We start from the raw sequence: 72,089 nt of genomic DNA on the forward strand, positions 1-72,089 counted from the left end.
CGTCGCAGGACATGGCCATCGCACGAGGCAGGACATGACGGGACATGGCCACGCCAGGGCGCAGGACATGGCAGGATGCAGGACATGGCAGGGCGTGGCCATGGCATGGCTTCAGACATTGCACGACGCAAGACATGGCTGGATGCAGGACATGGCAGGGTGTGGCCATGGCACGGCGTCGGACGTCGCAGGACATGGCCATCGCACAAGGAAGAACATGATGGGATATGGCAGGGCGTGGTCGTACGTGGCCATGGCCCGACGTCGGACGTGGCGGGACATGACAGGAAGCAGGACATCGCAGGATGCAGGACATGGCAGGGCGTGGCCATGGCACGGCGTCGGACGTGGCAGGACATGGCCATGGCAGGATGCAGGACAGATGGGACATGGCAGGGCATGGACGTACGTGGCCATGGCCCAATATCGGATGTGGCATGGCAGGACGCAGGACATGGCAGGACATGGCAGGACATGGCAGGACATGGCAGGGCATGGTCATGGCCCGGCGTCGGATGTGGCAAGACATGACCGTGGCAGGACCAGGACATGGCAGGACATGGCAGGTCATGGTCGGACGTTGCCATGGCCCGACGTCGAACGTGAAAGGACATGGCCATGGCACGACGTAGGACATGGCAGGACATGGAAGGGCATGGCCATGGCATGATGTCGCACCATATCTAGTGCTAGCCAATGTTTAACAAGATGTCAAGTGCAATGATGTTGGTGGTTGGTGGTCGTGGCTGGCGGTGGTGGAAAATTGCAGTGGTTCGAGCGGTAGTGACCGACGACGGTTGGTGCGACGCTTGGTGGTTTGCAGCGGTTGTTTGATATCGGAATCACTTATGGTGGTTGTCACAATGGAGGTGCGTCATGGTTATTGGTGGTTGGTCATCTATATATTTTTATAATAATATTATGTATTTTACCTATTTTTTACATATTTTTTTATTAAATCTTATGCATTTTTTGTATTTTTAAATAGTTTTTATCGTACTTGTTTTATAAAATATTTATTATTTTATGTGTTATATTATTACTAGATGTATTGGAAATTTTCTCCATTGTTTTTTCTATATTTATAATAATTTTCTTATTTTTTTGTATTTTATTATGTATTTTTTCGTTTTATAATAAATATTTATTAAAAAAATATTATTTTTTGTAAAAAATATCATTTACAATGTTTAAAAGTCATTTGTGAATATATTAGCTAAGTTGTACTTTGGTTTGTGCATTTTGGTGTTGTACATGTCTATTATGATTCTCTGGCCAAAATATGTCTACTCCTGTCACTTGGTTTTTTTTTAAGACATATATAAGGAGGGTAGAGGTGTTGAAAGGCACCTCAAGGTGCTTGCTGCCTGGCCGAGGCAGGCATGCACGGGGGACGCTGGCATGCGGCGTGGGCATTAGGGGCATGCACGGCTTGTCCGTGCTATGTCCCCGATGTTCGCAAAGCGTGTCGGCAAGTACTCGTGTGTGCTCGTAGTACGTCTGGTGGTGGGCATCGCTCGTGGCGGCCGATGGCTTTTGGCAACGGAACGGCGGAGCGTCATGCAAGTAGCGCTGCAAGGTGCCATACGCATGGGGGCTAAGCTTAGTATGTTCCGAATGCCATCGGTTGTTGGGGGAAAAATCGGGAGGCGACATCGCTCATGGCAGCTGATGGCTTTTGGCAACGGAACTGCGAGGCCTCGTGCAAGTAGCGCCGCAAGGTGTCGTGCACATGGGGCTAAACTCAGTACGTTCCGATTGCCATTGGTTATTGCGGGCAACATCGGGAGGCGACATTGCTTGTGGCGGCTGATGGCTTTTGGCAACGGAACAGCGAGGCCTCGTGCAAGTAGCGCCGCAAGGTGTCGTGCGCATGGGGCTAAACTCAGTACATTCCGATTGCCATCGGTTGTTGTGGGCAACATCGGGAGGCGACATTGCTCGTGGCGGCTGATGGCTTTTGGCAACGGAACGGTGAGGCCTCGTGCAAGTAGCACCGCAAGGTGCCGTGCGCATGGGGCTAAACTCAGTACGTTCTGATTGCCATCGATTGTTGTAAGTTGTGTCTGGCATCGCTCGTGGCGGCTGATGGCTTTTGGCAACGGAACGGCGAGGCCTCGTGCAAGTAGCGCCGCAAGGTGCCGTGAGCATGGGGCTAAGCTCAGTACGTTCCGATTGCCATCGGTTATTGTGGGCAACATCGGGAGGCGACAACGCTCGTAGCGGCTGATGGCTTTTGGCAACGGAACGGCGAGGCCTCGTGCAAGTAGCGCCGCAAGGTGCCGTATGACTTAGTTTCACCGGTTTTGGGAATTTTATGATTGTTGTTCCATTTTGGGTTCATTGTAATATTTTATCTGTTTAATTTATATCTTAGTTGTTATTTTTGCTAAATTCACAATGTGTGTTTAGGCTTACCTAGTCTTAGAGACAAGGTACATCCTAAGGTGGGAATTTAGGGTCATGACATAGATAATTCTTGATAATCAAATACTTTACGAAGATCCACAATATACTTTCACAGATTTCAGATACATCCAAGAAAGTTTGCATCATCCTATGTTCGAGAAACACGCTGATCTAGCCCTCGAATCATGGAGATAATCGGGTGAGAAAAATCAAGGAAAAAATGGAATTGTACTCACAATTAATTGAAAAAATTACTTTATTCTTTTGTTATTGCAGTTATTTTTCGTGTGTCAAAAATGCTTTGCAAATAAATTTGAACCATCATTCGTGGGAAGAAGAATCAGAGACTACATATCTTTAGATTTGAGATATTATAGAGATTGTAACCCCATCACTTGAAATCAAATATAATATTTGACGCTATATTTCTTGTCTTGGTAATTATTTTTCAGGAACAAAATTTAGTAGCTACAAATTTTGGCACGCCCAGTGGGACCAAATCTGCCATTCATCTCTTTTCTCACGGTGAAAAGAATATATGGTGTCTTCTTTGTTAATTCTTCAAGCTTTGTCTACGATTATATTGTAAATCTATGCCCCGCCTTGAAGTAGGGGGCATTAGTAGACATCGAAATTTTAATGGATCAAGCCCATACGAAATTTGGGATAAATCCTAAATTCAAGATACTATAAGACGATTCTTGAAATTCTAGGAGATTATTAGGGTTGTTCCGAGGCTACTCTATTAAAACCTAACTTGGACGCTACTCTACCCTAAACTTAAGTCACTCCTAGAAAAAGGGTTACATATTCCCTAAAAAAAATATCTCAAAAATGGAGATTATCTCGAATATCCCATAAACTAACTGGATACTCACAAAGAGATCAAGATATGGCCGGATATTCTTGATGATCAAATATTTCAAGAAGATCCACAACATACTTTCATGGATATTAGATACATCAAACGAAGTCTGCATCATCCTATGCTCGAGAAACACGCTGCTACAACCATCGAATCATGTAGATAATCAGGAGAGAAGAATCAAGCAAGAAACAGAATTGTGCTCATAATTGATTGATAAAATTACTTTATTCTTTTGTGATTGTAGTTATTTTTTGTATGTCAAAAATTATTGCAAACAAATTAGAACGCCAGTGGGACCAATTCTGCCATTCATCTCTTTCTCATGCAAAATCGAAAACATGAAGTTTTAAAATCATTTATTACGATGGTCGAGTACTTCAAGTCTCATCTTCAAATTTTGGGAAGCCTACACCCCGACAAACCTTGAAGTTGGGGCATTTATAGACATCGAAATTTTAATGGATCAAGCCTATACGAAATTTGGGCTAAATCCTAAATTCAAAACACTACTCTTGAAATTTTAGGAGTCTATTAAGGTTAATTGGAGGTTACTCTACCAAAGTCCTAACTTGGAGGCTACTTACACTAACCCTATGTCACTCCTATAAAAATGTTACATATTCCTTTAAAAAAGTATCTAAAAAATGCAGATCATCTCGAATATTACACAAACTCACAGGATACTCACAAAGAGATTAAGTTGTGGACAGATAATTCTTGATAATCAAATACTTCAAGATGATCCACAACATACTTTCAGGGATATCAGATACATCCAAAAAATTCTGCATCATCCTACGTCCGAGAAACACGCTTCTCCAACCCTCGAATCAAGGAGATAATCAGGAGAGAAGAATCAAGGGAGAAACAAACACATGCATCTGAAGAAGATGGGTAAGAGAGAAAGTAAGTGTGATTGCAGTTATTTTTCGTGAGTCGAAAATTCATTGCAAACACATACATCTGAAGAAGATGGGTAAGAGAGAAAGTAAGTGTCCATCTTGAAAACCTACTTTTATCTTTCTCTTATCCATCTTATGCTTTTATTTTGCTAGCTCCTTCTTTTGGCCTTAGATTTTAGTTTTATTTCAAAAAATTCTATATTTTGTTTCGGGTTTTCTGGCATTTTTTAATTTTCCTTAGTTTTTATTTGTTATTTCTTGATGGGCATGTAAATATGTGATTCTATTTTTTAAGAGAATATTGATCTTATCATCATTCTGTCTCTGGGATTCTCCTTACATTTTTGCTTTACTTTTCAATACATCGTGTGTAAGTTTTATTATTTGATATACATATATTCTCTTTACTCTATCTTCGCGTTTCTTATTGAATTTTGTACATGCTTGTGGTTGATTGTTTTAACTCTTCTTGGAAGTATACTGAATTAACCATCAGGAAGAAGAAATTAAGGCATGTATCAAGATATACTATGAAGCAACGAAAACATGGAAGCAAGTAATACAATAACGCATATAAACCCATCACCTCACATATACGCCGTTTTACACGTAATTCATATAACATGTAATTCAAGGGTTCCTAATTTCCTCAAATCAAGGTTAGACTAACACTTACCTCACTCCGCATCTCAAGCAATCAATCAATCATGGACTTGCCTTTTGAACAAGCCTCCAAACCAACAAAATCTAGCAAATTATTAACCAAATGATTTAAAATAAGCTTTAGAAACTACCCACAAATGAAAGAGGTTCAATTTAGGTCATTTTTGAAAAAGTCAACAAAAGTCAACCCCAGGCTCGCTTGGCCAAAATCGAGATTTGAACAAAAATCCGATTACCCATTAACCCCCGAGCCTGGTTTTGTGCTTTTTTCGAAATCCGACTCCAATTCGAGGTCTAAATCTCAATTTTATAAAAATTTCCAATTTTACCCAAATCCCTAATTTCTACCATGAAAATCCTAAATTTGATATTGAAATCTCATGAAATGTAATGGGTAATTAAAAAGAAATGGATTACAGTCGCTTGCCAGTGCATTTAGGAAGAAAAGTCTCTTGGAAAATCGCCTCTAGGGTGGTTAGGGTTGAGAAATTGTGAGAAATGACCTAAGTCCCATTTTCCCCCTCTTTCGCCCAGCTGCAGATGTCGCAATTGCGATGTTTTGTTCGCAATTGCGAACATCACAAATGCGACGCAAGGGTCACAAATGCAAAACCTATCTCAAAGCTACAGAAGTCGCAAATACGACATTTGGTTCGCAAATGTGAAGGTTACCCAGGAACACACTGAATCGCAAATGCGACTTTGTCTTCGCAAAAGCGGCTATTGTTCATTTGCAATTGCGAAGATTTTTCTCGCAAATGCGAGGCTTCCCAGTCCAGCCCATGCTCGCAAATGCGAACATTTTTTCTAAAAAGCGAGGCTCACAATTGCGAGCTACACCTCACAAATGCGAGATCTGTAGCAGAGCGCCAGCACCAATTATTCCAACCTTAACCAAACTTATTTGAAACACGTCCGAAATTCACCCGAGCCCCTCGGGCTCCAAACCAAACATGCACACAAGTGTAATACTATCATGCAAACTTGCTCGGGCAATCAATAACATCTAAATCTATGAATGAACATTAGAATCACATTTTAAGTGTCCGATTCGTTTTGAGCTACTATCATTGCACCACCGCTTCAGAGTTACTACAACGGCCATTCGGGTCATCAGGGTCAGTCTTCTCTTCAATAGCCTCAACAACCGAGAGAGTGGTTTGAGTGTGGGGGCATATGTCACATCAGGAGGTATTGCCCTAGATTGTCGAGCGGCAGACCTCATCAGGGTACTCGTGCCATCATGTTGGCACCAATTTCTCCACTGCTTGCATAGCCAGCTAGAGGTGGGGGTCATATCGTTAGAGGTGGAAGTCAGGCCATTAGTGGTGGAGGCTATCCAGCTAGGGGTCACCCGAGGGGCGAAGGTCGGAGTGGTGGGGCCCAGCCCTATTTTTATGCATTCCCAACTAGACCTGAGGCAGAGTTATCTGACCCCGTCATCACAGGTATTGTTCTGGTTTGCCATAGAGATGCTTCAGCTCTATTTGATCCGAACTCTACTTATTTCTACGTGTCATCCTATATTGCTTCATATCTGATTGTGCCTCGTTCTTTGAATGATCGTGTATATGTGTCCACGCTTTTGGGAGATTCTATTATTGTAGATCGTGTCTATCGCTGGTGTGTGGTTTCTATCGGGAGCCTTGAGACTAGTGTAGATCTCCTACTTTATCTTGGGTATGGATTGGTTGTCACCTTATCATGCTATATTGAACTATCATGCCAAGACAGTGACCTTACCCATGCCGGGATTGCCCCTATTAGAGTGGAGAGGGACTCCTTGCCATTCTACTAGCAAGGTTATTTCTTATGTGAAGGCTCGACGTATGTTCGAGAAGGGATGTCTAGTTTATTTGGCCGATATTCGTGATTCTAGTGCGGAGGTTCCTTCCATAGATTCGGTACCTGTTGTGTGTGAGTTTCCAGAGGTGTTTCCTATAAATCTGTCGGGGATGCTACCTGACAGAGATATTGACTTCTGTATTGATTTGGCTCCGGGCACTTAGCCCATTTCTAATCCACCGTACCATACAGGAACTGAAGGAGCTGTTGCACGATTTACTTGATAAGGGATCCATTAGACATAATGTCTCGTCCTAGGGTGCGCCCGTGTTGTTCGTGAAGAAGAAAGATGGTTCGATGAGGATGTGTATAGACTATCGGCAGTTTAACAAAGTTACTATAAAGAACAAGTACCCATTGTCGAGGATTGACGACTTATTTGATCAGTTTTCGGGTGCCAAAGTGTTTTCGAAGATTGACTTGCGATCTAGCTACCATCAGTTGAAGATTAGGGAATCGAATGTCCCTAAGACAGCTTTTCGAACTCGGTATGGGCATTATGAGTTCCTAGTAATGTCATTTGGGTTAAAAAATGCCCCAGCAACATTTATGGATGTGATGAACCGGGTATTCAAGCCCTATTTAGATTCTTTTGTGATTGTATTCGTTGACGATATCTTGATCTACTCCCGTAGTCGAGAGGAGCATGAGCAGCATCTTAGAGATTTACTTCAGACTATGAGAGATAGTCAGTTATATGCCAAGTTTTTAAATTGTGAGTTTTGGTTGGACTCATTTGCCTTTTGGGGGCATGTCGTATTGGTCGAGGGCATTAAAGTGGATCCTAAGAAGATTGAGGCAGTTCAAAACTGGCCTGGACCTACTTCAGCTATAGAGATTTGGAGCTTCCTGGGTTTGGAAGGGGTATTATCGCAGGTTCGTTGAGGGGTTTTCATCCATCGTAGCCCTATTAACTCATAGAAGGGTGCCCCATTCTGGTGTTGGATGAGTGTGAGTTGAGCTTTCAGAAGCTCAAGACTGCCTTGACTACAGCACCAGTGTTGGTGTTACCCACAGGTTCAGGATCCTACACGGTGTATAGTGATGCATCGTGTATTGGGCTCGGTGCAGTATTGATGCAGGATGGTAGGATGATTCCATATGCGTCGTAGCAGTTGAAGGTTCACGAGAAGAATTACCTTATTCATGACTTAGAATTTGTAGCCATCATTCATGCATTGAAGATTTGGAGGCATTACCTCTACAGCGTGTCATGTGAGGTGTTCACGGATCATCAGAGTCTACAGTACTTGTACAAGCAAAAGGATCTCAACTTGAGGCAGAGGAGGTGGTTGGAGCTATTGAAAGACTATGATATCACCATTTTGTATCATCCCGGGAAGGCCAATGTGGTGGTCGATGCCTTGACTAGAAAGGCTGTGAGTATGGGTAGCCTTGCATATATTCTGGTTGGTGAGAGACCGCTTGCATCAGATGTTCAGGCTTTGGCCAACCAGTTCGTGAGGTTAGATATTTTGGAGCCTAGTCGGGTTCTTTCTTGCACGGTTTCTCGGTCATCCTTGTATGAGCACATCAGAGAGCATCAGTATGATGACCCTCATTTGCTTGTCCTTAAGGACACGGTGCGGCACGGTGATGCCAAGCAAGTTACCATTAGAGATGATGGGGTTTTGCGGATGTAGTGTCGGATTTGTGTGCCCAATGTGGATGGGCTTCGTGAGTTGATTCTTGAGGTGGCCCTCAGTTCACGGTATTCCATTCATCTAGGTGCCACCAAGATGTATTAGGATCTGAGGCAGCATTATTGGTGGAGAAGGATGAAGAAAGATATAGTTGCACATGTAGCTCGGTGTTTGAATTGCCAGCAGGTAAAGTACGTGCATCAGAGGCTCGGTGGTTTGCTCGAGAGGGTTGAGATTCCTGAGTGGATGTGGGAGCGTATTACAATGGATTTTGTTATTGGGCTCCCAAGGACTTAGAAGAAATTTGATGTTATATGGGTGATTGTGGATAGGTTGACCAAGTCAGCGCATTTCATTCCTGTAGCAGTTACCTATTCTTCAAAGCGGTTGGCTGAGATCTATATCTGCGAGATAGTTCAACTTCAGGGTGTGCCCGTGTCCATCATTTCTGATCGGGACACGTAATTCACATCACACTTCTGGAGGGCCGTGCAGCGTGAGTTAGGAACATGGGTTGAGTTGAGTACAACATTTCACCCCCATACAGACGGTCAGTCCGAGCGCATCATTCAGATATTGGAGGATGTGCTTCGCGCTTGTGTCATGGATTTTGGGGGTTCTTGGGATCAGTTCCTACCACTTGCAGAGTTTTCCTACAACAACAGCTATCAATTGAGTATTCGGATGGCTACCTACGAGGCACTTTATGGGAGGCGGTGTCGTTCGCCAGTTGGGTGGTTTGAGCCGGGAGAGGCTCTGTTATTGGGTACTGATTTGGTTCAGGATGCCTTGGAAAAGGTCAAGATGATTTAGGATTGACTTCGCACAGCTCATTCTAGGCAGAAGAATTATGCCGATCGTAGAGTTCGTGATGTTGCATTCATGGTTCGAGAGAGGGTTTTGCTCTGGGTTTCACTTATGAAGGGCGTGATGAGGTTTAGAAAGAAGGGCAACTTGAGCCCTAGGTATATCGGGCCTTTTGAGATTCTTGAGAGAGTGGGAGAGGTGGCCTACAAGCTTGCATTGCCACATAACTTATCAGTAGCTCATCCGGTGTTCCATGTCTCCATGCTCTGGAAGTATCACGGTGATCCGTCCCATGTGTTAGATTTCGGCTCAATCCAATTGGACAAGGATTTGACTTATGAGGAGGAGCCGATGGCCATTCTTACCCGGCAAGTCCGGAAGTTAAGGTCTTAGATTTATCCTTCAGTTCGAGTGCAATGGAGAGGTCAGCCAATCGAGGCAGCTACGTAGGAGTCCGAGTCCGACATGCGGAGTAGATACCCACATCTTTTCACCAGTCCAAGTACTTTTCTATGTCCGTTCGAGGACAAAACTTTGTTTTAGGGGTGGAGAATGTGATGACCCGATAGCTCATTTTGAGATTTAGCCTCTATTCCCGTGTTCCGAGACCTCGATTAGCTTCGTTTAGCATTCCTCGATTTGCATGCACAGTCCGTGTCTTATTTCAGAAAATCCTTATGTGAAAAATTGAACAAAATGTGTATTTTTGTCTTTAATATGACTTGAGTTGACTACTGTCAATATTTTATGTAAACGAACCCGGATCAGTGTTTTCATGGTCTCAGTGGGTCTGTATCGTGATTTGGAACTTGGGCGTATGCCCGAAATTGAATTCGGAAGTCCCTAACTTTTTTGACCATTTTGCCGAAAACTAGCATTTTTGAAAGTTGAAGAATTACAAGGTTTGACAAAAAATTGACTTCTTAGCTAACGGGTTCGAATTTTGATGTTATAACTTGGAATAGTTCTGTATTGCTGTTTTAAAATTTTCTTCAAAGTTTGGTTCAATTCGGAATCGATTAGACACAATCGGACACTTAAACGTTATTCTAATGTTCTTGAGTTTCACTTTGAAAGCTCATTCATTTTGAGGATTCTAATTAGCATGATAAGGTGACACTAATCGGGGCAATCTCGGCATGGCTAAGGTCACTGTCTTGGCGTGATAGTCCAATATAGCATGATAAGGTGACAACCAATCCATACCCAAGATAAAGTAGGAGATCTACACTATTCTCATGGCTCCCGATAGAAACCACACACGAGCGATAGACACGATCTACAATAAAAGAATCTCCCAAAAGCGTGGACACGTATACACGAGCACTCAAAGAACGAGGCACAATCAGATATGAAGCAATATAGGATGACACATAGAAATAAGTAGAGCTCGGATCAAATAGAGCTGAAGCATCTCTATGGCAAACCAGAACAATACATGTGATGACAGCGTCAGATAACTCTGCCTCAGATCTAGCTGGGAATGCATAAAAATGGAGCTGGGCCCCACCACACTGACCTTCACCCTTCGAGCAACCCCTAACTGGATAGCCTCCACCTCTAATGGCCTGACCTCCACCTCTAACGATCTGACCCCCGCCTCTAGCTGGCTATGCGGGCGGTGGAGCAATCGGTGCCGGCATGATGGCACAAGTACCCTGCTGAGGTCTACCGCTCAACAATCTAAGGTAATACCTCCTGATGTGACCTATGCCCACACACTCAAAGCACACTCTTGGTTGTTGAGGCTGTTGAAGCGAAGACTGACCCTGACGGCCCGAATAGTTGTTGTAGTAACTCTGAAGCAGTGGTGCACTGATAGGAGCTGAATGTGCACTGAACGCTTACTGCTCAGGATGAGACCCATAAGAACCATGACCACCCGAAGTACTGTGCGCTACCTGGAGAGCTGACTGAATCGGTCTTGGAGGATGGCCTTTACCAAAAGAACTCATGCCTCCAGATGAAACCACTAAAGCCATCGAAATGACGAGGCCTCTTATCGGACACTGGGCCCCTCTCCAGACCACGAACCATCTCGATCCGTCTAGCAATATCTACAGCCCTCTAGAAAGAAATATCGGACATTGGCCCCCTCTCCTGACCACGAACCATCTTGATACGTCTAGCAATATCTATAGCAATCTAGAAAGAAATATCATCCCCAGTCTCCTTGGCCTTCTGTAGGCTGATACTGAAGGTGAGTCCATCAATGAATCTCCTCACTTTCTCCCTCTTAGTAGGGAGTAAAACAATGGCATGGCGAGCTAGGTCTACAAATTGAGTCTCATACTGGGTAACAGTCATACTACCCTGCTGAAGATGCTCAAACTGTCTGCGGTAATCCTCTCTCAGAGATAAAGGAATGAACTTCTCTAGAAATAGCTGTGAAAACTGATCCCAGGTAAGTGTAGGTGAACCGGCTTGTCTAGTCAGCATATAATCCCTCCACCATCTCTTCGCAGAACCGGTCATCTGGAACATTACAAAATCGACCCCATTGGTCTCAACTATACCCATGTTGTGCAACGCCTCGTGGAAAAGGTCCAAGTAATCATGTGGGTCCTCAGAAGGTGCACCGCTGAAATGATAAGGAAAGAGCTTGGTAAACTTGTCCAGCCTTAACAAGGCCTCAGAAGTTATAGTGGGCCTATCACTGGCCTGGGCCGCAATAACTGGCTGAGCTACCCCAACTGGTTGGGCTGCTGGAGTCTGATACAAGGGAGACACCAGCTCCGGGGTGTGAGTAGCGGGAATTTGTGCTCCTCCCCCAGTCTGAGAGACGGCTGGTGCCACCAAAAATGCATCGGTCTGGGCCACACTCTCCATAAGGCCCACCAAGCGGACTAGAGCGCCGTAAAGCACTGGAGTGGATGTGAACCCCTCTGGGACCTGAGCTGGTCTGACGGGTATGGTCTGAGCTAGGACCTCCTCCTCATGATCAATCTGAGGCTCCAATGTGGGTGCTGCTGCTCGAGCCCTAGGTTGAGCTGTGCCTCTCCCTCGGCCTCTGGCTCGACCTCGACCTCGGCCTCTGCTCCTGGTAGTAGCTTCTACACGGGGCTTCGACTCCTGTTCGGCTGCAGATACTGTGCGTGTTCTTTCCATCTGCGAGAGAACAAGATAGAATGGTTCAATCATCAATGATAGAATGAAATCGCATGATAGAGAAAGAAAGAAGTGAAATTTTTCCTAAAACTCCATATCCTCTGGAAGATAAGTACAGACGTCTCGGTACCGATCCTCCAGACTCTATTAAGCTTGCTTATGACTCGTGAGACCTAGGAAACCTAGTGTTATGATACCAACTTGCCACGACCCAGAATTCCCACCCTCGAGATTGTGATGGCGCCTAACATTCATTTGCTAGGCAAGCCAACATTAAATATATCTATTAACGATCTTTAACAATTTCTAAATTTAATGACAATAATAAAACTAAATAATCTGAAATACGGTAATAAACTAATAAGTGACAATATCCAAATACAAATCCTGAAACTGGTTGTCACGAATACATGAGTGTCTAGAATACTACAGATAATGTTCTAAAATAAACATAACTGTTTGAATCAAAATAAACAGCTAAAATGAAGTAGACAGGGACTTCAGAGTTGCGGGCGTCATGCGGCTATACTTCAAGTCTCCACTGATAGCTAAATCCGAGTAAGTCTATTGAACGCTGCTGGGACCAACTCTGGTATCTGCACAAGAAGTGAAGAGTGTAGTATGATTACAACCGACCCCATGTAATCGGTAAGTTCCAAGCCTAACCTCGACGAAATAGTGACGGGGCTAAGGCGGGTCACTTACAATAACCTGTACGCAATAATAATAATAAGAGAAAGGATAGGAACAGAAATGAAACAGTTACTTCATAACAACAAACTCAAAATCTACTACCAGTGGGCCCAGAATAATGAGTCACATAAACTCATCTCGGATACCAAGGCCAATTCAACAGTCACAAACAAATATAATTTTAATCAATCCGTTGTGGTGTGCAACCCGATCTCACAATATAAACTTTAAACAATCCATTGCGGCATGCAACCTGATCTCACCATATCATCATCTGTCAATATCATAATCCATCCTTATTCCGCAATTTCAATTCATTACATTTCAATTTCTATTGTGGCGTGCAACCCACTCCCCAAACAATTTCAATCAACAATAGCAAATCAACAACCAAAATTTACAAGAAATTCTACATCAAGAGAGTAAATGACATGATAATCAAAGAATCTAGAACAACTCAAATGTCTCAACCTCACCACTCCACGATATCTACCCATTTAACAGCTTATACAAATGAAACTACATAAATGAAGGCAATATGTTACAAAACTATAAGACAAGCGAGACATAGGACAATTTAGTTATATATGAAAAGCAATTAGAGACAAGTATCAAATAAGCATGAAAATTATGGAAGGGACAAACAATTTAAAGCAAGAATAGCTAAATGACAAGTAATAATTATTACATGGAATTTAAATAAGCATGTAGCAATTAAGGCATGTAACAAAATATACTATGAAGCAACAAAAACATGGAAGCAAGTAATACAATGGCACATATACACTCGTCACCTCGCGTATACGTCGTTTCACACGTAATTCACATAACATGTAGTTCAAGGGTTCCTAATTCCCTCAAATCAAGGTTAGACCCAACACTTACCTCACTCTGCAACTCAATCAATCAATAAATCAATCACGGCTTGCCTTTTGAACAAGCCTCCAAACCAACCAAATCTAGTAAATTATTAACCAAATGATTCAAAATTAGCTTTAGAAACTACCCACAAATGAAAGAGGTTCAATTCAGGTCATTTTTTAAAAAGTCTACAAAAGTCAACCCTAGGCCCGCTTGGTCAAAATCGAGATTCAGACCAAAACCCGATTACTCATTCACCCTCGAGCCCGGTTATGTGATTTGTTTCGAAATCCGACCCAATTCGAGGTCTTAATCTCAATTTTACAAAAATTCCGAATTTTAGCCAAATCCCTAATTTCTACCATAGAAATCCTAAATTTGATGTTGAAATCTCATGAAATGTAATGGGTAATTGAAAAAAAAGGATTACAGTCACTTACCAATGACTTTAGGAAGAAACATCTCTTGGAAAATCGCTTTTAAGGTGTTTAGGGTTGAGAAATTGTGAGAAATGAGCTAAGTCTCATTTTCCCCTCTTTCACCAAGTTGTAGATGTCGTAATTGCGATGTTTTGTTCGCAATTGTGAACATCACAAATGCGAGACAAGGGTCGCAAATATGAACCCTGTATCAGAGCTATAGAAGTCGAAAATGCAACATTTGGTTTGCAAATGCAAACGCACAGCTTTTACAAATGCGGACCAATCCTTCGCAAATACGAAGGTTACCCAGGAAGACACTGAGTAGCAAATGCGACTCTGTCTTCGCAAAAGCGGCTACTGTTCATTCGCAATGACAAATATTTTCCTCGAAAATGTGAGGCTACCCAGTCCAGCCCATGCTTGCAAATGTGAACACTTGTTCTCAAAATTGAGGCTCGCAAATGCGAGATCTGCAGTAGAGCACCAGCACCAGCTATTCCAACCTTAACCAAACTCATCAAAAACACGTCCGAAACTCACCCGAAGCCCTCTAGATCCAAACCAAATATGCACACAAGTGTAATAACATCATATGCACTTGATCGTGCAATCGAATCACCAAAATAACATCTAAATCTACGAATCAGTCCTCAAAACGAATGAACTTTCAAAAAGAAACTCAAGAACACTAGAATCACGTTTAAGTGTCCGAATCATGTCAAATTAATTTTGAATTGAACTAAATTTTGCAGACAAGTTTTAAATAGCAATAAGGAACTATTCCAAGTTTTAACATCAAAATACGAATCCGTTAGCTAAGAAGTAAACTTTTGGTCAAACCTTGTAATTCTTCAGCTTTCAAAAATGCTAGTTTTCGGCAAAATGAGTCAAAACAAGTTAGGGACTTATGAATTCAATTCCAAGCATATGCCCAAGTCCAAAATCACGATACGGACCGACCGGGACCATCAAAATACTGATCCAGGTCCATTTACACAAAATATTGACCGTAGTCAACTCAAGTCATTTTGCAGACAAAAATTCATATTTTCTTCAATTTTTCACATAAGGATTTTCTGGAATAAGACACAGATTGCGCATGCAAATCGAGGAATGCTAAATGAAGCTAATCGAGGTCTCGGAACACAGGCATAGAGGCTAAATCTCAAAATGACCTATCGGGTCGTCACACCTAAACAGATCAAAAATCACATATAACACGTGTACCCACTCGTCACCTTGCGTACACGGCTTTCACATAACACGAATGACACAACCAATCCCAAATCCTAAGGGATAGTTCCCTCACACAAAGTAAGGCAAGATACTTACCTCAACTAGGCTAATTCAACTCTCGAAAATAGCTTTTCCCCTAAATTTCGCCACCACACGGCTCAAATCTAACCAGAATCGACTTAATATCATCAAACAAAGCAAGGAAATTTAATTACAATAGAATAAGCAAAGATCTTTACACTTTTCCCAAAAAAGTCAACACATGTCAACCCGAGGCATGCCCTGTCAAAATCGAGGTCCAATTATAGATTCCGACTACCCATGACCCCACGAGTCCATATATATGATTAGTTTCAAAAACTTGATAGAGTTTCACAATTTTTCACTTTGATTCACATGATTTTGATGCTAAAATATAAGATATATTGGTGGAATATGATTACAAATAGATTAGAATCACTTACCCAAAGTTTGTAGATGCAAATCCCCTCTCCAAATTGCCTCCTACCGAGTCTAGGGTTCTAAAATGAGAGAATATGAGATGAAATCCCGACTTCCAGCCCTTTTGATCAACTGTTGATTTTGCAATTATGACACGGGTTCGGATTTTCGAACCCTTGCAATTGCGAATAATACATCGCAAATGCGGCCACTAACCTTCCTAGTGGGGCCTCGCAATTGCGATCAATGAGTTCGCAAATGCGAATCCTGCCCCATTTGCAAATGTGACAATGTAGTCGCAAATGCGAGCTACCCAAAGTCCTAGACTACTTCACAATTGCGAGCCTGATATCGCAATTGCGATACTTAAGGCCCCCCTGCTAAGCTCGCAAATTTGAACTTGGTGTTCGCAAATGGGATACCTGAAGCATCAACACACCAGATTCTTTAAATTTCACTCCAAAACACTCTGGAAGATGTCTGAAACTCATCCGAACTTTCGGGGCTCCAAACCAAAAATCTACACAAGTCTAAAAATATTATATGAACTCACTCGTATGATCAAAATGACAAAATAACATCTAAAACTACGAATCGAACACTAAAACGCATAAGTTTCAAAGTGAATTTCAAAAACTTCTAGAATTGTAACAAGACGTCTGAATCCTACAAATTCAACTCTAAATGATACCAAATTTTGTAGACAAGTTCTAAATAGAATAACAGACATATTCCAAGTCCCAAAATAAAAAATTTCGAGTTCGATATCTAAAAGCCAACCTACGGTCAAAATTTTTAACTTCACATTGCCAAATTTCGGCAAAACAACAAAACTCAACCTACGGACTTTCGAAATTAATTCCGGGCATACTCCCAAGTCCGAAATCACGATACGAAGCTATAGTAGCCATCAAAATACCGTTTCGGGGTCGTTTTCACAAAAGTTAAAGTTTTGGTTAACATTTCTAATTTAAGCTTCTAATTCAAGACTAAAAGGGTTCGAATCAACCTGAAAGCTTCCCGAAATGAAACTAACCAACCCCGCAAGTCATAAAGTAATAAACACACATGTCTGAAGCATAAAAAGGGGTAACGACGCGCAATTACACAAATTGTCCAGTCGGATCGTTACATTCTCCCCCTCTTAAAACAAACGTTCATCCTTGAACGTGCATAAGGACATACCTGACGTGGTGAATAGATGAGGATAACGACTCTACATGTCTTGCTCAGTCGCCTCCTCAACCGAATGGCCCCTCCATTGAATCTTCATTGAAGCAATATTCTTTGATCTCAACTTCCGGACCTGTCTGTCCAAGATATACACCGGTTCCTCAATATAAGTCAAATCCTCGTCCAGTTGGACTGTGCTGAAGACTAAAACATGAGACGGATCACCATAATACTTTCAGATCATAGAAATATGGAACACCGGATGAACCGCAGACAAACTAGGTGGCAATGCAAGCTTGTAGGCCACCTCATTGATCCTCTCAAGGATATCAAATGGTCTGAATATACCTAGGACTCAACTTGCCCCTCTTCCCGAACCTCATCAAACCCTTCATGGGTGAAACCCAAAGCAAAACTCGCTCTCTAACCATGAATGCAACATCACGAACCTTCCGATCCGCATAGCTCTTCTATCAAGATTGGGATGTACAAAGCCGATCCTGGATCAACTTGACCTTCTCCAAGGCAACTCGATCCAATTTCGTGCGTAATAACTTAGCCTCTCCCGGCTCACTACCAACCAACTAGACAACGACATCGTCTCCCATATAGGGCCGCATAAGGAGTCATATGAATACTCGATTGGTAGATTTTGTTGTAGGCAAACTTCGCAAGTGGCAAGAACTTATCCCAAGAACCCCCAAAATCTATAACACAGGCACGGAGCATATCCTCCAATATCTTAATGGTGTGCTCGGACTGTTCGTCTGTCTGGGGGTGAAATGTTGTACTCAACTCAACCCGTGTGCCTAACTCATGCTGTACAGCTCTCCAGAAACACGATGTGAATGGCATACCCGGGTCAGAGATGATGAATACTGGCATGCCATGAAGTCGGACAGTCTCGCAGATATAGATTTGAGCCAGCTGCTTCGAACAATAGGTAGTCACTATCAGAATGAAATGGGCCGACTTGGTCAACCTGTCCATAATCATCCATACCACGTTGAATTTCTTCTGAGTCCGTGGGATCCTAACAACGAAATCCATGGTGACACGCTCCCATTTCCACTCGGGGATCTCAAGTCTCTGAAGCAAACCACCCGGCCGCTGATGCTCATACTTTACCTGCTAACAATTTAGGCACCGAGCAACATACTCCACTATGTCTTTCTTCATTCTCCTCCACCAATAGTGCTACCTCAAATCCTGATACATCTTAGCGGCACCCAGATAAATGGAGTACCATGAATTGTGGGTCTCCTAAAGAATCAACTCACGCAACCCATCCACATTGGGCACACATAATCGGCCCTGCATCCGCAACACACTGTCATCTCTAATAGAAACCTCCTTTGCATCGTCGTGCTGAACTGTGTATTTGAGGACAAGCAAATGGGGGGTCATCGTACTGACACTCTCTGGATGCGATCATATAAAGAAGACCGAGAAACCACACAAGCAAGAACTCGACTGGGCTCCAAAACATCCAATCTAATAAATCGGATGGCCAAGGCCTGAACATCAATGGCTCGTGTCCTCTCTGCTCCCGGTAAATATGCTAAACTGCCTAAAGTCTCCGCCTTTCGACTCAAGGCATCGGCCACCACATTGGCTTTCCCCGGATGATATAGAATAGTGATATCATAGTCCTTAAACAACTCTAACCACCTCCACTACCGCAAGTTATGATCTTTCAGTTTAAACAAATGTTGTAGACTTTGGTGGTCGGTAAAGACCTCATAAAGGACACCGTACAAATAGTGTCGCCAAATCTTCAATGCATGAACAATGGCTGCCAATTCCAAGTCATGGACTGGATAATTCTTCCCATGGGTCTTCAACTACCGAGGCGCATAGGCAATCACCCTGCCGTCTTGCATCAACACTGCACCAAGGACACCATGTGAAGCATCATAATACACAGTATAAGACCCTGAACTCGTAGGCAACACCAAAACTTGGGTTGTAGTCAAATCAGTCTTGAGATTTTTAAAGCTCGCCTCACACTCCTGGATCCATCTGAAAGGATCACCCTTCTGGGTCAATCTGGTAATATGTGCAGCAATTCTATGAAATGGAAATAATACCCGGCCAACCAAGGAAACTCCGAATCTCCGTAGCCGAGGATGGTCTGGGCCAACTCTGACCTACCTCAATCTTCTTCGAATCTACCTTGATCCCCTCACTCAACACCACATCACCCAAAAACGCCACCAAATCAAGCCAAAATTTACACTTTGAGAATTTTGCATATAACATTTTCTCTCTCAAGGTCTGGAACATGATCCTCAAGTGCTGCTTATGATCTTCCTAGCTACGGGAGTACACCAAGATGTCGTCAATAAACACAATGATGAATGAATCAAGATATGGCTGAAATACATTGTTCATAAGGTACATAAATGTTGTCGGGGCGTTGGTCAGCCAAGTGATATCACAAGGAGCTCGTAGTGACCATACGGAGTCCTAAAGGCAGTCTTCAAGATATCTGGATCCCGAATCTTTAGCTGATGATAACCTAACCGCAAATTAATCTTTGAGAACACTCTGGCACATTGTAGCTGATCAAATAAGTCATCAATGCATGGCAATGGATACATGTTCTTCACTGTAATCTTGTTCAACTGTCGATAATTAATACACATGCGCATAGAACCATCCTTCTTCTTCATAAACAAGATCGGAGCACCCCACGACAACACACTAGGCCGAATGAAACCCTTCTTAAGCAACTCTTGCAATTGCTCCTTTAACTATTTCAAATCCTTCAACTCCGTTGGGGCCATACGATATGGTGGAATAGAAATGGGCTGAGTGCCCGGCAACAAGACAATACCAAAATCGATATCCCTATCGGGCCGCATGACCGGAAGATCTGTTGGAAATACATCTGGGAAGTTTCTCACTACTGGAACTGACTCAACGGTAGGAGTATCAACACTAACATCTCTCACAAAGGCCATAAGCATCACACCCCTTCTCAACCATCCGTTAAGCCTTTAGAAATGATACAACCCTGCTAGGAACATAATCCAATGCACCCCTCCACTCTAACTGTGGCAAACCTGGTATAGCCAATGTCACAGTCTTGTCGTGACAATCTAGAATAGCATGATAGGGTGACAACTAGCCCATGCCCAAGATAACATCAAAGTATACCATACAAAGCAGCAATAGATCCACTATAGTCTCAAAACCACCAATGTGTGGACACATAAATAAGAGAACTCAAAGAATCACGAGATATATCCAAATAAGGAGCACAGTAAGATGACACATATGAATAAGTGGATCCCGGATCAAATAAGACTGATGCATCTCTATAGAAAACTGGAACCATATCTGTAATGACTGCGTCTGAAGTTACTGCCTCCGTCCTACCCAGAAAAGCATAGAATCTGGCCTGACCTCCCCCTCTAGGGCGACCTCTACCCCCCCGTCCTCCACCCCTAGCTAGCTGTACGGGTGGAGCAGCAATTGGGGCAGCAACCATGGCCTGAGAAGTCTGTGGGCCTGACTGAATCTGTGGAGCCTGAGTAGTCTATGGAGGTGCACCCCTCCTGAGTCTGGGGCAGTCTCTAACCATATGACGGGTATCACCACACTCAAAGAAAGCTCTCGGTGGGCGTGGCTGCTGGGACTGGCTCGGGCCTGGTCGGCTGGACTGACCGCTGAAGGCACCCCGTGTCGTAGGTGTACTAGAAAGTAACTGAGCAAAGTGTGCAACCTGAGATCTCGGAATAACCGGGGCACCACTAGAAGTTGGAAGTGCTGATTGAACTAGTCGTCTCACATAGCCTCTACCATGACTGGTTGTAGTTGTTGTGTGGCCACCAGTAAATCTTCTAGGATACGGGTTGCGGGAGTCTGTGCTCCTCCCCCAGCCTGAGATGTGGCTGGTGCAAGTGGAATCAACCTCGCCTGAGCTAGAGTACCAAACATGCTCAAGAACTGTGTGGGGGTATCCTGAAGTGCAAGTAGTAACAGGCGTCTCGGGTTCTAGCCTCCCAACTGGAGCTACTGGTGGCTCCTCTGTCACAGCTCAGCAGGTGCTCTAGCTACACCACGTGCCACTCCTCGGCCTCTGCCCCAACCCCGACCTCTCGTGGCTCTAGCAGGGGATGCGGGTGTCTGATCATCGGATCTGGCAGTGTGTCCTCACCATCTGTGAGAGAATAAATAGTCAAAGATTCAGTTTTCGAAGTCAACTAATTCGCACGATAAGGAATCAAAGAAGTGAAGTTTTCCTAACAGCTTTGTAAGCTCTCGAAGATAAGTACATATATCTTTGTACCGATCTGCAAGACTCTACTAAACCTTCTTATGACTCGTAACACCTATGAATCTAGAGCTCTGATACCAACTTGTCATGACCCCAATTTCCCTCCGTAGGATGTCGTGATGGCACCTAGTCTCTACGACTAGGTAAGCCTAACATGCATAGAGAATTAGTGGAAATACTACTAAACTTCAAATAAAAACCTTCAAACTATAATAATAAACTCAACAATACAATAACCAACACTCTTCCGAAAACCTGGTGGAATGGAGTCATAAGCTCTACAAGTCTCGAACTACAATACTGTAATAACAAGAAGTAACAGAAAGTGAAGCAATAAGTAATATGAATCAAATTAATAACAGAGACTAACAAAAGGATTGTAAGCATAGAGATAACATAAGGAAAGCAATTGAAAAGAACCACAATGTTCATATACGGACAATAACTGATAGAACGATGAAGAACAAAATAACAAGAAGTATTCCCACCAAAATAATTCTTTCCAGCACGATATAAACAACAAGAATCACAACGAGGTATCGCCTCATGTACAATAAGAACCACAACCAAGGTACCGCCTCGTGTTCATATTTTTCAATCACAATCTTTCCTTATACTGCCGCGTGAGACTTAGATTGAAATAGTTTTTGAAAACAGTTTTCCCAAAATAGCTACACGCACTTTAGCCTACCTTATGACACCGTATGACTTCACGTAATTCCTTTACAAGCAACACGCACATAAGTTCCACCTTATACCGCCGCATGCACATCAACCCCTAGCCTTATACTGTCACATGCACGCCAATATCACATCACAATAACAACTCGCACCACAAGTGCCCATATGTCACAACTTACCAATAATCAACAATATCACTGTTTCCACAATATTAGCCCATGGCCCAACCACATTGTGTACAAAAATATCAACAACAATAATGAATGTAAAATGCTCAACAAGAAAGATGTCCCAACAATAAATAATTTTGCCTCAACGTGATAACGGCTTCCACAACTTCAACACCAATAACTTAACAATGAGAGAGATAATGTATAATCAGGATATTAAATAAGAATAACTCATAATGGACAAGATAACGTATAACAATGATTTCAAATATTGGAAATCAACAATGAAAGAGATAACATGAACAATAACTTCAAATAATGATAATCAACAATGAAAGGGATAACATGAACAATAACTTCAAATAATGATAATCAACAATGAAGAGGTAACATGTGACAATAAAAGAGGCAACATGTTCAACTAAAACATGAGAGCAATTTATCAATTAGGATGTAGAACAAGTGTTAACGAGTCATTTAAGGCATGTAAGGATAGACTAACACAAGTAAGAATAAATTGACTATGAGAGTTTATAACATAATATGCCAATTCAATTAAAGCATGAAAAGAGTCTAAGTAGCCTAAACCGGTCAAAATCCACATATTACACGTGTACCCACTCGTCACCTTGCGTATACGGCTTTCACATAACACGAATGACACAACCAATCCCAAATCCTAAGGGGTAGTTCCCCCACACAAAGTTAGGCAAAATACTTACCTCAACTAGGCCAATTCAACTCTCGAAAATAGCTTTTCTCCTAATATTCGCCTCCACACGGCTCAAAAGTACCCAAAATTGACTTAATATCATCAAACAATGTAAGGGAAATCAATTACAATAGATAAAGCTAAGATCTTTACACTTTTCCCAAAAAGTCAACAAAAGTCAACCTAGGGCTTGCCCGGTCAAAACTCGGGTCCAATGGTAGATTCCGACTACCCATGGCCTCACGAGTCCATATATATGATTAGTTTCAAAATCTGAGTCCAAATCGACTCTCAAAACTCAATTTATTATATTTCAAAAACTTGACAAAGTTTCACAAATTTTTACTTTGATTCACATAATTTTGATATTAAAATCTAAGATATATTGATGGAATATAACTAGAAATAGATTAGAATCACTTACCCAAAGTTTGTAGATGAAAATTCCCTCTCCAAATTCGCCTCCTACCTAGTCTAGAGTTATAAAATGAGAGAATATTGAAATCCCGACTTCCAGCCCTTTTGATCAGTTGCTGATGTCGCAATTGCGATACAGATTCATAGTTGGGAACCCTCGCAATTGCTAAGAATACATCGCAAATGCGGCCACTGATCTTCCTACTGGGACCTTGCAATTGCGATCAATGGGTTCGCAAATGCGAACCCTGCCCCCTTCGCAAAAGTGACAATTTAGTCGCAAATGCGAGCTATCCGAAGTCCTAGACCACCAGATTGCGAAACCAGAGCCTCCCTCCCCCCCCCCCCCGCCATGCTCACAGTTTAGAACCTGGTGTTCGCAAATGCGATACCTGAAGCATCAGCACACCAGATTCTGCAATTTCAATCCAAAACACTCCGGAACATGTCTGAAACTCATCCGAGCCCTAGGGTCTCCAAACCAAATATCCACACAAGTCTTAAAACATCAGACGAACTCACTCGCACGATCAAAACACTAAAATAACATCTATAACTACGAATCTTACATAAAAAGCATAAGTTTCAAAGTGAATTTTATGAACTTCTAGAATTGCAACAAGACGTCCGAATCCTACCAATTCAACTCCAAATGATACCAAATTTTACAGACAAGTTCTATATAGCATAACATACCTACTCCAAGTTTCAAAATCAAATTCCGAGCTCGATATCTAAAAGTTAACCTACGGTCAAACGTTTTAACTTCACATTATCAAATTTCAGCAAAACAACATAAATCAACCTACGGACTTCCGAAATCAATTTCGGGAACGAAACAAACCAACCCCACAAGTCATAAACACATATGTATGAAGCATAAAAAGGGTAACGAGGCGCAATTATAAAAAACGGTCGATCGGGTCGTTACAATCAGCAGGTGATATGCTTTTTCCATTTGTAATAGTTGAATCTATATGATAAAGATACTTGTGTTTTCGCTTTAAATGGTGGTATTTTGTGGTTATAGTGACATTTGTATTGTACCTTGCTCTTGTGTTAATTTATTTTATGGTTAGTTTCTTGCTACCCAAAAGGCCAAAACAACTGGTAATTTTGGGTACTACATGAGCTTGCCCATCTTTAGAGCAGGCTAGGTAAATCTCTCTCTTTCTCTCTAGCCCTGAGGGGTTCCTTGTCAATCAGCGGTGGAGGCAGAAAAAGAATCTTTTAGATGCTCTAGAACTTTATGTTCTGTTGACAATGAATTGACAATAGCAGAAACATGGCAAAATTGGACTTTCTCTCAATGGATTTTGTGTTGCTATTTTATGGTTGTTCAATGTAAGGCCAAGAATGACTGTCATTCATTTTGTGGTCCAACATTCTTGCCTTGTCGAGTTAGTAATGAGTAAGTTTTTTTTCTTTTATTTTTACTGGCATTGGTTGGCTGTTGCACCTAAGAGCCTTTTGTGGCTATACACATGTGAAAAGAAATAGCTTCTCATTATAGCATGTCAAGCAAGTGAGAATGAAATTGAAAAACGGTAACAGCTTCCTTAAAAGCTAAATCTGTTTAGTGTTGGTGAAGCATGTTAAAGGGTAGTTTGCTCCAGTATTAAATTAATGGAGAGTTAACTGACATAAAAAGAAAATTGGATTAACAAATTTAATCTTGCAGATAAAAGTGAGGACATATTTGCAATTAAGGACGTGGGTCTAATATCAAATCTGGGAATATTTGCTTGGTTCTGGTGCAGGCAGTTCAAAAGAGACGATCTTTTTCAGTGATCTTTACCTTTGAGAGCGAGGGGAGGGGGGGATTGATACCTTGACATCCTTTTTTTATGACGTTTTCCTTATTGGACAAATAGAATTGCTTGGTGAATGATCTGGCAATGTGATAGGAAAAAAAAATCATATCTTTAAGAGGAACCATCTAATTGTTAAAAGTAACTGCGTTTAAGAAGAATCTTCCATGAAGTTGGGCTAAAACTTTTCCTGACCTCTTAATCTTGAAAAACTTTTGGACAATAATACATGTTCCGAGTAATGAGTTTACGTTTCCTACTAGGTTCCTTTGCTTATTATATTGATGAGTGCACTCTTGTGGATGCATATGATTTTTTTGAGATAAACTTTCAAGGGTGTTTGGCTATGCCATTGGAGCACATATTTTTGGAGCTCTTATGCCAAATGGAAAACGCATGAAATTTCTTAGAGATAATACATAATTACCCATTGGGATTGTAGCAAATTACCAGATGTACCCTTTAACTGCGGGTGTCCCATAACCCCCTTATATTTATTAAAAGTGTAATAAATTATGTTTTGTTATGCACTTGATGGGTGCACGTGAAGAGATCCAAAATGGCTTTTTTCTTTTTCTTTTTCTTTTTCTTTCTCTTTCTCTTTCTTGTTTTCTTTTCTCTATAACTTTGTACCCATTTCTTCATCTTCATATCTCTTTGCAACTTCGATCGAAATCCCCATTGTGTAGTAGATGCTTTTAAGCTTTATATTTGACGATTACCACTTTTGGCTTCTTCTTTTTAGTTCAAATCATAACCTATGTAATATTCTTTTCGCACTTTCAATTGAAATTACCAAAGTTTTGGCCGGAAAACTTTTGCTCCGGCGAGTCTTCTCACCATCACCTACCTATCTTCTTTTTCTTTTTCTTTTTCTTTCTCCTACATCTTTCTTCCATAGCTTTTATCCCTTAAATTTTTTGATGACCGAAAATTTTTTGTCCTCCATTCTTTCTTCCACCTTCGATCCTTGCTGCCGGCGATACTTCAAAAATAATGGAGGGATGTCTAATATTAAAAAAGATGGGTGAGGGATAGAAAAAAAAGAAGAAGATGAAGAAACAAAAAGTGAAAAAGATGAAGAAGAAGAAAGAAAGAATTGAGAGAACTGTAAAAGAGAAAATAAGAAGAAGCAGAAAGAATCAGTTGGGGAAAGGGATTCACCGGAGGACGGATGGGGAGAAGAATAAAATGAAAAAAGAAAAATAAAATAAATAGCAATAAAAAGGAAATTATTTAGTTTTAAAAATAAAAAAAACGTGTCAAAATATAGTTGGTGCGTGCCACACACTATTTTAGTTGAGATTGTGCTTACTGACAAAATGTGTAATTTATTACACTTTTAACAAATATAAGGGGTGGATCCCCCAAAGTTAAAGAGTGCATTTGACAATTTATTACAACTCCAACGGATAATTATATATTATCCCAATTTCTTTTGCAAATTACACCCTAATGTTTTACTTTTATTTTAGAGTAACTGCTTTACTTTTTCACTTGGAGTAACTCCATGTCTGTATGCTTGACGTCTGTTGTCCAACTTACGATGAGTTTAAATCTTGACTGTAGAGCTGTGGGTGTAGGAAGGATAAGGAGAAAGAGCAGAGAGTACTTCCCTAGACATATAGCTGAATACATAAGAGTTTATTAGGCACCGAATGACTCTTAATGTTCTATGAATGGTCCATTATAACACCCAATCAACATAATGATTTCATTTGGAAGGTATGTAACTTATTATTGAGCTGCTTGTAGTATGTTTAATCTATGTATCCTTGCATTTATCTTCTCAAGGAACCAGTAAACTGAAATTGATACAGATTTTGCTTATGATCATAAGGATTCTATGACCATTTTTATAGTGAATTAGATGCTTTAACAACAAATCCCTCTAGATCACTTGTGAGTGCTCCTGACACATGCTACCGTCTGCAATTACTCATAACAATGCAGTGATTTAAGTTAGCTTCTGACTATGATTGAAGAAATTAAAGGAATTTGGAGAATCTATGCAATATCATAAGGATGGATGAGAAAGAGGTGAAATTTTATGATGCAAAATTGACGTTCACATAATGGTAATGAAAAATATATAAGAAAAGATCAAATGGGATTAAAACATTTCCGAGAATTATGGCAACACAGAAACTACGAATGACCATGGCAATTGAATTTCAGCCTATGGAAAATAAGAAAGAATATGGCATTGAATGTGTATGAACTTTTACTGAAGGTTTGGATTTCTTTCTCATCTGTATAGAGTTTAAAATTTAACGGGTTACTTTGTTGACTTCTCTGTACATTGATTAAAAGGATGCGTTCCATTGACGATGATTCACTTGTTTGCTTAGATAGTTGATCAATTTTCCTGCATACTTCTATACAACTCTTATTCATATGCTCTTTTTATCCGGAAACCATCTTATTTTCTTGTCGATTCCTTTTGACCGGACATGTAGTTTGGAGAAAATATTGACAATTTGCAATTTGAGATACATCTTCTATGCTAACTCAACTGCCAATGGAAAAGTACAGAGTATAATATTTAATGGACTCAGACTGGTACAGGGCCTTAGCTCTTCAATTGTGCTCTCAACGTAGTTTTCCTGGCCTAGAATACAATTCACCCAAAATGAGGTTATTTTAATTTTGTTATGGTTAAGCGAGCAGAAATGATGGTCATTTGTCTTAATTGAGAACAACAGTGAAATTCCACAAGTGGATTTTTGGGAGGATACAGTATACGCATACCTTACCCATACTTTGTGGAGGTAGAGATGCTATTTCTGATAGACCCTCGGCTCAAGGAAAGTAATTTTCAAAACAGGTGGTAGTAATAGTGTAGTCTTAGTTGACATGTTTCATATTTTATATTGATGTAATAGTTGTTCTAAGATCTTCTCAATGCTGCAGGGAAGTAGAAGAGACGCACGGCTTCTTGTTAATTTATCTTTGTTGGCATTCCAAAGTTACTAGTGTAGTATGAAAAGAAAAATAATACCTCTACTTCAATTTGTCTAATGTGCATGTACCTGTTAATTTTTTAAGATCTATTTAGCTTTTGTAAGAGAATCAAGTTTGTAAAGATAATGGTTATAAATAAAATATTTGTGCTATTTACCTAGGTGATGCTTGACTATGAAGTTTATACACAAATCCTGTGATCTTGTGGGCTGTTCACAAGTTCTGAAACTGTTTGAGTAGACTGGAGCAAAAATACCCAAATTTAAATTTTACTCATGTTGGGCCCGTGCAGACACTACTAGTAGAATTAAAATGTGTCGAAGAAGACAAAATTTCTTAAAAACAGAGAATATGAAATTGGAAATAGGAATAAGATTCAACAGGGCCCAAATTTTAGAGATATAGCAAGGTTGTACTGAATATCATCAGTACAATTTCCATAATAAAATAGAATAGCTCAAACATAACATTAGAATTAGTTGGTTGATAGAACAAACAGAAGTATTGTAGTTGCTTAATCGGATTGTTCATCATTCTTCTCACCAGGCTCCAGCAGCGTTGTCATTACCTTGTTTTGGTTGATCATTTTGCTCAGCTAGTTGTTTCTTCATTTCCTCAAGTTTAGCCTTCTTAAGAGCAGCTAGCTTTAACAAACCTTTAGTTTGTCTAACATCAAGTTCATTCATGCTCTTTCCCTTAATAAGTTCACAGAACAGGAACTCCATTTCCATTTCATCATTCTTTTGCTCCATTTTTCTAATATCTTCTTCCTTGGCCTTCTCTTTTTCTGAGAGGTAGGTTTCAAGTTTAATTAACTTCTTCATCCTTACAACCTCAGGTTTCTTTAAATAATTCTTGAATATCTCCGTGGCTTGAGCTTCAGATGGCCAATAAATAGGACTAGTTTCCCAAGGACTAAAAACAATTATTGCGATTTGTATAGCACATAAAATCGAGAGCTCTTTTGCTTGCTTAAACAAACTTCTTGTTCTTTTCAAAATGAGGGCTTTTTTCTCACTTTCACTCATTTTGCTACTGTTCTTATGCTTCTTGCCAGCCATATTGGGCGCACACACAAAAAAATGGAAAATAAAATGAGGAGTCAAATGAGGAGCAGGGGCTTATATATAGATGCCTAAAAATATTGTTAATGCCATACAATTAAATAATGTCAAGCTGACTTAGTAAGTCTAGCTGGTGAATGAGAACAAGAGAAACTAAATCTAATTCATTACATTTTCTTCAGTCAGTGTGTTAATGATTTTCTTATTTAGACAATTTGAGCAATCAACCCAGGGCTAATATGAATAATTGGTTATGATGAGTTTACCATTCCAGACTCTAAGAAATTTCACTAGGTCAATACCAACGATTTTAAAATTTTACCTTTTATAATCAACTGCTTATTATGGCTTTTGTTGTTGTTGTTTATCATGATTATTATTATTATTATTTTGGTGAAAAGAAAGAAATCTTATTGATCATCAGAACAAAATACAGTTAATAGTAAAACACTAAAAGCCAAAACTAGAGACAAAAACTAGGAACAAAACTATGGAGAGCTCCTAAAGTCTCTAATTATCCCCTATCTATACGTTAAATCTAATACTATATAAATCTTCTATATATCCATCTCCTATCTCTGTCATTCTTACGTCATATCATAACCACTGTCACTCTATATTTACATTCAACTTTGACTTGCTTACAACCTTTATGGGGTAGGGGAACTTTATGATGCCACAATGCTTCATTCCTTCCTCTCCAGATGAAATAGGTAAGAGCTGCTAGTATAGCTAGAACAAATCCTCAATTGGTCCTGTCCTGTACAGCTCTAGATATTCTCCTCCACAGTCCTTGGTCCTCCCCGTTTATAATGTAGATTCCCAGCCATTTCAGAATTCTCTCAAGACGGGACTTAGAAAAGGGACATTCATAGAATAGATAGTCTATCCTTTCAGCCCATCTGCTCCATTGGCATAGAATCTGAGCTCCTCCTCTTAGCCATTTGTAACTACTCTGAAGAAGCCATCTATTCTGCACATAACCTACTTCAACTTTGTCCCTGACGGAACATATTTTCCTCCAATACCAGCTACTCTCTTGTGTTGCAGAATATGTCCACCAATCTTCTCCTTTCAAGTAAATGCGATCCACCTATTTAACTCAAAGATTATCATCTTTTCGAGCAATGTTCCACACATACTTTGCTATGGCTGCTTCATTAACACATTCTAGTATACCCAATCCCCCCTTTCTTCTTGGTCTGCATACTAGATCCCGAGCAACTAGTGGAGCTTTAGTTGTAACCACCTTACCATCCCATAGGTAGATTCTACGTATAACAGTAATACTTTTCAGGACTTTCTTAGGGAGTAAGAAGATAGAAGCCCAATAGGAGTGAATATGCTTCATAACAAAGTAAATCATTTGCACCCCTTCCTGCATAAGACAAGCTCCTTGATCCCCAGCTTTTGATTGTGTCAGTCAATTTGTTAATGAGCATTTCATAGTTCATTGTTGATATTTCTTAGAGGCAATTGGCGCCCCAAGGTACCTGAATGGAAGCTTCCCTCTTTTTTACCCCATTAATTCACACATGTCTTCCATGGTTTGTGGAGCCATGTTAACACTAAAAATATTAGACTTTGTTGTATTGGTCGCCAGGCCAGATGCATTAGAGAATGCTTGAAGCCTGTCACAATCCAAAACTTAACTAGTCATGATGACATTTAATCCAACCCGGTAGGTAAGCCAAATAACAGTCAACACAGTTCTAATGAAATAAAAGTGATCAACATATGAAATAACTGAATTTCCATACAATATCCCAAGGACTGGTAGTACAAGTCATGAGCCGCTAAGACTTAGATTTACAAAACTAGTATGAAACAAATAAAACATTTGTTTGGAATGTACATAACCAGAATTCAAATCTAACACTACCAAGGACAAGTGGTAGTTATATCCAGAAGGCATATACATCTTTAGTGCTAGCTCCCGTCATCCACACCATCTCAGCTCCAAGATATGCATACACAGTACAAAAGTGTAGTATGAGTACAACCGACCTCATGTACTCAGCAAGTATCATAACTAACCTTGACGAGATAATAGAAACAAAACTTATATATGATACTCGCCAATCACCCGTACAAGTGCATTAAATTCCAACAAGTATAGAACCAGAAGTATGATCAAATCATGAAATCAAAGATAAAACCACCTTGGTGCACACAATTACTTAACGTAATCTGCCCAGTCAACAATCCAGCATATAAGGAAGATGTGCAAATAAATCAGATAAACAACTAAGAAAATTGCAAGTAAGGATGAAATGCAATAACCAAATACCAATTCGTTGCGGCTCGCAACCCGATCCAAATAGAAGTCACATCATGGCTCTAAGGCCCACATCAGAATCTCAGTAACCGAACCGAACCAATAACCAGCTCTCCCAGATCTCACATCAACCAGAAACCTATCGGGTTCTCACAATCCGTGTGTACACCATCAAGAGAGAAACATGATAGGGTGACCCTTAGGGGATGGATCCGTATCCAATCGCAACTCAGACAACTCACGTGCTATAAGCACATCGTGGTCACAAACTCAATATCATAATCCACCCGGCATGGTCACATGTTCAATATCACGGATCCGCCTGACGTGGTTACAATCTATATCACAATCCACCGCTGTGGTCACAGGCTACATCACAATCAGTCCGGCGTGGTCACATGCACAATATCATAATCCACCTGACGTGGGCACATGCACAATATCACAATCCGTCCAGCGTGGTCACATGCACAATATCACAATCCGCCCGGCATGGTCACATGCACAATATCACAATCCGCCCGGTGTGGTCACATGCACAATATCACAATCCACCCGACGTGATCACAGGCACAATATCACAATCCGCCCGGTGTGGTTACGAGCTACCAACCCAAACCATATCACATATAAAACAGAAATACAAAAATGCATGTACATGATCAAAGAATTACAGATTTCATACTCCTGGACTGTTATAAGTGACATGCTAAGAGTGTATGCCTGTGCAAGTTTGATATCATAGCTCAAATCATGTGAATACATCACAAAATAATAGCTATCAAGCTTAATGAGGAGATTTAACCTCTATGCAACCTTAAACATGGCTCAAATATCTCACAACAAGGGTACAAATAAGAGTAACATCACAACATGAAGCTTATCAATTAATACAAGGCATATCATAGCCTAAACACTACCCAGAGCATGGAAAATACCCCGTGCACGCACATGGGCTTAGCCCCACACATGTACGTCACTTATAGCACGTTGCTATCACAAATAACTCAGGCAACTAGTGCCTCAACCAAGTTTAGGTAAGATACTTACCTCAAGCAAGCCAAAACAATACTCTAGAAGCCCTATCTCGCACGAATCAACCTCTGAACGGCTCGAAACTAGACAAAAACAACTCAAAAACATCAAATAATGCCATAGGATTCGAACCCACACGATAAAGGTCGAATCTTTAATCAAATACTCAAAGTCAACAAAAAAGTCAACTCAGGCCCGCACCTCGAAAACAGGCAAGACTCACAAATTCTGAAAACCCATTCGAATACAAGTCCAACCATACTAATTTCACTCATATTCGACTCTGAATCGATGTTCAAATATCAAATATTCACTCTCTTAAGTTCAAGTAAAAAAACCCTATTTTTTTCACTTCAAATCTTTTATTTACGTGTAATAATACATGAAAAAACAAAATATATAATCAAAACAAAGATAAAATTACTTACCCTCAAGATTTGGGTGTTTATCTCCTCCAAAATCGCTTTACTTGTGTTCCAAGAACTCAAAAAGTGAAGAAAATAAACTCAAAATTCCAAAATTGGATGTTATAATACACTTCCAGTCAAATACCTCATGATCACAATTCCAAAAATGTCCAGCACAATTTTACTTTTCGCGATCACGTCCATGAAGCCCCGTGATCGCAATGAACAAACCTATTAAACCTTCCTAAATTATTTCCAGATAGCCTATAGTATAACAACAATAACTTCTTGTATAAAACTCTAAATGACAAACTCTTTGACTTCCTGAAAACTAAAAACAAAGTGCTATAACTTTCATTTTTGGATCACCTCAAAATTCTTTATAGATAGCAAGATATAAGCTCCCGAAGTCAGCTTAGTGACAACACAAATTTCTTCTTCGCGAATGCGATGCACATGTCTAGTATTGTATTTTCCTCTTCGTGATCGCGGCCCTAAGCTCCGTGACCACAAGGCCGCGATCGTGATGTACACCCCTGTAGCAAAAAACAAGCAGTTGAAAAGGGCATAAAAAGGGTCCGAAACTACCATGAAATTCACCCGAGCTCCTCGGGACCCCGTCCAATCATACCAACAAGTCCATATACCTAGTCCAGACTTATCCAAAAGCTCGAAACATCACAAATAACATCAAAACCGAGAATCGTAGATCAACGTGATTCTCTTTACTTTCAAACCTTCAAACTTCGCTGAACACGTCTGAATCTTACCAAATCAACTCGTAATAAAACCAAACTTTGCACACAAGTTTCAAATGACAAAACAAACCTATTCGAACTCTCGGAATAACAATCCGAACCCGATAATATCCAAGTCAACTCCCGGTCAAGCCTATGAACTTTCCAAACCTTCGCATTGCCAACTTTCGCCAATTTGAGCCAAAACCATCTAGAAATATTCAAATGCAAATATAGACATATGTCCAAGTCCAAAATCACCATCCAGACCTAACAGAACCATATAAACTCTGATCCGAGGTCAAATTCACAAAAGTCAAACTTGATCAACCTCTTCAAACTTTAAGCTTCTAAAATGAGAATTATTCTTCCAAATCAATCCTGAACGACTCAAAAACCAAAACCGACTATACACGTAAGTTATAATACACCAAATGAAGCTACTCATAATCTCAAACCACCAAACTGAATGCAAATTCTCAAAACGACCCGTTGGATCGTTACATCCTCCCTCACTTAAACATTACGTTCGTCCTCGAACTTGCCGAGAGTCGTTCCAAAGCCATCATAACACTGTATAAATTCAACTTACACATACCCATGGGTGATTCCACGTCACCCCAATCCAAATAAGCATGACAATACAACCTAACTAAAGATCCTTACTTCAACCTTAATTTATAAACTCTAGAACCCAATTTCCAACATCCAAAATTCATTATAAGACCCGATTCTCGCATCTACACATTGTATAAGTCTGAACAAGTTGTATCAAGCCATAAGTATAACCCAAGATGTAATCACATGATATACCACATAACCCAGATACTCATAGCAACTTTCGGCCACAATAGCTGCCCGATAACAAATCTGGTACCGGTAACAAACCTCATATCAAATAAAACCTCGTTCTGCACCTTCATACACTGTTAATGATGAAAGAAACATGCAGATACTCATAACCACTCATCATATCAACAAGTCGTAGGGCTCCCTCACCCGCCAAGAACCATAGCCAAATTCTAAGCTAACTAGTGACATCATCTCATTTCCAAACATACCTTAACCAATTTCGATAATACTCATCCCAGGTTCAATAACCTCATCTCATCCATTACAAGCTGCTCTACTGACCTGCAACACCAGCTCCACCCCAAGACATATATCGTGCAATCTGTGCACCAACAAGCAATAACACGAATATACCCAATGACGGCAAGAGAATCAAATGAGAGAACCGTCCTGCAAGCTCAACAGAAATCACCACAAAGCGCAATGCTATGAACTCATCACACAAAGGAGAAAATACACATGAAATAAGCACAAAGGATCATATCCCAAATGACTAACACATCCCTCATACACAATCATCTCATGAGAAATAGTTCCATAATTCTTTCGTTCCACATAGCAAAATCTGAATATCAGTAGTCGATCAACCAGACGATTACCATAATACCAGTCAAGCTTCCGAAAAATCGAAACACAATGCACCTTCTGAAATGTGCACCCTTTTCAGGTGATACCAGATAGTGCCAGCATTCTTCTAAACATTTGAAGCCATCCATATTGTCCATAACTCAATGACCATCCCTTCGAACGAAACCACAACCTCGTACATATAAACCTCAATCCCACACGTCGCACCGTATACGTCATGCCATCATATGAAAACATGAGAACCCTATTGTCAAATCTGAAACACAAGTAGGATAGACACTCCATCAACTAGAAACCTTCGACTAGACCTCATCCATGCGAAAACCACAACACGCAATGTACTCCTCATACTTGGAGAAGAAATCCATCTCAAGTCGTGGTTGACACAATCGAGAACTCTTCGAAAACTATTTTCATATAACCAAGCCATCAGAACTGAATCCCTCTAACTCAACCAAGTAACACAAGTTGCCAAACCCAAGAGTATTTCCACAAAGCACCAGCAAAGCCTCATCGCACAAAATAAACCAAAAGAACCGATCATATCTATTACCATGCCGACCCGAATCACTACCAAGCCGACCCATTTCCTTGAATTCTCCTCGACTTGCCTACACGTCAACATTTCTCCTTGCTAGTAGACCACGATCCTTAACCCAAAACTCACTACAGGAGATCCTAGCATGAACCTCGACGTCCTAAAGCCCATAAGCCATTGTATTCCCTCTTAAGTACCAAAAAATACCGCATCCGAGATACCCACTCTGAAGAGACCTTATGTGAATCTAAAATTGTTTCCTTAACCTCTATTATACAGAAATGTAAAATTCATAATGATACAAAAATACCGCGAGTCCGGACACCATCCAATGCAAATCTCAGATTTTGGCCATTTATAAATCCGGAAATGCCTCAAATACCACATATGAATCTTGAACTCATTAGAACCTTCTTGAGAGTCATCAACCCTATATTAATCTCAAATGCACTGCCCAAATGAGCCAAACGACATGTCCTCCATTAGCACACCAACACAAAAAAAAGTAACCCCACCTTAACATAACTGAGTGACTCCTTTATCTTAGCACATCACATCCATCACGAATAACAAACCCAAAACATTTTAAGATTTTCATATATCTATAGAGTGTAATACATCATGCATCCAGAGATTTTCTTGCTCAAGTCATCCTCAAAACCAACCTCTGCAAGTTATAACTGATCCTCAAATATGCCTTAGACCAAAACCAATATAACACATAATCATGAAATCCAATTGTCGATAGTAGACTCCCCCACTTGGCTCGAAGCCATAAAACATAATATTCGATAACCCATAATTCCCTTACTCCATCACTGCCATAATCCCGCACAATAATTCAATAAATCCTTCATAAGATCATGTAGCACTAATCATAAAGTGCCTCAAATCATCTACTAAGAAGATATTCATCCTTGCGATAGTCGTGCGAGCTCCTTCAAGCGATCCAAACTCGAATTGCAATACATGCAACCCACCGATAGAAAGAAACTCTCCATAGAAACATCATAAGAATCACACATCCGTAGACTACCCCGTAGGTGATAATCCACCTACTCAACCTCAAACTGGCATCTCTCTATGACCTCATCCTGGTCGCAACCACTAAGCAATCACTAAATCCTCCGTAGTTTGAAATCGTCATCAAGACATAAGAATCTACTTCGTTCCACAAGTGAACAATATGAAAGATCCCTAACAAACTCATAACTCATGACTATACAATAAATTAAGACATGAGTCAAGCATCCATGGTCGTTTTCACATCCCAAGCAAACTATTCTTGTCATATCTTAATCATCTAAGCACATACCTCAGTCATATAGTACTCATCATATTACTACCCAACCACTCACTGAGCCATCAATCCCACTCCTAGGGATACTACATGACATATACGTTCAAAGTACATACCCACACAGCTAAAACTACCAAGCCCAAGCTGCGGTCTAAACCTGGCCTCAAGTCCTCCAGACTGGCCCGTCACCAAAACGCAAAAAATACATATCGCACCTTATCTATGGAATCACAAGTCGTCGATGAACAACTGATACCGAGCACTCACATAAAATACGAGTGTGTGGAATGGATTTCTAGAGATATGTTTCAAGTTGAATCAATGCCGCACGATGAGAAAAGAAATATGAGAAAAGAAAGATGAGAAATAATCCTACATGCCCTATAGCCTCTCGAAGATAGGTATGGACGTCATCATACCAATCCGCAAGATTCTACTTGGCACTTGGTCAAAACTCAAAGAACCGATGAACCTAGTGCTCTGATACCAACTTTTTACGACCCAAAACCCAATTAGTTGTGATGGCACCTAACCCAACTCGTTAGATAAGCCAAATAACAATAAACATAGTCCTAATAAAATGAAAGTGGTCAAGAGATGAAATAACTGAATTTTCATACAATATCCCAAGGACTGGTATTACAAGTCATGACCACTAAGACTTAGATTTACAAAGCTGATATGAAATAAATATAACATCTGTTTGGAATGCACATAACTAGAATCCAAATCCAACACTACCAAGGACAAGTGGTAGTTATATTCGAAAGGCATGTACATCTTCAGTGCCAGCTCCCATCATCCACAGCATCTCAGCTCCAAGATTTTCACACAAAGTGCAAAAGTGTAGTATGAGTACAACCGATCCCATATACCCAGTAAGTATCATAACTAGTGTAATGACCCAATCGGTCATTTTATGTATTTGCATCCCGTTTTCCCTTTTTATGCTTCATATATGTGTATTTATGGTTTTATGTCTCACGGGTTTGGTTAGTTTCGTTTCAGCAAGGTTTTGGATTGATTTGGACCCTTTGTTTCTTTTCTGGGAAGCCTTAGTTAGAAATATTGACCAAAGTTTGACTTTTGTGAAAACAAACCCCAGAATGGTATTTTGATGGATCCGATAGGTTTGTATCATAATTTTGGACTTGGTCATATGCCTAAAATCAAATTCGAAAGTCCGTAGGTTGATTTGTGCTGTTTTGCTGAAAGTTGGCACTTTGAAGTTTTTAAGATTTCCCAAGTTTGACCGTAGGTTAACTTTTAGCTATCGGGTTCGAAATTTATTTTTGGGACTTGAAATAGGTGTGTTATGATATTTAGAATTTGTTTGCAAAATTTTGTTTCATTTGGAGTTGATTTGATAGGATTCAGACGTTTGGTGGCAATTCTGTAGGTTTTTGAACTTTTCTTTGAAATCCATGCGTTTTGATGTCTGATTCGTAGTTCTAGATGTTATTATTGGGTTTTGATCATGTGAGCAAGTTCATATGATGTTTTTAGACTTGTATGGATGTTTGGTTTGGAGCCTCGAGGGCTCGGATGAGTTTATGACGTGATTCAGAATGATTTGGACTGAAACTGGAATTGATGGTGTGTTGATGCTCTGATGTCGCAATTTCAAGCACCAGCCTCGTAATTGCAAAGTGGCAAGGAGTGGTTAGATGTCGCAAATGCGACTTTCCCCCTTCGCATTTGCAAGTCAATAGGCCTGGGTAGGGGTCGCATTTGCGACCACTTGGTCGCTTCTGCGAAGGATGTCAGCTTCACAACTGCAAAGACTTTGTCACAATTGTGACTTCTAAAGAGTGTGTCAGGGTTCGCAATTGCGATCCCTATTCTGTAAATGCGATCCTAGTGTCGCAAAATGCGACACCTGCAACTGAACAAAAGGGCTGGGAGTTGGGATTTTATCTCGTTTTCTTTCCTTTTAGAACCCCAGACTCGGTAGGAGGTGATTTGGAGAGGGGATTTTCATCTACAAACATTGGGTAGGTGATTCTAATCAATTTTCAGATATATTTCATGATTAAATCATAGATTTAACATCAAATTTATGAGAATCAAAGAGGAAATTTGAGAATTTTTGTCAAAGTTTTAAAAAATAAAGATTTTGGTTTTGAGAGTCGATTTGGACTTGGATTTGAAAACAAAACACATATATGGAATCATGGAGTTATGAGTAGTCAGAATCTACCCTTGGACCCTGGTTTTGACCGGGCGAGCCTAGGGTTGACTTTTGTTGACTTTTTGGAAAATGCGTAAAGATCATATCTTTATCTATTTTTGGTTCTATCCTTTATTGTTGTAGTTGCTCTTATATGCTTTAGTGGAAGTTGAAATCTCCCTTCTTGTCTTGTTACCCTTTAATTGTTGAATTACTCTTACTTAAAGTTGCTATTTCATGGAATATCTTCCTATTGAGTTATTGGTGTTGAAGTTGTAAAAGTCGTTATCATATTAAAGTGAAGTTGTTAATTGTTGAGGTATATTTCCTTGTTGAGTATCCCTCATTCATCTTGTTGTTATTAAGACCATTGTACACATTGTGATTGAGCCATGTGCTATATGTTGTGGAAATATTGCTATTGTTGGTATTGGCAAGTTGTGGCATATGGGCACTTGTGGTGCGGGTTATTATTGTGTTGTGATATTGATATGCATGCGGTGAGATAAGGTGGTCTTGATACGCGTGTTGCTAGTAAGGGAATTACTTGAAGCCACGCGGTGAGATAAAGGGGCAAAAATGCATGTAGCTATTTCGGGAAAAATTATTTTCAAAACTAAATGTAAGGCTCACGCAGTGATATAAGGAAATATTGTGATTGAAATTGTGAAATGTGGAAATGAGGCGGTACCTGGGTTGTGATTCTTGTTGTACACTCTATGTTAAAGAGGCTTGTTGGTTGAACAATTTTGTTACTCCTTACTTGTTTTACTTGTATTTTTCCGAGTTGAATTCTTGATGTTCTTAATATGTGTCCATTCCTTGTTACCTTTATTGCTTTAGATTTCGTTGCTAGCTACATTACTGAACTGCTTATTGTCATTTATTTCCTTGTCTTTAATTATTTGACCATACTATACCTTGTTCAGTTTCTCTTATCCTAGTAGATGTCTTGACCTGGCCTCGTTGCTACTCTAACGAGGTTAGGCTTGATACATACTGGGTACCGTTGTGGTTTACTCATACTATGCTTCTGCACATTTTGTACAGATCCAAGTACATCTGCTCGTGCCGGATGCTAGTCATCCTTCAACTACTTTGGAGACTTCAAGGTACACCTCCTCGACTTCAGCAGGCCTCAGAGTCACCTTCTGCTATCTCTTATTCTGTTTATCCTTTACTCAGACAGTGATATATATTGAGATTTTAGTACTTTTGTAGAGATTATGACTCAATCTCATCGGGTTTTTGGAGATATTGTATTGTGGTTTAGTATTGAGATTCTTATGAGATTTATCAGTTTATATCTTTTTATTTTTTGTCATACAGCACGGCGATGCCAAGGAGGTTACTATTGGAGATGATGGTGTGTTGCAGATGCAGGGCCTATTATGTGTACCAAATGTGGACAAGTTGCATGAGTTGATTCTTTAGGAGGCCCATGGTTCGCGATCCTCCATTCTTCCGGGTGCCGCTAAGATGTATCAGGATTTGAGGCAGCACTATTGGTGGAGGAGAATGAAGAAAGACATAGTGGAGTATGTAGCTCGGTGCCTAAATTGTCAGCAGGTGAAGTTTGATCATCAGTGGATGGGTGGTTTGCTTCAGCGACTTGAGATTTCCTTAGTGAAAATGGGAGCGTGTTACCATGGACGTTGTTGGGCTCCCACAAACTCAAAAGAAATTTGACGCGGTATGGGTGATTGTGGACAGATAGACCAAGTCACCTCATTTCATTCCGATAGTGACTACCTACTCGTTAGAGCAGCTGGCTCAGATCTATATAGGTGAGATTGTCCGACTTTATGGTGTACCGGTATCCATCATCTCTGACCGGGGTATGTAGTTCACATCACGTTATTGGAGAGCTGTACAGCATGAGCTAGGCAAACGAGTTGAGTTGAGTACAGTATTTCACCCCCAGAAGGACGGACAGTCCGAGCGCACCATTCAGATATTAGAGGATATGCTTTGTGTATGTGTTATGGATTTCGGGGGTTCTTGGAATCAGTTCTTGCCACTTGCAGAGTTTACCTACAACAACAGCTACGAATCGAGTATTCAGATGGCTACTTATGTGGCCCTATATGGGAGACGGTGTCGTTCCCCAGTTGGGTGGTTTGAGCCGGGAGAGACTAAGTTATTAGGCACAGATTTGGTTCGTGATGCCTTGGAGAAAGTCAAGATGATCCAGGATCGGCTTTGTATAGTTCAATCTAGACAGAAGAGTTCTGGTTATCACATCGAAATCAACCATATCTAACTCAAATAAATTTGCTGAGGTTTGACGACTACAAATCATCACTGTGCAACCTCTATATACCCTTCTAGCAATCACAGAATCTCTTATCGGAGTTGATACCACAAGTGGTTTACTTATCCATTCAGGTTCAATGCCAAACTTATTAGCCATAAAGGGTGTAACATATGATAATGTAGATCCCGTATCAATCAGCGCATATACATCATAAGAAAACACAGACAATATACCTGTAACAACATCCGAAGACGACTCGAGATCCTATCGACCTACTAGAGTATAGGTTCGATTTTGAGTACCACTCAAACTCAGTACTGCACCTGTACCTCTACCACGACCTGTCAACTGCTGAAAACCCCGTATTGGAGGTCAAACTAATGGGGAAGAACCAGATACATATCTAGTCGACTGAGCCATACCACCACCTCCTCTGTTAGAACAATCCCGCATCATATGGCCAGGCTGTCCGCAAGAATAACACGCATCGGAACCTCGACAACACAGTCCGAAGTGGGCCTTGCCGCACTGATCACAATAAAGTGTTGGGGGTCTCGTCTGACTAGTATCCATATGATATTGTGAGTCTGATGCCCGCGAACTCTGACCTGGACCAGAATAGGTAAATCGATCTCACCGAGGCCTCTAAAACTGTGGAGGAGCACTAGCTACAGATGGCACCGAACTCCTCCAGGACTGGGTCCTGATACTACTTCTGAAGTCATCAGAATACCCTGCAAATATCGCCCTCTTATGATGGCCCCTATTCTGCTCCCTATCTGCCCTTTGCTGGCGTTTACGTTTCTCTAGTGTATGGGCATACGCCTGAATACGGGAAATATCCATGCCCTCCACCAAGGAGGTTGTCGTGCACTCATTTATCAGATGTGGTCCCAACCCGTTCACGAACATGTGCACCCTATCGCTTATCTCGGCCACCATATGGGGAGCATACCTTGCTAAAGAATCAAACTGCATACTATACTCTCGCACACTCATATTACCTTGTTGAAGGTTCAAGAACTTATCAGCTCTAGCTCGTCATATCTCAACTGTCATGTAGTGACGAAGAAAGGCCTCAGAAAATCCTTCCCCACTACTGGAGGAGCGTCCGGACCCCTAGATCTCTCCCAACTACATACTAGAAAATCGCTAAATCGCGTAACCGATAAGAAGCCAACTCTACTTCCTAAGTATCACTAGCGTGCATAACCCGCAGTGTACGATGAACCTGATCAATAAAAGTTTGCGGGTCCTCCTTGGGGTCTAATCCGGTAAACACTGGAGGGTCTAGATTAATAAAATTATGAACTCTCGCACAAACCGATATATCATCAGCACTGGTATTCTGTCTTTGAGGCTGATCAGCTACCAAGCTAGTCAACAACTGCACCACACTCTGCATATCCTAGTCTGTAGTGCCAGACAGAGGAACTGGCTGTGCTAGGTCCCTCCTAATATCTACTGAAGGAGACGGAGTAGATGAGGTATGAGACGACATCTCACTCTAAGCCTCACTTTGGCCTGCTCTGGCTGGAGGCACCCGATTGGTACCCTCTCCCGCAGTTGTATCAAGCCATCTACTAATCGCTTGCTTCCTAGTTTAAGGCATCACTGAAAGAAAGCAAGGTGAATATTAGAGATGAACACTTACGACTCACCTCTACGCATGATCTAGATTCAAGAATAAGGTAACAACCCTAGATGTCATGTAGCCTCCTGATTATAAATGTGGCGCGCTACACATCCATAATCAAGACTCTACTAGACACGGCTCATAGACAATCCCTAGGACAGACTTGCTCGGATACCAAGTTTGTCACGACCCAAATTGGAGGGTCATGACTAGGACCCGAGCCATACTTGCCGAGCACCAACGTATGCCGAGCACCAACGTACATTTTATCTAACTTTCCTTATTATCTTTAAGGGTTGACGAGATGAATATAAATAGTATACATGAATCATGAACAACCAACAATGAAAGATAATGGAATGAACATACATAACATGGGACGACAAAGCTGTCAAGAAACTATATATAAGGTATGATCTGCCACGCTGCCATGAGAGACTATACAACAAAAATCAGTCGACAAGGAATTCCAAACTATACATGAGTCGACACCTGTCTATGATCCTCTAAAGGAACATAAGTGCTGCAACATTGCCGGAACAGGGCCCCGACATACCCATAATGTCTATAACAAAAATGCTTACCAAGACCACAGCAAATACGGATAAGGGTTCTCGCTAATAACCGCTGAACTGGGCAGCCCACTATGGTGGGGGAGCTTCATCTACCTGTCTATCAGGACCTGCAGCATGACATGCAGCATCCACAAATAAAAAGGATGTGAGTACGAATAAAGTACTGAGTATGTAAGGCAGGAAAGCATAAGTAAGAACACTAATGTAAACAGGGATAGAGAATATACAACATGTAACATCTGGGTACCTCTGAGGGCTACTGACATGAAATGCATGATACATATATATATATATATATATATATATATATATATATATATATATATATATATACACACACACATAAATGTTAAAACCTACGCCTCTGTGGGCATCATCATTAGCATATCGTACCCGGCCGTAATAGGCTCGGTAAAAATGTACCCGACCATCATAAGGCTCGGTAAAATTGTACCCGGCCATGTCGAGCTCGGTAAAACCCAACTGATCAGGGGTTGCACAATAGGTGCCGTACCCGGCCGACTATAGCGCGAATCGGTAGAGTAACAGGACCTGCAGCATGACATGCAGCGTCCACAAATAAAAAGGACGTGAGTACGAATAAAGTACTGAGTATGTAAGGCAGGAAAGCATAAGTAAGAACACTAATGTAAACAGGGATAGAGAATATACAACATGTAACATCTGGGTACCTCTGAGGGCTAATGACAGGGATAGAGAATATACATATATATATATATATATATATACACACACATAAACTTTTAAAACCTACGCCTCTGCGGGCATCATCATTAGCATATTGTACCTGGCCGTAATAGGCACGGTAAAAACGTACCCGACCATCATAAGGCTTATATATATATACATAAACTTTTAAAATCTATGCCTCTGCGGGCATCATCATTAGCATATTGTACCCGGCCGTAATAGGCTCGGTAAAAATGTACCCGACCATCATAAGGATCGGTAGAATTGTACCCGGCCATGTGGAGCTCGGTAAAACCCAACTGATCAAGGGTTTCACAATAGGTGCCGTACCCGGCCGACTATAGCGTGGCTCAGTAGAGTAAAAGAGATACATATATATAATGCGTGCTGGACTCATTGGAATCACATTCTGAACCTTTCGGAGTGACGTAAGGTCGGTATCCTCTGTACACGTTATTAGGACTAACTCTTCATCAAGAATCTTATAAGAATCAAGAAGTACCAACAACATTGATAACATAAAAATAAAAGAAGTAACATCAACATCTATCCTACCATAAGAAAGGAAACAGTATGAGTACTGCTAACTTCTAAGAGTGGAGTATCTTTGGAAGCTCATTCGTTACATTATGTACAATTGGAGTCATGCAAAAGAAGGAAAGGGTTAGCCTCACATACCTTGTATATACTTCCCAACCTCAAGCTACGCAAATGTCACGACTCCTTAGTCTACAAAAAGAGAAATGACATTATCGTTATCGTTTAAGCGTCGTAACTATCATGTATCGACCGCAACCTATTTTACGATGGAACGGACAGCACCTCCCCTATTTATATGACTTTGCACAAGTTAAAACAATCACCAAACAGCCCAAACAACATCAATAATAATCATATTGAGCCTCCCAAAACAGTCCACCAACCAACAACATTACTAACAAGCCTTTCGATATATCTCACAAGTTCTAGCTTCAATGACTTAGCCATAACTTGGATAATATTAAATACATGCATGGTAAGAGGTTCAATACCTTTAAACAGAAACAACAATTCGAATTTGACCTTAATTGACCAACAATGCTGCCACAAGAACAAGGAAGCGAAACTAGCAATCAATTAGGGTGTTTCGGCACTAGAATCACTTTAGAAGACTTGAAATCACCTAGGGTTGATATTAAAAACTTGAGAGAGTATTTACAGAACATAAACCACTTAAAACAACCTCTCACACGAGTTGGAACAACACAAAAATCAGCAACAACAAGAAGAACAAGAAACTTACTAGTGCCACAGGATTTCCGACACTTGATTTGTGTTGTTTGCCCTTTGTATTGGTCTTGGATCATGAGATAACCTTGAGAGAGTGTTTTTAGGGTTCTAAGTTCTGAATATACTGAAAACTAATGACTTAAAATGGGGCTGAGGCGTCTTATATATATCCATATGTCTCAACCGCCTATGTGGGCCCCATAGATAGTTGCTTGGCGCAGTCTCGCGAAAATGAGAATATCTCTCTACTCCGAGATCGTATCGATGAAAGGTTTAATGCGTTGGAAACTAGACTCATAGATCTTCAATTTAGTGGGTAGATCACTCCTTAATTCCAAGTAAATTGGGAGAAAGGCTTAGTAACATTTTACCTAAAGTTTAAGTAAAATTATTAACGTAAGTTGTGACAACTTTTGTCGACTTTTATTTCATAACTCGTTTGACTTCAAGACTTATGATATGGATATTATATGATTCAAATACCTTAAAATACGACCTTTTGGGAATATTAAGCACCTCTAGTTTACCCGAAAATACGGGTTACAACATCCTTGATTCGTTTAACTTCTAATACTTGTTAATCACTCTTATACACCCTTGTATCATTTAAGACCAATATGATTAATTTCTTATCATCTCAAAGATAATCTCTTCTCAGATTTACGTCGACTAACTTACAGCATGATCTAACGTACGCGAATATGAATTGTAACATAAGTAAAGAACCAATTTTGATTTTCCATCGCTAGAGGCAGTATACTTTTTATATTTTATAATATAAAAACGCATGAATTTCAAAGAAAAGTTCAGGAACCTCTAGAATTGCAACCAAGCATCCGAATCCTATCAAATCAACTCCAAACGATACCAAATTTTGCAAACAAGTTCTAAATAACATAACGGACCTATACCAAGTCCCAAAACTAATTTTCAAACTCGATAGCTAAAAGTCATCCTACGATCAAACTTGGAAATCTTCTAAACCTCAAATTGCCAACTTTTGAAAAAACAATACAAATCAACCTACGAACCTCTGAATTCGATTTCGAGCATACGCCCAAGTCCAAAATCACAATACGAACCTTTTGGATCCATCAAAACACCATTCTAATAAAATCAAATTTTAGTCAATATTTCTAATTTAGGCTTCTAAATCAAAAACCAAAGGGTCAAAATCAACCCAAAACCTTTCCGGAACAAAAACAATCAACCCCTCAAGTCATAAAGCCAAAATTACACATGTTAGAAGCATCAAAGGGGGAAATGGGGCATAAATAAACAAAACGACCGGTCGGGTCATTACTTTCTCCCCCCTTAAAACAAACGTTCGTTCTCGAACATGAATAGTGACATACCTGAAGTGATGAAAAGATGAGGATAGTGATTTCTCATGACGTGCTAGGTCTCCCAGGTCACCTCCTCGACTGGATGACCCCTCCATTGAACTTTTACTGAAGCTATGTTCTTTGACCTCAACTTCCACACATGTTTGTCCAAGATAGCCACTGGCTCCTCAACATAAGCCAAATCCTTATCCAATTGGACTGAACTGAAATCTAATACATGGGATGGATCATCAAAATACTTCTAGAGCATAGAAACATGGAACACTATGTGGCAATGCAAGCTTTTAGGCCACCTCACCAACTCTCTCTAGGATCTCAAAAGGACCGATATACCTAGGGCTAAACTTACCCTTAATCCCGAACCTCATCACACCCTTCATGGGTGACACCCGAATTAAAACCATCTCTCCCACCATAAATACTACATCATTAGCCCTACGATCAGCGTAACTCTTCTGTCTAGACTTTGTTGTACGAAGTCGATCCTGAATCAACTTGAATTTCTCCAAGGCATCCCGAAACAAATCAGTTCCCAACAACCTAGCTTCACCTGGCTTAAACCAACCAATTGGAGAAATGCATCGTCTCCCATATAGGGCCTCATAAGGAGCCATCTGAATACTCGATTGGTAGCTGTTATTGTAAGAGAACTCTGCAAGCGGTAGGAACTGATCCCATGAAACCCCAAAATCCATAACACAAGTGTGTAGCATATGCTCCAAAATCTGAATGGTGCGCTCGGACTGTCCGCCCGTTTGGGGGTGAAATGTTGTACTCAACTCCACATATGTGCCTACCTCACTCTACACGGCCCTCCAGAAATGCGATGTGATGTGTGCATCGATCGTACATGTTACACCCCATATTTTCATACGTGAAAGTACACCATAAATAAATTGATGGAAGCTTAGAAATAAGATATTACATCCCGCATTTTTCGTAAATTAAAGTTTCGTCGTAAGTTAATCGACGTAAGTTCGGGAATGGAATTATTTTGAGATTATAAGCATTATGCTATTTCAAACAAGTAATGAGTAAATTCGTGGAGGTGAGAGGGTAAGCAAATCGAAGGAAATGAATTTTCGTCGAAGTTTGATATTTTCGGATAAAATACGGTCCGAGCTAAAATACCCGGTATTTATGGACTAGTTCCATACAAGGTACCACCTGACCATGATAGTAAGGTGTATAAGGTGTATTAAAAGTGAGTAGTATTTTAAGTAATTTGAGATAATTCTTGATTATGTGGATAATCGGGTAATTATTGATTTTAGTGGGAGATTAACAATTACTTAATATGTTGGTGGTTAATTGATTGGGAATGGGTAAGCATCAACGTGGCAGCAACATAAATCAACTAAGTGACTCTTAAATCATTCTTCAAGGTGGCAAGGATTAGTCATCCTAGTGGGGCCCATACCTAAAGGTTAAAAAATGACCTCTCTTATTCACCTAAATGAATGGCTCACCTCTACTAATTTAAGAGATTCCTTATTTCATTTTTGGATGAAAGATGTGATTAAGAATGCCTCTTCAAATTCACAAAGACATAGAATGGAACATGATAGCTTCGGTAAAGATGTTGATTTGAAATAGCAACGTAATAGCTTCAAATGTTTCATACGAAGGCTCAAATTCACAAAGACATAGAATGGAACGTGATAGCTTCGGCAAAGATGTTGATTTGAAATAGCAACGTAATAGCTTCAAATGTTTCATACGAAGGCTATTTAATACTATAGCAACGTGGGATTTGCGATTTTAAGGGAGTACGGTGTAATCTTTCTCAAGAGAATTGACTCAGGTATGTTAAGGCTATCCCTTCTTTCTTTTTGGCATGATCTATACGACACGAACGAAACGAGCAAATGCACAACTTCCATAAATAACTCTATTCATAGAAATACTAGGGGTGTCTATATTCTTGATTCCCCATGTGAATTATTATTATATCTTCTGTTCATGGGTCTCGGAAAATTACGTATTTGATAAAGTTTATCCGACATGCATATTATTTTTATGACGTTGCGAGATATCTTATTAACGGGCTTCATATGCATTTCATACATTTATACATGCACATTGACCCATGACCAGATGGCGTTATATACGTATATATATGTATATGGGATATGGAAAAGGTTACGGCGTTATATATACGCACCACCACCTGATCAGCTGGTATACATTGATGATTTGCCCACAACAGCTAAAATGATATGATGGGATGCCCTCAAAGGCTTGATGATATTATGAACGCATATGCCTATGCATGGTATGACATGTATATGCATATGCATGACATTATAAAAATGAAATGATTCACAGAGCTATGCAGACATACATGTCGAGTCTTTAACTCCATGTTTCTCTCATGTCTATTAATTACTGATTTTCATTCCTTACATACTCTGTACATTATTTGTACTGACGTCCCATTTGCCTGGGGACACTGTGTTTCATGCCCGCAGGTCTCGATAGACAGGTCGAGTGTCCCCCAAGTAGGCAATCAGCTCAGCGAAAAATGTTGGTGCACTCCATTTGCTCCGGAGTTACTTTTTTGGTCAGTATGATTTAGATGTATATTGTTTGGTATGGCAGGGCTCTATCCCAACCTTTATGACAATTATATATTCTTAGAGGCTTGTAGACAGATATCATGTACGTAATAGATTGTATGGCCTTGTCGGCCTATGTTTAGTGTACAAGTGGTTATTTTGGTCTTAGAGGCCCATATGTCTTATGTATAAGTTGGTATTACATGTTGTATTCTACCTATCTCACGGCAGCTTCTCCGGCTCAGTTATCTATGATAATATGATACACAAAGATACGTTATGTTGGTACTCGGTTGAATAAGTTACCAGGTGCCCATCGCGGGCCATCGGTTTGGGTCGTGACAAAAGTGGTATCAGAGCCAGGTTCTGTCCTAGGGAGTCTACAAGCCGTGTCTAGTAGAGTCTTGTTTATGGGTGTGTTGTGCACCACACTTATAAGCAGGAGGCTACAGGGCATTTAGGACTGTCACTCTTTCTTGTTACTCTAGATCATGTGGTAGAGCTCAGTTGTAAGAACTCAACTTCCTAAACTTTATCTTATTCATAATACGATGATGCCTACATCCAGAAAGACGGTTGGTAAGAGATATAGCCATGGAAGATTTGAGTCAGAGGAACTCGATTTTGCATCATGCTTATGACGAATAAATATGAGGTATTCAGCAGATCATGTGTATACTAAGATGTGTAAGCTTCTTGATAAGGATCCCTAAGACAAGAATACCTATCCACTCTTACGGTAAAAAGGAATAAGAGAATCGAAAGGTAGAAAAAAGTTTCAGCAAGTAAAAGAAGCAAGGTGAAGAAGGGTATGAGGTACCTAGTTAATGAAGATTAACAGTATTTACAATTCAAGTAGAGAAATATAAGCATTTTGAGTTACCTTCAATTGTAATAGAGGTATGTATAATTGGCCACACCCATCTCATTTATGCCCTATGGAAGCTAACAGAAGCAGTATAAGAGAAGGACGGATATCCGGATCCGGCTGGGGTTAGTGTGACCCAAAATGGTGGATGGATTGTCAGTGTTAGTTGACATTTCCGAAGGATAGTGCAAACGTTGTAATGGATCTCCTTGTGAGACACCTAAATGGAGTACTCTAAAATAGTACAGCTAGATATGAGTACTACAAGGATAGGCACTGGAAGCCTTGAAGGGATAAATATTACCTTAGTGTGCCTCCCGTCCCTATTAGGGAAAGAATGTTAGGCAACCCGAAGAGCCAGTAGATGGAGCAAGGGGAGCTAAAAGCAAAAGAATGTCTTTGTTGAGTTTTTAGAATAAAGTAATAGACATAGATGTTAGCAGGGAAATAAGAAGAGAGTTAATGAAGCATTATGAGTAAGACGTGATACATGGATGACAACGGTGGAAAAAAAATGAAAATGACAGTATTACAGAGTCTATAGTCAAGTGAAGGAAAAGACGAGAGGTGACAGACCTTGAGACAACAAAAGAATGCGGGCCATAAAGTCATATCCTCAGTTTGAGAAATAAGTTTGTGACTCCAACGCAACTACCGGAAGGAAACATTAGACCCAGAATACTAGAAATCAGTATGGGCTAGTGAACAAGATAAACTAAATATGAATTAGGGACTGAGTGAGTTGATAATGGTCGACAACATGAGAATTTCAGATTTTATTTCGGCGAAAATAGAATGGACAACAGAAGAATAACCTCTAAAGCTCATTCAGGAGGACGCTTTCCTAAAGCAAGCAATGCGAGCAAAGTTAAGCTTAAGGGATTGTATGTGCCAGTTATACTAAGTGTCACCCTCGCGAGTAAGGAAATTTCATTATCAAGGCGAGTAAGGATCATCTATGATGTGAAAATATGAAAAAGGTAAAGAGGTAAAACATCCATAGGTAGATCGTCGTAACTCTAAATCTTAGTACTCCCCTAAAGGGGGGAATATGGAGTGATGTGGCATTAAGTCAGAATTAAGTGGTTCTAGTAGCTATGGAATGGTAAAGGAAGAATGCAATGAAAATAAGAAAGGGATGAGATTGCACTTATTCAAAGCCTACAGATAGGCTACGATCCCAGAACATTATGCAAACATGACGTCAAGGAGAGGAAGTGAGGGGTTCCTGCCCGGGATGTTATGGATAAATAAGGAGCCAGTGCGAGAGGTAAGTTAAGACAAAGAAAATGACCCAAGAAAGATTACGCGGAATATTGATATGAGAATGGGCCAATAAGTAGTTAGTAGTTGATTCAGGAAGAGCCTAGTCATGGCTAGATAAGAGGTTACAGACAAATCAACAGATCGTGCAAGATAAATGTAGTGAACCCCAACATGGGAAATTCAGTCTCGCAGATATGACATCTTGATCCTTGAGAAATATTCAGACAAGAGTTGGGGTAATTAAAGGTACCGTATGAATGTTATGGAAATAAAAGATAGTCTCACTGGGAAGATAATCAAAACTTTAGTTCAGGAGCAACCCTACAAGCACAAGTGCATGGAAATAAGTAATTACGGATAATTATAGGTGAGGAAGAACATCAAAAATTCTGTCAAGTATATTATGTAATAAGTTCGCAGATTTACAAGAGCCATAGGGTCCTCCCTAAGTACGAAAACGAAAGACTAGCTGAGGAAATAAGGAAGAAGGCTTCAACCTAAGCGCAGTGACCTAAAGAGGAAATGGTCATGTAAAAACAGTCTCACTACAACATTGTATGCACTCCATGAGAAAGTGGCACCTACCATGGCTAAGGAACGGGAAGAAAAATCAAAAGTAATATTCGAGACCATGTGAGTTGCACAAACATTCCGGCATACGTGGGAACTAAGATAAGCTAAGTATACATGCAACATAGGGGCAGAAAGACCAGGAAAAGTAATAGCTTACGTTTGAAGGAAGCTTAGAGGGAACAAAAGGGATTATGCATTTAAGACTTCAGAGTGATATCTATGCACCATATATGTTGACACTCATACAGCCGTAGAAGACCCCGATATAAGTTAAAAGAAAGAATTGAGCCTAGGGCATAGACAAAGGATTGAATTGTTAGAAGATTGTATTATGGATATTCTATAGCGCCCATGAAAGTCTAAAGTAATAACTAATACCAGGGGTCGTAAATCGGAAGATAGCTTAAGCCTACATAAAGGCTGATCAGAAGGAAGAGGAAACTAAAGAGTTACAACAATGAAGTAAATCTGGAGTTTGATTATTGGACCCAGAAAATTATAGAAATCGTGATTGAGAACATTGCAGGATCGCTCTTAATATCAGAGGTACAAGAGAGATAGTACAATAGCCATATTCTATAATGGTCTACGATAAAGTCAGTTAGAAGAGTACCAGCCTCATAAGAAGTCAATATGAAGCTCCCACTGCAGTGTGTATGCACCAAAGGTGCAAGTATTATAATAGAGCTTCAAGTCACGGATGTGAATTATACCTATGTGGAAGGGAGGTCATGAAATAGATAGAAGATTTGATGCGAGATTTTAAGGAAAGTAAGGTAAAGGCTAACAACGTACGAGATACTCAAATGCAGAAGATTGTGAATAGTCCATACTTCAGATAGAATGCTAAAAGCACTGGGATTCAGTACCCAGGAATGATAGCAGCGTCGTCAGTGGCATATATCTTCCAGCCTATGGTTTCTAGGTACCGAGAGGCCTAGTTAAGAGAGTAAAGAAGAGTTTGAGACGATGTGATATCTCGCTTGATGTTCCAAAATAACATAAGGAAATCTATGGTGCAAGCAAGTTGAAAGAAGGTTGCGAGTAGTATAACTAGATATGTGTAGGTCGCAAGCTAAAGTATGGTAAAGAGACAAGGTTTTAGGATGACAGGAGTAAGGATAAGAAAGGGCGAGTGAGAAGGTGATGAGAATGGATAAGTCCTTAGGATTAAGCCCATGAAAATAAGAGAGCTGATGGTTTCTCTAAGTTATAGAAAGCTCAGTATAGCCTGAATGAACTCAAAGGAGTCTAAGACTAATAGCATTTAAAAGAGATTGAATGTTGCCCTGGTAGTAAAATGAGGGTATACTTGTGATAAATGAAGGATGACGTTTGGACCTTCGATTTAGTGATGATTTGAAGGGATTTCATGAATTGTACGGGATTAAAATACCCACGTAAGTGAGTCACATTGGGATGCTATAAAGTACGGTTATTGAAGTACAGTATCGCCGCTAAGTGGATCAGGAAAATCACTTCGAATATTCCTCGATGCAACGTGAGCCCTAGCGGCAGTGTTACATAAGAGATCAAGTTATCAGTGGTAGATGATAGATCAACATTAAGGTGAATCAACAATGAATGGACAAAAGTCACAAAGTATGAGATGAGATTAGGCCGTCATTCTTAAGATGAACAGTAAGGAGGAAGCATTAAAAGACTTAGATTTATACATATGGGATAAGCAACAAAAGTAACCTGGAGTTTGGTAGCAGACCTCAGTAACGATAAATCGAAGTAAGACTTATGGTATAGTATGACCTACCTAGATGCAGTAAAGTCATACGAATGGATAACCGGGTCTATGAAATAAGATATAGCAATATTCGTAAGTTCAACAAAGTACCGAGCAAAAAATTTCAGTATACCTATAGATGCCCAGAGAGACATCTTACCAAGCTCTGTATATGTTTACACAGTGAGGCCTAGAGATTGGCAAAAAGTTGGAGGAAAAGGGAGAGAAGAGTCGCATAGGCGTATTTACAAGGTCAGAGTCGTGCAGGCTGCATGATAGAAGGTAGCAACAATTACGAGATTGGAAAGACTCCAACCATAAGTTGTGGTGTGAGAAATAGGCCTAAATGGGGGAATGCCCTGGCCTTTGGATTTATTCAAAGAATAGTTGCCTAAATGGCAAGAAGAATATTAAAGTATTCACAAGCGAGAATGATAAGTGCATCAGTCAACATTTGAGGATGAATATTCCAAAGGGGGGAATGATGTTACACCTCATGTTTTCATACGTGAAAGTACACCATAAATAAATTGATGGAAGCTCGGAGATAAGACATTACATCCCGCATTTTTCGTAAATTAAAGTTTCGTCGTAAGTTAATCGATGTAAGTTCGGGAATGGAATTATTTTGAGATTATAAGCATTATGCTATTTCAAACAAGTAATGAGTAAATTCGTGAAAGTGAGAGGGTAAGCAAATCGAAGAAAATGAATTTTCGTCGAAGTTTGATATTTTGGGATAAAATACGGTCCGAGCTAAAATATCCGGTATTTATGGACTAGTGCCATACAAGGTACCACATGACCATAATAGTAAGATGTAAAAGGTGTAATAAAAGTGAGTAGTATTTTAAGTAATTTGAGATAATTCTTGATTATGTGGATAATCGCGTAATTATTAATTTTAGTGGGAGAATAACAATTACTTAAGATGTTGGTGGTTAATTGATTGGGAATGGGTAAGCATCAACATGGCAACAACATAAATCAACTAAGTGACTCTTAAATCATTCTTCAAGGTGGCAAGTACTAGTCATCCTAGTGGGGGCCATACCTAAAGGTTAAAAAATGACATCTCTTATTCACCCTAATGAATGGCTCACCTCTACTAATTTAAGAGATTCCTTACCTCATTTTTGGATGAAAGATGTGATTAAGATTGCCTCTTCAAATTCACAAAGACATAGAATGGAACATGATAGCTTCGGCAAAGATGTTGATTTGAAATAATAACGTAATATCTTCAAATGTTTCATACGAAGGCTCAAATTCACAAAGACATAGAATGGAACGTAATAGCTTCGGGAAAGATGTTGATTTGAAATAGCAATGTAATAGCTCCAAATGTTTCATACGAAGGCTATTTAATAGTATAGCAACGTGGGATTTGCGATTTTAAGGGAGTACGGTGTAACCTTTCTCAAGAGAATCGACTCAGGTATATTAAGGTTATCCCTTATTTCTTTTTGGCATGATCTATACGACACGAACGAAACGAGCAAATGCACAACTTCCATAAATAACTCTATTCATAAAAATACTAGGGGTGTCTATATTCTTGATTCCCCATGTGAATTATTATTATATCTTTTGTTCATGGGTGTCAGAAAAATACGTATTTGATAAAGTTTATCCGACAGGCATATTATTTTTATGACATTTCGAGAAATCTTATTAACGTGTTTTATATGCATTTCATACATTTATACATGCACATTGACCCATGACCAGATAGCGTTATATACGCGCATATATATATATATATGTATATATATGTATATGGGATATGGAAAAGGTTACGGCATTATATATACGCACCACCACCTAATCAGCTGGTATACGTTGATGATTTGCCCACAGCAGCCGAAATGATATGATGGGATGCCCTCAGAGGCTTGATGATGTTATGAACACATATACCTATGCATGGTATGACATGTATATGCATATGCATGACATTATAAAAATGAAATGATTCACAAAGCTATGCAGACGTACATGTCGAGTCTCTTACTCCATGTTTCTCTCATGTCTATTATTTACTGATTTTCATTCCTTACATACTCGGTACATTATTTCTCTTATCTATGATAGTATGATATGAAAAGATACGTTATGTTGGTACTCGGTTGAGTAAGGTACCAGGTGCCTGTCGCAGGCCATCGGTTTGGGTCGTGACAGTACAAAATGTACAACGCCACACCGTGGAGATGAACAATCTCAAGGATATAGATCTGAGCCAGCTGCTCTTAAGAATAGGTGGTCACCACTGGAATGAAATATGCCGACTTGGTCAGCCTATCCACAATCACTCACACTACGTCAAATTTCTTCAAAGTCTGTGGGAGCCCCACAACGAAATCCATGGTAATACGCTCGCACTTCCACTCGGGAATCTCAAGTCTCTGAAGTAAACCGCCTGGCCTCTGATGCTCGTACTTCACCTGCTGACAGTTCAAGACCGAGCCACATACTCCACTATATTTTTCTTCATTATTCTCTATCAATAATGCTGCCTCAAATGCTGATACATCTTAGTGGCACCTGGATGAATGGAGTACCGCAAACTGTGGGCCTCCTCAAGAATCAACCCACACAGCCCATCTACATTAGGCACATATATCCAGCCCTACATCCGCAACACCCCGTCATCTCTAATAAAAACCTCCTTAGCATTGATGTGCTGCACTTTGTCCTTAAGGACAAGCAAATGGGGGTCATCATATTGACGCTCTCTGATGCGCTCATATAAAGAAGGCTGAGAAACCACGCAAGCTAAAACTCGGATGGGCTCTGAAACATCCAATCTCATGAACTGGTTGACCAAGGCCTGAACATCCCTGGCTAGTGGCCTCTCTTCCGCAGATAAGTATGCCAAACTACCCATACTCTCTACCTTTCTACTCAAGGCATCGGCCACCACATTGGCCTTCCCGGGATGATACAGAATATTGATATCGTAGTCTTTCAGCAACTCTAACCATCTCCGCTGCCGCAAATTAAGATCCTTCTGCTTGAATAGATGCTAGAGACTCTGGTGGTCCGTATAGACCTCACATAGAACACCGTACAAATAGTGCCTCCAAATCTTTAATGCATGAACAATAGCTACCAACCCCAAGTCATGCACCAGATAATTCTTCTCATGAACCTTCAGCTTCCGAGACACGTAGGCAATTACCTTACCGTCTTGCATCAACATCGCGCCAAGCCCAATATACGATGTTACACAATACATAGTGTAAGACCCCACGCCCGTAGGCAACATCAACACTGGGGTTGTAGTCAAAACAGTCTTAAGCTTTTGAAACCTTGCCTCACACTCCTCGGACAATCTAAAAGGAGCGCCCTTCTGGGTTAATCTAGTCAAAGGTGTAGCAATGGATGAGAAACCCTCTATGAAAGGACGATAATACCTAGCCAAACCAAGGAAACTCCGAATCTCAGTAGCTGAAGACGGTCTGGGCCAACTTTGAACTGCCTCGATCTTCTTCTGATCTACTTTGATCCCCTCACTAGACACCACATGAGCCAAAAATGCCACTAAATCAAGCCATAATTCACACTTAAAGAATTTTGCATATAACTTCTTCTCTATCAAGGTCCGGGCACGATCATCAAATGCTGCTCATGATCCTTCCGGCTGTGGGAATATACCAAGATGTCATCAGTAAACACAATGATGAATGAGTCAAGATATGGCTAGAATACATTGTTCATAAGGTGCAAGAATGATCTTGGGGCGTTGGTCAGCCCATATGACATCACTAGAAACTTGTAGTCACCATACCGAGTCCTAAATATAGTCTTCGAAATATCCGGATCCCGAATCTTCAGCTGATGATACCCTGACATCAAATGAATCTTCGAGAACACTCTGCTCCTTGAAGCTAGTCGAATAAGTCATCAATGCACGATAATAGGTACTTGTTCTTTATTGTAACCTTGTCCAACTGCCTATAATCAATACACATCCGCATCGAGCCATCCTTCTTCTTTACAAACAGAACCGGAGCACTCCAAGGTGGCACACTAGGCCAGATGAAACCCTTATCAAGCAACTCTTGTAGATGTTCTTTTAACCCCCTCAACTCCACTGGTTCCATATGATATGGTGGAATATAAATGGGTTAAGTGCCCGGCACCACGTCAATCCCAAAATCGATATCTCTATTGGGCGGCATGCTCGGAAGGTTTGCTGGGAACACATCTAGGAAATCTCTCACTACTAGAACTGACTCAACGATAGAAGTATCAGCACTGACATCTCTCACAAAGGCTAGATATGCTTCACACCCCTTCTCAACCATCCTCTGAGGCTTAATAAAGAACACGACTCTGCTAGGAATATAATCTAATGTACCCCTCCACTACAACCTCGGCAAACCTGGCATAGCCAGTGTCACGGTGTTGGCATAACTATCCAGAATAGCATGATAGGGCGACAACCAGTCCATGCCCAAGATCACATCAAATTCTACCATATTGAGTAACAATAGATCAACTCTGGTCTCAAATCCACCAATAATAACTAAACACAACCGATAAACCCGATCTATAATAATAGAATCTCCCACAGGCATGGACTCATATAAAGGAGAACTCAAAGAATCACGAGATATATCCAAATATGGAGCAAAGTAAGATGATACATATGAATAAGTATTCCCTGATCAAATAAGACTGATGCATACCTGTGATAAATCGGAACCATACTTGTGATGACAGCATCCGATGCAACCACCTCTGTCCTACCAGGAAAAACATAAAAACGAGCCTGGCCTCCCCCTTTAGGGAGACCTCTACCCGCCTGACCTCCACCCCCTGCTGGTGGAGAAAGTGGAGAGGTAACTAGAGTATCAACCATTGCCTACGAACCCTATGGACCCTGTGAAATCTGTGGAGCCTGTGTAGTTTGTGGAGGTGCACCCCTCTTGAGTCTGGAGTAGTCCTTCACCATACGTCTGGTCACCACACTCAAAATAAGCTCTCGGTGGGCGTGGATGCTTAAACTGATCCTGGCCTGGTCGGCTATACTGACAGCTGAAGGCACCCCGTGCAGGAGGTTCCCTAAAAATGGCTGAGTAAAATGGGCAACCTGGGATCACGGAATAGTAGGAGCACCGCTAGTAGATGGAAGTGCTAAATGAACTAGGCATCTCACATAGACTCTGCCATGATGGGCTGTAACTGGAGCATGGGCAGCACTATATCCTCCAGAATCTCGAGGCCTCTTAGCCTCCTGTCCTCTCTCTCACGGCCCCGTATACCCTCCAACCTACGTGTGATCTCTACCACCTGTTGATACAGAGTATCTATCTCCAACTCTCGAGCCATGTTGAATCTAGTACCATAGTTAAGACCCTCAATGAATCTGCGGACTCGCTCTCTGACTATAGAAACCAAGGTAGGTGCATGTCGGGACAATTCACTAAATCTGATAGCATACTCTAACACTGTCATAGTCCCTTAACGCAGCTGCTCAAACTCTATGCGCCATGTATCCAAAAGGGTTTGGGTAAGAAATTCTCTCAAAAATATCTCTGAAAATTGAAACTCAAGTGAGTGGGGCTGCATCAGTTGGCCTACCCTCCTTGTAAGCCTGCCACCACTGATACGATGCTCCTGATAGCTGAAATGTAGTAAAAGAAACTCTGCTCACCTCCACAATACCATGGTGCATAGAATACGGTGGCACTTCTCTGGAAATCCCTGTGCATCCTCGGTAACTGTGGCACCCAAAGTAGGATGATCATACTGCTTGAACATCTTATGTCTTCTCTGCTCCTCCTCAAATGTCACTGGCTTGACCTCAGGCTGAACCAAAATAAGTGGTTGATCTGGCATGCTACCGGAGACCTGATCAATGTGTCCCGCTGCTCTATAGTATCGGCCGTGGGAGTATGAGCTCCTCCCCCAGCCTGAGATGTGGCTGGTGCAAATGGAATCAATCCCGCCTGAGTTAGGATGCTGAACATGCTCAAGAACTGTGCTAGGGTCTCCTGAAGTCCAAAGGCAGTAACAGGTGCCTCGGGTGCCTGTCCCCCAACTGGAGATACTGGTGGATCCTCAGTTGCTGCTTGGGCAGGTGCTCTAGCTACAACACATGCCCCTCATTGGCCTCTGTCCCGGCCTCGCGAGGCTCTAGCAGGGCACATGTGTTTCTGATCATCAGATATAGCAGTGCGTGTCCTCACCATCTGTGAGTGAATAGAATGTCAAATTTCAAAGTCAACAAATTCGCACGATAAGGAATCAAGGAAGTGGAATTTCCTAACAGTTCTGTAGCCTCTCAAAGATAAGTACAGACATCTTCGTACCAATCCGCAAGACTCTACTAAACTTGCTTATAACTCGTAAACACCTAAAAACCTGGAGCTCTGATACCAACTTGTCACGACCCCAATTTCCCAACTTAGGATGTCGTTATGGCACCTAGTCTCTGAGGCTAGGTAAGCCTAGCATTCATTGAAAGTTTAACAATAATAACAAAACTAAGATAATGAAATACACCGATAAAGAACATAATAACTCCAACATGGAAAATTAACAACATAATCCCCAAAATCAGTGGAACTAAGTCATAAGCTCTATAGAATGCTCTAAAGTCTCAAATGCAACATTGTCTAAGCTGACTCCGAGGCATGCGGACATCGAGCAGGTATACCTTGAAGTCTCTAGAAATAGCTGAATGATCACTAGCACCTGGCACGATCTGATGTACCCAGATCTCCACAAAACAATGTACAGAAGCGTGGTATGAGTACACCACAACGGTACCCAATAAGTATCAATCCTAACCTCGGAATAGTAGTGATGAGGCTAGGTCAAGACAGTTGCTAAGATAAGAAAACTGAACAGAATATGACATAGTCTAATAATAGAAAGCGAGGAAGTAAATGACAAGTAAGAAGTGCAGTAATGTAAGCTAACAACGGATGTTTAAGCAGTAAAGGCAACAAGTGTTGAACACATGATGAAACAACAAGTAGTCAAACACAGACTATTTCAAGTAAGACAATGAAGAAAACAACAAGAACTGTTTAACCAACAAGCCTCTTTTAGCATCGGATGTACAACAAGAATCACAACCGAGGTACCACGCCTCATTTTTATATTTCACAATTTCAATCACAATCTTTTCTTATATCACCGGGTGAGACTTGCATTTATTTTTAAAAAATATTTTTCCCAAAATAGCTACACGCATTTTAGCCCCTTTATCTCACTGCATGGCTTCAAGTAATTCCCTTACCAGCAACATGCATATAAATCTCACCTTATCTCACTGCATGCGTATCAAACCCTATCCTTATACCACCGCATGTGTATCAATATCATAACACAATAATCAACTCGTACCGCATGTGACCATATGCCACAACACTCGCCAAAATCATCAATACCAATGTTATCACAACGTATAGCCCATGGCTCAATCATAATGTGTACAAGAATCTCAATGACAACAAAATGAATGAGGAATGCTCAACAAGGAAAGATATCTCCACAATTAATAACTTCAACCTCAATGTGATAATGGCTCCCACAACTTCGGCATCAATAGCCCAACAAGAAGATATTCCACGAAATAACAACATCAAGTACGAGTAATTTAACAATAAAGGAGCAACGAGACAATAAGAGAGGTAGTAGCTTCAACTAATGCACATGAGAGAAACTACAACAACAAAGGATAGAACAAATACTAACAATTTCAATTAGAGCATGTGATAGAAAATTTAACAATGAAAGATGTAACATGATAAAACAAATTCAATTAAATGCATGGAAGATGTCTAAAAGTCTAAACCGGTCAAATACCATATATCGCTCGTGTACACACTTTTCACCTCATGAACACGTCTTCCACCTAGTACAGTTACTCAAACAAGCCAAATCCTAAGGGGTAGTTTCCCTACATAAAGTTTGACAAGATACTTACCTCAACTAGGCCAAATCAACCCTCGAAAAAAGTTTTTTCCCTAAAATTTGCCTCCACGGGGCTCAAATCTAACCAAAATTGACTTAATATCATCAAACAATGCAAGAGAAACCAATTACAATAGATAAAGCTATGATATTTATACATTTTCCAAAATGTCAACAAAAGTCAACCCCAGGACTGCTTGATCAAAACTCGCGTCCAAGAGTAGATTCTGACTACCCATAACCCCACGAGCCCATATATGTTTTTTGTTTTCAAACCCGAGTCCAAATCGACTCTCAAAACTGAAATCTTCATTTTTTCAAAACTTAGACAAAAATCCCAATTTCCCTCTTTGATTCTCATAAATTTAACGTTAAATCTAAGATATAATCATGAAATATAGTTAGAAATTAATTAAAATCACTTCCCAATGTTTGTAGATGAAAATCCCCTCTCCAAATCGCCTCCTACCGAGCCTAGGGTTCTAAAATATTAAAATGAGACTTAATCCTAATTTTCCAGCCTTTATTTTCATTTGTAGATGTCGCAATTGTGACACTGGGTTCGCAATTGCGATGAAAATCTCGCAGTTACGGCTACTGACAGTCTAAGGGAACTTCGTAAATGCGACATTGGGTTCGCAATTTCGAACCTTGTTCCCATCGCAAATGCGACAAATTATATCGCAATTGCGATCCTACCCAAATCTGCCTATGTTCGCAATTGCGATACCTGACACTCACATGCTCACTTCGCAATTGCGAGGCTAGTGCTCGCAATTGCGATATCAGAGACACCAGCACACTAGCAACTTGTTTTCAATACAAAGCTTTTTGAAACACGTCTGAAACTCATCTGAGCCCTCGAGGCTCCAAACCAAATATCATGCGAACTCGCTCGTGCGATCAAAACACATAAATAATATCTAGAACTATGAATCGAATATCAAAACGCATGAATTTCAAAGAAAAGTTCAAGAACCTCTAGAATTGCAACCAATCATTTGAATCATATCAAATCAACTCTAAATGACACCAAATTTTGCAGACAAATTCAAAATATCAAAACGGACCTATTCAAAGTCCCAAAACAAATTCCGAATTTGAAAGCCAAAATTCAACCTACGGTCAAACTTGGAAAATCTTTTAAACCTCAAATTGCTAAATTTCGGTAAAATAACACAAATCAACCTACGGACCTCCGAATTCAATTTCGGACATACGCCGAAGTCTAAAATCACGATACGAACCTATCAGAGCCATCAAAACACCGTTCCGGGATTGTTTTTACAAAATTCAAACTTTGGTCAACATTTCTAACTTAGGTTCTAAGTCAAGAACCAAATGGTCCAAATCAACACGAAACCTTCCCGAAACGAAACCAATCAACCCAGTAAGTTATAAAACAACAAATACACCTAAGCGACACATCAAAAGGGGAAACATGGCACAAATACTCAAAACGACCGATCGGGTCGTTATATTTTGCCTTTTTTCTCTTTCTTCCACTGTTTAAAAATTACTTTCTTCAACTTAAATATCAATAAAGGAAAGCGATTGTAATGACCCGACCGGTTATTTTGAGCTCTAATGCACCGTTTGGTGATTTGAGGTCTTGAGTAGCTTCACTTCAGGTATTATTACTTGTACATATGGTCGGAATTGAATTTCGGGAAGTTCAGAGTTGACTTGAAAAGAAAATTCTAATTTCGGAAGCTTTAAGTTGGAAGAATTGGCTAATGTTTGACTTTTGAGTAAACGAGCTCGGAATCGAGATTTAAAAGTTCTAATAGGTTCATATGATGATTTCGGACTTGGGCGTATGTTGAGAATCGGATCACCCGGGAGCATTTCGGCGCTTATTATGGAAGGTTGGCATTCTGAAGGTTTAAGAATTTCCTAAGATTGGTTTGAAGTGGGCTTTGGTGATATTTATGTATGTTTGGGATTCTGAGCCTCGAAATGGGTTTGTATTGTGATTCATGACTTGTACGCAAAGTTTGGCGTCATTCTGAAATATTTTGGCATGGTTCGGACGCGTTCGTCGAAGTTTGAAAGTTTGAAAATTTAAAGAAGGATTTTGATCATCGATTCATAGTTTCGATGTTGTTTGGCACGATTTTAGGCCTCGACTAAGTGCGTAATGTGTTTTGGGACGCGTTAGAATATTTTGTCAAGGTCCCGGGGGCCTCAGATGGATTCCGGATGGTTAACGGATCGGATTTTTGACTTAAGGAAAAGCTGGAGAATTCTGGTTGCTGGTGCAACTACTTCTGCGGAAGCTTCATCACAGAAGTGAGGCAGTGAACCGCAGAAGTGGCTGAGAGTGAGTTGGGTAGAGGTCGCATGTGGGAAGAAATTCTCGCACCTGCGTGATCGCAGATACGACCACTGTAGCGCAGAAGCAGATTTTGCTGAGGAAGGCTGGGACCGCAGATGCAGTCGAGTTTCGCAGAAATGGAACCGCACCTGCGCATGAGGCGCTACAGAAGCAAGAGCACAAAAGTGGTGGAGGAGCCACAGATGCGGTAGGAGACCTGGCCTGGGTTCTCACAGGTGCAAGATTGAAGCCGCAGAAGCGACCATGGGACCGCAGATGCTAAAGGTAGTTGGGTAGTGTTGTTTTAAGAACGGGATTTGGCCCATTTTCTTTCATTCTCTCTTGGTTTGGGCGATTTTGGGAGAGCTTCAAGTGGAGGTTTTCATCATCTATGTCGAGGTAAGTAACTCCCACATATTGTGAGTTAAATACATAGTTTGTATGTGGATTTAAACATGGAAATTAGTGGAAATTTTGAGATTTTGAAGAAAACCTAGAAATTGGTATTTTTGGATTTTGACCACGAAATTGGACATGGAAATTGGAATAAATTATATACTTGAGTTCATAGTGTTAAGGGTAAAGTTTATCTTTGGACATTTTCGGAGTCCGGGCACGTGCGCTCGAGGGTTGATTTTATTGACTTTTCAAACGAAGTTGGGAATTGTTATATATTGATTAATTATGGGTAATAGAGTATATCTTTATGGATTTGCACATTGTTTGACTAGTTTTGGATCGACGGGCATCGGTTTGAGGTGTTATAGAGGCTTTGGTGCCGATTATGGAACTCTAGAGCGAGGTAAGTCTCCTGTCTAACTCTGTGAGGGGGACCTACCCCTAGGTGATGTAGTTGATCTGTGTTACTTGTTGTGGGGCTACGTACACGCGAGGTGACGAGAGTCCGTATGTAGCTAGATTCACGTTCTGTCCGGGTAGACTTAGGTTCCAGCCATGTTATAACTGTACTATTTGAGTTGTCTCTTGCCTATTAAATTTCTTTATTTTACGTTGCGATTGGAGACTGGACTTATGTAGAGTGATAGAATTGCTATTGTAGTGACTCGACGTGGTTCATGATTAGCCGCGAAATAATTGTACTCCTCTTACGAATTATTTCTGCGTTATGCATTTTTATCGAAAGGTTCCGCTTAAAATATATAACTCACATGTCTATTTGTGAGTGGGCTCAAGGACCTATTAAAGCTTCTTAATGGGATCGGGTCATTCGCCTCGTCAGTATAATAGATACATCTATGGTTCGTGTCATTCGACCCTCGACAGTGCGCACATTATGATGGGATCGGGCCATTCGCTTCGGCAGGATTATGTATCACACTCTCATGGGAGCGGTTCATTCACCTCGGCAATATAATAGATGTATCTATGGTGCATGTCATTTGACCCTCGGCAGTGCACATATTATAATGGGATCGGGTCGTACGCCTCGGCATTTCTATAAAATACTTTTATGAAATTGTGCGTAATAATTGGCAAAGCTAGTATATCTGCGAGTTTTCCTAATTTGAACTGTGACGACCTATCTGGTGAGGTCCATTATATATACTCTGATTGAGGAGGTAACTACTAGCTGAGAGCTTGAGTATTGCTGAGAGGAGAATTGTACCACGTATTTATACTTGTTATTTCCTTTATTTACTCTTACTCATATCTATTTACTTCTTTAGTATCTGTCTTATTAGACCACTAGTAAGTGTCGATGTCGACCCCTCGACACTACTTTGTTGGGGTTAGGCTAGATACTTATTGGGTAGGCGTTGATTTACGTACTCATGCTACACTTGCTGCACTTATTGTGCAGGTACATATATATCTGGTGGTTTTTTGGCGCAGATGTGCGACTATTGCGGGGACTTTACCGTGAGCCGCATTTCATGTTACAATCTGTAGCTTTTAGAGTCTCCATCAGAGTTATTTATATTCTCCTGTCTAATTTGTATTCCAGGCAGATGTTGTACTTTATTATATATCCTAGTTGATGCTCATGCACTTGTGATACGGGGTTTTGGGCTTTCCTACAAGTTGTCTATCATTGTAATTCATGTAAATATTATCATTCACCCTATAAATTCTGTTTTATACTATTTAATTAATGAAAACTTTGATTTCAAATTACTAAAATGAGAAATAAAGTTGATAAATCACTATTGGCTTGCCTGGCAGCGGTGTTAGGCGCCATCACGACCTTTATTGGAGTTTGGGTCATGACAGCTTGGTATCAGAGCGTTAGGTTCACTTAGGTCTCACGAGTCATGAGCAAGTCTAGTAGAGTTTTGCGGATCGGTACTGAGACGTCTGTACTTATCTTCGAGAGGTTACAGGGCTATTAGGAGCACTTCCCTTCTTGATTCCTCATCGTGTGATTTGATTCTATTGAGGCTTTTGCCTTTATTTCCTTCCTACTCAATCTTATGCGACGTGGGGCGCTATTTATTAATTGGGCATCGAGGAGTTGTAGTGGTACTGCAGACGTGGTGCATGATTTCTTTTCCTGCGTGTTCGGGCAGGCTATTATTGTCGCCTTGCGGAAGGATGTTATGTGGTTTCGGCTAAGTATCTGTATTCCCTATGGTGTCGAGACTATGCACGAATTGCTATGATGTCTATGCATTGTTATCGCGCAATGTTGGTGTAATGGTAGGTTGCTTGTTTATGTGTTGAGGCAGTGAATGACTTAAAAGGAGGATTTCTCAGTGCATGATTTAGAGGTTCAGTATTTAATTCCAGCGGAGCAAAGACAATCGAACTATAGATATCCAGGTTTGGTTGGTGAAGTAACAAGACTTGATATTCTTGAGCATGGTGGAATTCTCATTTCTAATGTGGTGTCATCGTCCTTGTTCGAACGTATTGGGGTTCCCCAGTGTTATGGTCTTCTTTGATTTTCACCTTCGGGGCAGGGTATTGTGAAATGGTGCCTGAGAAGCGGTTGTCAGAGATAGCGGTGTGTAGCGGTTAAGAATCGAGTTGGTATTTCTAATGTTGAAGGCTAGAGAAAGATGACCTTCTAGGAGGTTTAGAGTTGGTAGCAATTCATTAGTTCCGGTGCTACATGTATGGATTTGAATTGAGGCAACAGTTGGGCAGCGAAGTATGAGGGAGGACATGGCGGGAAGTGTCTCGCGGTGGTTGAATTACTAGCAGGGCAAGTATGAAAAGAAGAGGTTGAGAAGTTGCTTAAAGGAGATGGTTTAACCGAAGTAAGAGTGGTAGATTAGCATATGGATTCTGTGGTAGGATAGTCGCGTGCCTTGAGAAAGTTTAGAGCAATTCGGGAATCATGGTGGAAAAGTGACTAGGTCTACGGATTTTATTTGGGATGGTGGCTACTGTATTGAGGAACATTGAATATGGCAGAAAGGAGTTTGCTTGAAATGAAGAGGGTTGTGAAAACTTGACTATCGTTTTGGGATGCAACATGACTTCGAGTTTGGAGCGTATTGTCGGACTTTCACTCGATGTCAATGGGGAATGAATAGACTTGTACAGCTGGTAGACGAGCGTGGGCTCGGGAGGGTTTACTGATTTTTGTTGTAGTTGTACCCAGTGCAGCGCCGTTGGAAGATGTCGGCATGGAATTCCACAAGTGGGTTATCTCCTATGAGCAAATTAGCGGTTGTGTAATGTTGATGAAGCTTCTGCGAAGAATACTACTTGCTACCCGGTAAGAGGTCGAATGTGTGATTATGACTAATGCTTCAAAATGTTCATGAAAATCTTAACAAAAGACTTCGAGAAATTTGGCGGGTTAACGGTACGGGATCATGGTAATTGAGAAGGAGGAATCATTGCGGGCTCTACATTATGTGATGGTAGCTTAAAGCTAAGTGGGGGAGCCCCACCATCTACGATTGGATCGCGTGGTTGTCTGCTTGTGCGATTTCTGATTATCGATGCGTTGGTGGATTATTTATGACTAAGAAAAAAAAATATCTGGAGTAATTCGAGCAAGGAACTTGATGAACGTGTGCTATACTTTGCCTTATCGATTGAGGTGTAGGTTTTGGGAAGACCCAGAGTTTATGCTTCTTGTGGATGTAATGTACAAGGAAAAGAATTTAGCCAGTTGCTTCTTCTAGAGGGTGTTTACATGCTAGCAGAGCATTGAAGTTTGGTTACATTCGAGATCAGATAAAAGTAGGTGACTCTCAACAACGGTTCTAATGGGTTCAAGAATTAAAGTGCAGTGCCTGAAGATTTCGGGTCTGTTGTGTAGTTAAGGATCGAGTACTTTAAAGACGCATGAGGCGCGGCAGAAGCGGTGGAGGAGCCACAGATGCGGTAGGCGACCTAGCCTGGGTTCTCATAGGTGTGAGATTGAAGCTGCAGAAGCGGCTGTCGCAGAAGCGACCAGGGCACTGCAGATGCGAAATGTCGCTGGGCAGTGTTATTTTAAGAACGGGAATTGGCCCATTTTCTTTCATTCTCTTTTGGTTTGGGCGATTTTTGGAAAGCTTCAAGTGGAGGTTTTAATCATCTATGTCAAGGTAAGTAACTCCCACATATTGTGAGTTACATACATAGTTTGTATGTTGATTTAAACATGGAAATTAGTGAAGATTTTGAGATTTTGAAGAAAAACCTAGAAATTGGTATTTTTGGATTTTAACCACGAAACTGGACATGAAATTTGGAATAAATTATATAATTGAGTTCGTAATTTTAAGGGTAAAGTTTATCTTCGAAAATTTTTGAATTTCGGGCACGTGGGCCCGAGGGTTGATTTTATTGACTTTTCGAACGAAGTTGGAAATTGTTATAAATTGATTAATAATTGGTAATAGAGTATATATTTTTGGATTTGCATATTGTTTAACTATTTTTGGCTCGACGGGCATCGGTTTGAGGTACTATAGAGGCTTTGGAGCCGGTTATGGAACTTTGGAGTGAGGTAAGTCTCTGGTCTAACTCTGTGAGGGGGAAACTACTCCTAGGTTATGTATTTGATCTGTTCTACTTGTTGTGGGGGCTACGTACGCACGAGGTGACGAGAGTCCGTACCTAGCTAGATTCATGTTATGTCTGGGTAGACTAAGGTTCCCTCCATACTATAACTGTACTATTTGAATTGTCTCTTGCCTATTAAATTCCTTTATTTTACTTTGCGATTGGAGACTAGACTTGTGTAGAGTAATAGACTTGCTACTGTAGAGACTCAGCGGGCTTCATGATTAGCCGCGAAATAATTGTACTCCTTTTATGAATTCCTTCTGCGTTATGCATTTTCATTAAAAGGTTCCCCTTAAAATATATAACTCACACATCTATTCGTGAGTGGGATCAAGAACACTTTAAAGCTTCTTATTCTAATGGGATCGGGTCGTTCGCCTAGGCAATATAATAGATACATCTATGGTTCATGTCATTCGACCCTCGGTAGTGCATACAATATGTTGGGATCAGGTCGTTCGCCTCAGTAGGATTATGTATCACACTCTCATGGGAGCGGGTCGTTCGCCTTGGCAATATAATAGATGTATCTATAGTTCGTGCCGTTCGAACCTCGGCAGTGCACATATTATGATGGGATCAGGTCGTACACCTCGGCATTTCTATAAAATACTCTTATGAAATCGTGTGTAATAATTGGCAAGAAGCCAATATATCTGCGAGTTTTCATGATTTGAACTGCGACAACCTATCTGGTGAGGTCCATTATATATACACCGATTGAGGAGGTAACTACTAGCTGAGAGCTTGAGTATTGCTGAGAGGAGAATTGTGCCACGTATTTATACTTGTTATTTTGTTTATTTACTCCGACTCACATCTGTTTACTTCTACTGTATCTGTCTTATTGGACCACTAGTAAGTGTCGATGTCGACCCCTCGTCACTACTTCTCTGGGTTAGGCTAGATACTTATTGGGTACGCGTTGATTTACATACTCATGCTACACTTGTTGCAATTATTGTGCAGGTACATATATGTCCGGTGGTCTTTTGGGTGCAGAGGCGCGGCTATTGCTGGGACTTTACCGTGAGCCGCATTTTATGTTACGATCCGCAGCCTGCAGAGTCTCCATCCGAGTTATTTATATTCTCCTATCTAATTTGTATTCCAGACAGATATTATACTTTATTATATTTCCTAGTTGATGCTCATGCACTTGTGACACCGGGTTTTGGGGGTTCCTACAGGTTGTCCGTCATTGTAGTTCGTGTAAATATTACCATTCACCTTGTAAATTCTATTTCATACTATTTAATTAATGAAAACTTTGATTTCAAATTACTAAATGAGTAAGTTAGGCGCCATCACGGCCTTTAACGGATTTTGGGTCGTGACAACGATTATTGGCTGCAACCATAGGTAATGAAAATAATGTTGATAGTCAATGTAGAAACAAACAGCTTCCTGAATAACGGTTAAAACTTATTATTTACCTCATTAGATAGTCCAAAACTGATCTGATCATCAAATCAAAACAAAGGAGAAATTGAGGAATCATTGAGGAAGACAGGAAGTCATGAAGGAGGAGGTTGAAGACTTCTATCTTCTCAACAATGGTATTTGATTAGAGTATGATTTCATTGGTAAATCAGGCGTGTGTTTAGTTGCTAATTAACTTGCTCTTCTCCTCCTTGTCCGACAATGAATTCTCACACTTTCTTTCTAAAACTGAGTGAAAGAAGTGTGTCTGAGCTCTTATGTATATCCTTTTTAATTGAAAAGGACGTAAAATTATGTGAATAAACATTTAAAATTCTTTGAAATTTGCAGATATCCATGATCATTATAGTTTACAAAGATTTGTTGGATAGTTGTCTTTAAAAAGGTTAGAAACAGAGCATTTTTTTCTTAGCTTGATATTATCACATTCAACTTTTTATCTTCCTTGGTAGCCAGATCCAAAAGCGAAGGAGTTCCTTTCTTATTCATCAAATTATTGTTCATTTATTTGAGATGTAATATCTTTTTGCTTTACTTTGTATTATTTAGTTTGGTATTAAATAATTGTCATTTATCATGCTTCTAAATATTTTTTACTTTCTTTCTCCTCAGATTATAGCAGTAATATATTTTGCATAACACCTATGGAGTAGTTTGGAAACTTTATTTTTGTCATATATCTTAACTGCTCCTATATTAATCCTGATTCCTTTTTTTCCTGATGATTTTTAATGGTGTAACACAAAAATTTTCTTAGAAGCATGTGCTATAAATCTATTTGCAGGGATGAAAGTCATACATCGTTTTATTAGAGGTGATAAATGAGGAATCATCTAATGACATATATCTATGATTCTTTTTCCGAGATGAAGCAACCGTAGATTTGATCATGTAGTCTTCGACTTACTTTCTCATTGAAGTAAAGATACGAAATAAATTAGACTGTAAAAATAATCACAATTCATCACCAAATTACCCGCTTTCAATTGATGACTGACTATTATATAAGTGTTGACTTTAGCCCATGGGTTGTGTTCGAGACCTGATGCTGGTCCTGGTCCTGATCCTGCTGGAGTTAGGCTTGAAATTCAAAGCTTGACCAGACTATTAGCTAAACTGTTGAGTCGACTGATCATGAAAATCACAGTGTGGTCCATCTTTTATTGCTAATACTAAGCAAGATCGATCCCTATAAATTCAAGATCCATGACTCAGTCACAAAAATCTAAATAAATTCACGCAATGTTAGCATGTTCAAAACTAAGCCAAGCATATGCCAGATCCAAAAGAGATCCTACTCATAGACTAACTCAGTTTAATTTTGTTAGATCACGAGAATATGTTATGTAGGGTCCACTTTTTGTTAGATCTCAATATTTTCTCTATAGAATTTGGGGTCAATTGGTTTTTTGGCTTTTTACAAACTTGTTTTTAGTTTTATGATCCGACCTCTCTTTTTTTTACATATGGGAGATTTACTTTTACACATAAGAGATCTTTCATTTACACATAAAAGAACTAAAAAAGATATTTTCTTAAATTCAATATT

At 40.3% G+C, this 72,089-nt stretch overlaps 1 protein-coding gene and 1 long non-coding RNA gene across 2 annotated transcripts; one reads left to right on the top strand and one right to left on the bottom strand.

The window, feature by feature from the left end:
• The first annotated feature begins 24,983 nt into the window (after positions 1-24,983).
• Positions 24,984-28,311, top strand: LOC108947156 (uncharacterized). The gene is made up of 2 exons (XR_001971579.3): positions 24,984-25,053; positions 26,741-28,311. It is a non-coding gene; the product is annotated as an uncharacterized lncRNA (long non-coding RNA).
• A 339-nt stretch (positions 28,312-28,650) lies between these two features.
• On the bottom strand, positions 28,651-29,172 carry LOC104107934 (agamous-like MADS-box protein AGL90). The gene has a single exon (XM_009616864.4). It carries the CDS (start codon positions 29,170-29,172, stop codon positions 28,651-28,653), a length of 522 nt encoding a protein of 173 aa, XP_009615159.4.
• Positions 29,173-72,089: the final 42,917 nt, after the last annotated feature.

This window comes from Nicotiana tomentosiformis, chromosome 5, assembly GCF_000390325.3.
Source record: "Nicotiana tomentosiformis chromosome 5, ASM39032v3, whole genome shotgun sequence".
In the NCBI taxonomy this organism is placed as follows: domain Eukaryota; kingdom Viridiplantae; phylum Streptophyta; class Magnoliopsida; order Solanales; family Solanaceae; genus Nicotiana; species Nicotiana tomentosiformis.

Bases quoted from the DNA above. Each gene is read 5' to 3' on its own strand.
- LOC104107934 (XM_009616864.4), bottom strand. From the start codon at position 29,172: ATGGCTGGCAAGAAGCATAAGAACAGTAGCAAAATGAGTGAAAGTGAG.